We start from the raw sequence: 65,146 nt of genomic DNA on the forward strand, positions 1-65,146 counted from the left end.
AGAGGCAATGTGGGAGCATTTCAAAGAGAATGCCATTTGTGACACACTGACCTTGTCATAAAGGTAATCTGAAAATAGAGAATGATACAGACTCTTTATAGGCTTGGCAAAGTTAGAACTTTCTGACATCGCTTATTAATCCATCAAATTTTACTCCAAGTGTTTGTGGGTACGAGCATGGTGCAGAATACAAAAGGGAGTCAGTTGTGTAGCAAGGTCTTCTTTGCTCCTATTGAGTCAGACATGGCAGAAGGCCATCTAATTATAAATGCCCAGGAAGTTGATGGGGATATGAATTGGAGTAAAAGTATAAGAGAAATAAATCTGGGATTCATTAGCAATGAACATCATAGATAAAGCAGAAAGAATGAAGGACTCTCCTTTGGTACAGAAGAGAGATTTACAATCTTTCGGACTCGGGGCCCGCAGATCCCCAACAAGAACCAAGAGATGAAATGTGCTACTTGTTGCCCAGCATCCGTCCCCAGATGTGAGACTCCTGGCTACACACCTGGGACACAAGAGAATTTCATCTGGCTTATCTTACATTTTCAGGCCCAGCATTAAAATGTATCACATGCTCTTACATGAATGATCAAGGAAAATGTCTTCGTGGAGAAGGAGTCTGCTCCGCTCAGAAGTCCCAGCAGTGCATGTTAAAGAAGATCTTTGAAGGTACATGGGGACTTCATGACACAACCTTTGCCAGAATGCACATCAACCAACTTAGTACTCATGGAGAATAGTGGGGGGTGGTTCACAGGACAGGGGCCTGAGGAGGGATCGAGCTTTTGTTCCCAGAAACTTGGACATTCAGAAAAACCTTATCTTTTCAAGAATTAAGAGAAGAATTCTAGCTACTGATGTAGAGGTAGAGACCCTTCCCAGCAGGCCTGTGATATCTTAAAAGGAGGCTGGGAGACTGGATGCCTCTTTCTAGAAGGGTGAGTTGCTCCTTGAGCCAGTGACCTTAAGCTCAGGACCGTGTCTATCTTGTTTATAGCTATATATTCCTAGCACTTGGCACAATGCTCAGTACATGGTAGGCATTTAGTAAATATGGAAAAATGGAATAAGAAATAAACTCTACCAGTTTGAGCCCACAGGCTGCTAGACCTGTCTGAGTATATTCCGATACCTCTCTACCTGTCTACTCACTCCTCATCCCCAAATAAGGGATCTTGATTACTCGCATCCCATAAGCCACATTGTCCAGATAGAGGGAGTGGGCACCCGATGCAGGGAAAGGGAGGCGGAAAGGGAGGTCTGACTCATGTCTGCATGCGGACACTGGGGACCATGGGAGGATGGCTAAGGTTGGAGGCAGAAGCCTCCTGCTCACCACAGTCTGTCTCTGTTTCTTTCAGCTGGAAAACTCCAATTCATGGTTCAGGGGTGTGAGAACATGTGCCCATCCATGAACCTCTTCTCCCATGGAACGAGGATGCACATTATATGCTGTAAGAACCAGTCTTTCTGCAACAAGATCTAGAAGCCTTCCTTGCTTCTGGCTCTGGCTCAGGCAGCAGAAATGCCCCATCAACCTCATGGGCTCAATTTATATTTAGTTTCTTTTCCAGTTAACAAGTAATCATATGTGCCTCTGCCTGAGTGTCAGACAAGATAATCAAATATGATAATCAAATATCTCTCCTCTCCTAGTCATGCCATTACCCTTATACTTCTGTCCTCCCTTTTCCCTGTTCCCCGAACCCATCTCTCAAAATTGTCTTTTTCAATAAATTTTGCATGATTAAAAAATGCAGAGTCTACAGAGACTTCTTTTCCCATCGGTCAGTCACAGAGTCAGCCTGTGTCCTGCACCCCACCCATTGAACTGGGTGTATTTTTAAACTATTCCACATTTGTCAAAGTGTAGGGGTCCTCCAGGGCAGAGGCACAAAGAGGGATACAAAGCAGATACTGACCTTTTACAAGCTTAAAGAGAGAGGATCCTTCTCTGACTCCCTTCATTCCCATCCCTGAGAGACACTGCCCCTTCTACTTATCACAGAGTCCAAAACTTACCCCTTCTTTGGCCTTGACACTTTTAAGTCTTCAAGAGTCTACTCATAATTATAATAAAATGACTCCTTTTTATCTGTTGCTATAGAAATATGTAGCAGGCCATAATGCTTAAATCTTTTTTCTCATACACGATGTTAGTAGATCATCTCAGCCTAGAAGAGATAGAGGAAATACAATAATAGTCCCTCTTACCTTGTATTAGCATTACATTCTTCAAGGTGTTTTTACCTCTATTGCTGACTTTGAAGTTAGAGAAAGGGGGCTACCATTCGAGTGTGGGCAACCCACAGAAGCTGGAAAAGGCAAGGAAATGCCACCAGAAAGGACCAGAGCTGACCAATACTTTTATCTCAACTGTCTGAGACATGTGTCAGACTTCTGACTTATGGAAGTACAAGATAATGATTTTGTGTTGTTTTAAGCCAGTGTGCGGTAATTTGTTACAGCAACAATGAACAACAAATACAAACCATTAGACAGAAAACTGTTGGGAACTGCCCTGCCTGGTTTCAGGAGTTGTAACTGCCTCCCATGAATAAGGCTGAGTGAGTGACCTCTGGACTGTGAGCCACTAAGGAGACAAAGCTTATCTCTGGCAGCAGCACTGTTTCTGCTTCATCCCCTGCCCCCAACACTTGGTCAGTTAGTCAGAGATGGGTACAGCCCCTCAGAGGAGGGGCAACCTAAGCCAGACACGATCACTTGGGAGGCCTTCAAGGAAGGACTTGGGGGACTGCAGCAAAGAGGGAGTGATGGACCCTCGCCCCTTGGGTATTCTGACATAGCCTGAGTCCCCATTTCCATTTGGGAGAAGAGCTTCCTTCTCCCAGGAAGAGCCAAAAAATTTACAACTTGGAAGCCAGTGCAGCTCTTTGCCGGCTAGAGTGGGTTCCAGGTGATCAAGCCTAAGAAAGAATATGTAAAAACCTGTGAAACCTGCTTTGTTTAGAATGCTCTCATTTAAATAAGGGTTCAAGCGAGAAGTTTGCTCCTCAAAGTTTTATGGCTCTTTAGCTATCTGAGCCTGACTGAGAATAAGCCCTCATAGTTCTTTGCATACTATCTATTGTTTGATCCTTACCTGTATTCTTGTGCAAAACGAACCCAATAAAAGCCCATTGAGGAAAAGACTCTTGGTCCTTCTCCTGTGAGAGACTGACCACCTTTCCTCCCCAAGCAGTAGTTTCATTTTCATCCATGGTGGACGGAGGGGGGGAGGCACTTGCTGGCAAAGTTGCCCCCACAGAAAAGTATCAAAGATATAGAACTCAAAATACCACAAACCAAAAGGATCTACTCAACATTTACACAACCTACCCAACAATAGTTTATACCTTCTTTTCCAATGCCCATGGAACATACAAAAAAAGACCCTGGGCCAAAGTGGCTCAGTTGGGTGGAGTGTCGTCCCATACACCAAAAGGGTTTGATTCCCAGTTAGGCACATACCTGGGATGCATTTTGATCCCTGGTTGGGGCATGTACGGGTGGCAACCAATCAATGTTTCAATTTCACATCAATGTCTCTCTCTCTGTCCCCTTCCTCTCTAAAAGCAATGAAAAAATGTGCTTAGGTCAGGATTAAAAAAAAAAAGAAAGAAGATACAAGAAACCCAACCATATCATGGGCCATAAAAATACTTAAACAATAAAAAAATTGAAGTCACACAGATGATTTCACCAAACACAAGGGAATCAAACTAGAAATCAGTAGTAGATAAGAGGAAAATAATCCAAATACATGGAAATTAAAGAACATATTTCTGAATCCCCCAGTCAAAGAGGATATATCAAAGGAAAGAAAACATTACATTTAATGAAAAGGAACATACAACATAACATTTGTGGGACACAGCTAATGCAGTGCTGAGGGGGAACTTACAGCACGAAATGCATACTTCAGAAAATTTTAAAAGGCTCAGAGCACTTATTTAAGTTCTCATTCTCAAGAACCTAGAAAATACAAAGCAAAATAAACCCAAACTAAGCAGAAAGAAGGAAGTAATTAAGATAAAGGCAGAAATCAATAAAACGAAACAGAAAAATAGAGCAAATCAATAAAAGAGCTGGTTCCTTGAAAAGATCAATTAAAATGGACAAACCTCTAGCAAGACTGACAAAGATAAAAAAGCAGACTCAAATTACCAATATCTCAATGAAATGGGATACAACTAGATACCCAAAGACACCAGACAGATCCCAAGGGCACACTCTAAACACTCTAAACACATATAAATTTTGACACCTTAATTAAATAAACCAATTCTTTGAACAACACAAATGACCACAACTTGCTCATTATGAAATGGGTGATTTAAATAGCTTTCAGATTATTAAGGACTCTGAATTTACCATTGAAAAACTCCCCAAAGGAAATCTCCAGGCTGTGATGGTTTCGTTGGAGAATTTTACCAAATGTTTAAATGTTTATAACACCAATTGTATATAATCTCTTTGAGAAAACACAAGTGGAGAGAATAGCTCTCAACTCATTTTAAGAAACTAATGTTACCCTGATACTACAACCAGACAAAGATGAAAGAAAGAAAGAAAGAAAGAAAGAAAGAAAGAAAGAAAGAAAGAAAGAAAGAAAGAAAGAAAGAGGGAGGGAGGGAGGGAGGGAGGATGAGAGAGAGAGAGAGAAAGCAAGAAAGGAAAACACTACAGACCAGTATCTCTCATGAATATGGGCCAAAAAATAAAATAAAATCCTGAACCAATATTATCCAATAGAATTCAGTAATATGTAGACAGAATTATACACCATGATCACGAGGTTTATTCCATGGCAAAGCTGGCTCAATATTTGAAAATCAATGTAATCTATATTAGCAGGCTAAAGAAGAAAAATAACATTGTCATATTAATCCTTACAGAAAAAAAAACATTTACCAAAATTCAGCAATCATTCAGGTTAAACTCTCGGAAAAACAGAAACAGAGTATCTTCAACTTAAAAAAAAAGCTACAGATACATTATCCTCAATGATAAAAGACTGGATGACTTCTCTCTGAGACTGGGATCCTACTCAGCATAGTACTGGAGGTTCCGGTCAGCGCAGTAAGGGAAGACAAGGAAGTGAGAGGCACGGAGATCAGGAGAGAAAGAAAACGGCCCCTATTTGCAGGTGACTTGAGGCTCCCTGTAGAAAGTCTGAAGAAATCTATAAACACTCCTAGGACTAATCAGCGCATTCAGCAAGGTCACAGAATACAACATCAATGCACAAAAATCCATTCTTCTTCTATATACTAGTAATGAATACAAACACCCAAACTGAAAATGCACAGTCATTTCCAATGGCTAAAAACAAGAGAAATATCTAGCTATGAACCTAACAAAATACACATATGTCGTGTAAGCTGAAAACCGCACAGTGCTGCTGCAGGAAATCAAAGATCTTTGTTTAAAATGGAGAGACACACTAACTGACCATAGGAAAGTCAGTCAAGTCTGTCAAGGATCTAAAGCTGATAGGCCAGGTTTAGTAGAATTCCAACCAAAAGCCCAGCCGCGAGGAACGTGGTCAGCAAGATGATGCACTAGAGAGCTCCAGGCTCTCTTTTCCCTGTGGAAATATTGTTTAAAAAATTAAAGACTGGCAAAATTAATTTAATAGGAGCTTTGGAAAAACAGTCACAGATTTACAGCAAACAAGTGAACACCCAACCATGAAAAAGGCACATTAAAAATGGTAGGAAGTTTCCCGGTGTTTTCACTCATTCTGGCCCATCCCCCTTTCCACTGTGGCCAGCTGCGGCCCAACTGCCGGTGCGGACACAGCCTCCAACCCCAGGGGCCGACCTGTTCGCAACGTTCTAACCTGTGGCAGGCGGGCGGGGCTGCCTGAGGACTGCCCTGTTGCGATCCACTCCAGAGCTCAGGTAGAGAAAAGCAGAGTCGCTCCGATCTCAGGCTGGAAAACAAAACAACAACAAAAAAAAACAGAAGAAGCAGTGAGCGCTAGAGCGCCTCGCATTAAAGCTACAGGGAACCTGCCGTGAACACCTGTCTGGTTAGGAGGTTAGGGTTCATGGTGAGAATGTAAATGGCGAAGCTACTGTGGCAAAAAATACAATGGCGCCTCAGGAAATTAGGCACAGAATTGCCAGCAATTCCCCTTCTGGGTATATGAGCAAAAGAATTGAAAGCAGAGACGCGGAGAGGTATTCGCACACCATGTTCACAGCAGCATTATTCGCAGTAGCCAACAGATAGAAGCAATAAAAATGGCCATTAAAGAATAAACAGATGAACAAGATGTGGCGTATAAAACAAGAAAATGATTACAGCAGCCTTAAAAAGGAACGAAATCTGATTTGTGATAATAAGTGAAGTGAACCAGACACCAATGAACAAATACTGCGCGATTCTACTCATATGAGGAACTAGAAGGATTACAATTCATAGACACAGAAAGTAGAACGGTGGGCGCCAGGGGTTGGGGGCAGGGGGGTTGGGGGGGCTGGGGGACAGGGTAAGTGGGAAGTTTTGTTTAACAGGTCAAGAGCTTCAGTTGGGAAGATGCTGAAGTTTTGGAAACAGACAAAAGGGATGATCACACAACAAGGTGAGCGTTCTGCCTAGCCCTGAGCTTGGGACTTAAAAATGGTTTAAATGAGAAACCATTTTTAATGGTGTAATGGTCTAATAAAACATAAAAAAAACCAATTTTATGTTTTATATTTTATCACAATGAAAAGTAAAACTCAGCCAGGTATTGGGTAGATACAAAAAAGATTTTTCTGAAATTTATAGGAAAAGGCCAAGAACTAAACTAGCTACAAGAATTCTGAAAAGGACGAAGTAGAAGGAACCAGTCTACTGGAATTCATAGTAACGGGTGTGGTGACCGACACCGTGTGTTGTATTACTGGAGAGAGAGGTGTACACAGCAGCGGAACAGAGCGGAGAGCCCAGAAACAGACCTACACATGCACACAACTATTTTTTTTTTACCAAAGTGCAAAAGCAATTTGGTAAAAAGGCAAAGGGCAAAAGGTATCTTTTAGAGAAAAGATAACCTTTTCACCAAATAGTGGTAGAAGAGGATATTTAGAGGCAAAATAATTAAACTCGAACTAAAGCTCACACCTTATACAAAAATTTACTCAAAGTTGCCCTGGCTGGTGTAGCTCAGTGGATTGAGCACAGGCCTGTGAAGCAAAAGGTCACCGGTTCGGTTCTGGGTCGGGGCACATGCCTGGGTTGCAGGCCAGGTGCCCAGTAGGGGGCATGTGAGAGGCAACCACACATTGATATTTCTCTCCCACTCTTTTTCCTTCCCCTTCCCCCTCTCTAAAAATAAATAAATGAAATATTTTTTAAAAATTTACTCAAAATGTAAAATGAAAGACCACAAAACTTTCAGAACACAGGAGAGAATCTTCAAGATCCAGGCCTAGACAAAGGATTATTAGACTCTATCTAAGAGACACGAAAATACCATCCATAAGAGGAAAAATAAGTAAACTTCATTAAAATAAAAAAAAAACTCTTTGCTGATTTTAGGCCTATTAAGAGTACAAAAAGACAAGCTGCAGAATAGGAAAGTATATTTGCAAGCCACACATTTGACAAAGAACTAGTATCTAGAACTTATAAAGAATTTCCAAAACTCAATATTAAAAAACCCAATTAGAACATGATGGAAAGACATGAGGAAACATTTCACCAAAGAAACACTGTGGCAGTTAAGACCATGAAAAGATGTTTAACATCATTAGCTTCTACATGAGTAGCCACTAGCCAGCAGAAATGCAAATTAAAATCACAACGAGAATGACTACATACCCATCAAACAGAACACCTGAAATAAGGCATAGTGACAACACCTGATGCTGGTGAGGATGAGGAGAAACTAGATTACTCACGTACCAATGGCTGAAATATAAAATGGTACAGCCACTCTGGAAAAGGTTGGAAGTGTCTTCAAAAACTAAACATACAACTACCAAGTGACTCGCATTTTTCCCAGAGAAATGAAGACCATGTTCATGCAAAAACCTTGTGTATACGAGTGTTTATAGCAGCTTTATTCGTGATAGCCAAAAAGTAGAAATAACCCCAGTGTCCTTCAACAGGTGAAAGGATAAACACAGCACAGTGCACTTGTGCCACGGAACACTACACAGGCAGAAATGAGAATGAACTTGATCTATGGTAACAACCCGGGTGGGTCTCCAGAGAACTTTGTTGAATGATAAAAGCAATTCTAAAAGCCTAAAATACTGTATGATTTTACTTATATAACATGATTATGAAGAAAAAATATAGAAATGGAGACTAGGTTACCGGCTTACTGCTACCAGAGGATGAAAGTGAGTATGGCTATAAAAGGGTGATGTGAGAGAGTATCGTGGTGATGGAAATGTTCTGTCTTGACCCTATCAGTGTTAACATTCTGGTTGTGATATTGTTTTACAAATGTTGCCACTGGGAGAAACTGGGTAAAGAATATGAAGGATGTTTCTGTATTACTGCGTACAATTATACATAGGAATCTGGGATTTTCTTAAAAACATTTAAAAAGGCACATTTACATTCTAACACACATATTAAAATACACAACAATAGTATATAAACTAGAAAACTATAAGGTCACTTGATTGTACAGAAAGAGTATAAGGCATTAACTTCAGAATTTGATAAGTATGTATATCGTAAACTATACAGACCCTTCTCTAAATATAGAAGAGCTATAGTTTCAAACTAGGCGAGAAGGAGTAAATAAAATAATTTGTAAAGAAAATATTGAACAAGACAAAAAAGGAAAAAATACAAATCCAATGGGGCCAAAATAAGATGGTAGAAATAAATCTAAATAAAGCAGTATTCATAAAGAGTGTAAATGGAGTGGGTACTCTAGGTTAAAAGATGAAGACTATCAGACTAGATTTAAAAAATAATTTAAAGAGCTATATTTTACACATGATTTAGAAAATTTAAAAGTAAAAGGCTAAGAAAGAAATGCCATGCAAAGCAAGCCTGTGAGGCTGACTTTATTTACTTGTTTGTTTTCATTTTAATTTTTAAAAATTAACATCAACCCCCCCATAAAACCATAAAAGCAAATAAAAAAGCTTGTAGACCTCTATGAATCAAGCTAAAATCATGACTATATCTATAAAGAGGACTACTTCTAAATAAGTAGTTTAATTCATTGTCATGAGAAATGACAGTGAATTAAATCTCTTGTCATGAGAAAACATGGCAAGTTTAGTATGCAGCCTATGAACATAACTCCTAAAATACATACAACAAAATTAATAGAACCACAAAGAGAAATACACAAATCTACGATCATGGTGGATTTTAACCTACTTCTTCTGTAATTCACTGAATAAGCAATAAGAACATAAACAATCTGAATATAATTGTCTAAGTTGAATACATAGCCATATATAGAAGTCTACCCGACAACTCTACACACCATATTCTTTTTAAGCACTCATTGAAGGCACACATGGGGTATTATGAACCAAGCAAGACTCAACAAATTTCAAAATACTAAAGCATAGAGAGCATATTTTATGATCACCGTCAATTAGCTGAAAATCAATTAAAAATATTCATAAAGCCATTTACCATAAGCAGTTCTGCCCACAGGTGTATGTATACCCAAGAGAAGTGAAAACGTACGCACACAGAGAGCCCTGCGCCATGATGCCCACAGCAAGAGCCAAAAAGGAGCCCAAATGCCCATCAACTGATGAGTAAACAAAACGTGGCATACACATACAGTGAAAATTAGCCACAAACAGGAATGGAGTGCTGATACACACTACAACATGGATGAACCTTGAACACATCAAGACGAAGAAGCCAGACCCAAAAGTCTGCATATTATACTGTTCTAGTTCTAGTAAGTGTTCAGAATGAGCAAATCCATTCAGACAGAAATTATTATAGTGTTTCTCAGAGGCTGCGAAGGGGAAAAGTGGTGAGTAACCACTAAGAGGTAAAAGGTTTCTTTCTGAAGTGATGTAAATGTTCTGGAATCCGGCAGTGGTGATGGTTGTGCAACGTGGTGAACACTAAAAACCACCAAAGGGACCCTTTGAAAGGGTGAATTTTATGGTACATAAATCATCTCAATGAGAGTTTTTAGTTAAAAACAATCCCCAAGGTTTTGGAAATTCAGAAACTTAATTTGAAATAATCCATGGGTCAAAAAATCGATCATAAAGAAATTAGGAATATATTTCAGCCAAATAACAAAAAATACAACACATGAGAATTTGTGGCATGAAGTGGTACTTGGAGGGAAATTTAAAATTTTAAATGTTTATGTATACATAGTACATATAGTTGACAGGATACCAGAGGACTGGTATCCTGAGTGTATATATTTATAGAAAACACTGAGGATAGAGGAAATGAATGTGAAATTGTACCACAGAAATACAATCAGCAAATTCAGGGTAAGAGTAGAAGAGCTGCATTCTTTTACAAATAAAAATTGCAAAGGGGAAAAAATCAGAGAGAGGAAGGGTGAAGGGGGAACTTATAGACCAAAAGTAACTTAAAAGATATCAGTCAATTGCTAATATAGACTTTATTTGGATTCTGATTTAAAACATACTGTAAAAAATAATAAAATCTGGACACTGAATGGGTATCAATAAAGAGCTGTAAGAAAAGGATAATCTTTTCTCTTACCGAATTTATTGAGGTGACGTTGGTTGACAAAATTATACAGGTTTCAGGTGTACAATTCTATGATACATCATCTGAATACTCTGTTGTGTTTACCACCCAAGTCAAGTTTCCTTCCATCACCATTTATCCCCTCATACATTCTTCTACCCACATCCAACCCCTTTCCCTCTGGCAATCACCATACTGTTGTGTCTGAGAGAGTTTTGTTTTTTTGTTTTTTGCTTAATCCCTTCATATTTTTCACCCAGTCCTGCAATGCCCCCTTCCCTCTGACAGCTGTCAGTCTGTTCTCTCAGTCTGTTTCTGTTTGTAATTTCGTTCATTAGATTCCACAAACGAGTGAAATTATATGGTACTTGTCTTTCTGTGATTGGCTTATTTCACTTAGCAAATACAGGCTGCAGGTCCATCCATGCTGTCTCAAAGGGTAGGATTTCCTTCTTTTTTATGGCTGAGTAGTATTCCATCATGTAAATGTCTCTATCCACTCATCTACTGATGGGTATTTGGGCTGCTTCCAAATCTTGGCTATTATAAATAATGCTGCAATGAATATAGCAGTGTATATATTCTTTTGTATTAGTGTTTCGGATTTCTTCAGATAATATTCCCAGAATTGGAAATGCTAGGTCATAAGGTAGACCCATTTTTAATTTTTTGAGATAACTCTGTACAGCTTTCCACAGTGGCCGCACCAGTCTGCATTCCCACCAGCAAGGCACCAGGGTCCCCTTTTCTCCACGTCCTTAGTGGCACTTGTTTGTTGATTTAACAATGACAGCTATTCTGACAGGTGGGAGCCGATTATCTCATTGTGGTTTTAATTTACATTTCTCTGATGATTAGTGACATTATCTTTTCATGCCTCTTGACCATCTGTATGTCCTCTTTGGAAAAGTGTCTATTCAGGTCCTCTGTCCTGTTTTTTAACTGGATATATCTTCTTGGTGTTGAATTTTATAAATTCTTTATATTAACCCCTTATCAGATGTATCATTAGTGAATATGTTCTCCCATTCATGGGTTGTCTTTTCATTTTCTTGGTAGTTTCATTGGCTGTGCAAAAACATTTTAGTTTGATGTAGTCCTATCTGTTCATTTTTTGTTTCCCTTGCCTGAGATGATATATATCAGAAAAATTATTGCTATGAGAAATATTTGAGCTTCTACTGCTTATGTTTTCTTCTAGGATTTTTATGATTTCCAGTCTTACATTTAAGTCTTTCATCCATTTTGAGTTTATTCTTGTGCATGGTTAAGAAGATGGTATAGTTTCTTTTTTTTTTTATGTATCTGTCCAATTTTCCCAACATCGTTTATTGAATAGACCGTCTTTACCCCATTGTATGTTTTTGTCTCCTTTGTCAAAAATTGACTCTCTATTCTGTTCCAGTGATCTATGTCTGTTTTTATGCCAATGTCACGCTGTTTTGATTAATGTGGCCTTCTACTATAGTTTGATAGCAGGTAGTGTGATTCTCCCAACATCTTTCTCAAGATTCCTGTGGCTATTTGAAGTCATTTGTGGTTCCATATAAACTTTCGGAATATTTGTTCTAGTTCTCTGAATACATCATTGGTATCTTGATAGGAAAATGCTTTCAATCTATAGATTGCTTTTGGTAGTAGGGATATTTTAATGATATTTCTTCCTGTCCATGAACACACTATATGCTTCCACTTATTTGTATCTTCTTCAATTTCTTTCTTCAGTGTCTTAGAATTTTCTAAGTACTGGTCTTTTACATCCTTGGTTAAATTTCTAGGGTTTGTTCTTTTATTTTTGGAAGCAACTGATTTCTGGATATTTATTTTATATCCTACTACTTTACTGAATTTATCAGTTCTAGTAGTTTTTTTTTTAGTGGAATCTTTAGTGTTGTCTATGTACAGTATCACGTCATTTGCAAATAATGTTTTTCTTCTTCCTTTCCAATTTGGATGTCTTTTGTCTTCTTGTCTGATGGCTGTGGCCAGGCCTTCCAGTGCTATGTTAAGGGTGGTGAAAGCAGACATCCATTTTGTTCCCAATCTTAAGGGAAATGCTTGTAGGTTTTGCCTATTTAGCATGTTTTTGGGCTGTGGTTTGTCGCAGATGGGCTTCATTACATTGAAGTATGTTCCCGCTCCTCTCACTTTGCTGAGTTTTAATCACAAATAGGTGATGGATTTTACCAAATGCTTTTTCTGCATGTATTGACACAATCATTTAGGGACTTTTATCCTTCATTTTGTTTATGTGGTGTATCATGTTTATTGATTTGTGGATATTGTACCAACCTTGGATCCCTGGAATAAAGCCCACTTGGTCATGGTGTATGATATTTTTAATGTATTACTAGATCCGGTTTGCTGGTATTTTCTTGAGTTTAGCATCTATGTTCATCAGGGGTATTGGCTGATAATTTCCTTTGTAGTGTCTTTATCTAGGTTTGTAATTAGGATAATGCTGGCCTCATAAAATTAGTTTGGGAGTCTTCCTCCTCTTGAATGTTTTTGAACAGTTTGAGAAGGATAGGTTAGTTCTTTTTTTAATGTTTGGTAAAATTCACCTGTACAGACATCTGGTCCAGGACTTTTGTTTGCTGGCAGTTTTTTGATTATTGCTTGAATTTTACTAGCTGTAGGATAATCTTTCCAATAACCAGCAGTACTAAACTGGATGGCCATGTGGGGACAAAAATAATACTTGACCTCTCTCATACACACAAAAATATTTTCAGGTGGACTATAGACCTAACCGTGTAACCCAGAATTATAAAACATTTAGAATGGGTAAGAAAATTTTCATAATCTTGAAGTAGGGAATGAGTCCTTAAATAAGAAATGAGTAAAGATCAATTCTCTGAAGAAAATAGAATAATGTGATAGTGACTGGAGGAAGTAGAAACATTCTGGCTGAGAGTTGAATGTACATCAGCCATGCATACTGCTGGAAGGGGTTGCCTGCAGAAGCTGCAGACAGCACAGCCTGGAAGGGGATAAGCTTGGGCTCATTCAATAAATAGCAAGACGCCTACTCTGCCTACATTACAGAGGAGTAAAGAGGACAGAGGGTGAGTCATGCTGGGCCACGTGTCACATCGGACTTTCTATTCCATTCTTGATGCAATGGGAAGGCACTGAAGGTTTTTAAGTGAGGGAATGTCACGGTACAATCTACCTTTTGGAAAAATGACTTAAGACCTATGTAAGAAGACTGAGGGAATGGGGAGAGGTGGGAATCAGCAAGAGAGGAAGTGGGAGATACTGGTTTTTATTAAGAAATCCAGGGAGGAGAGATGAAAGAGGCTGAACCACGGTGGGAACAATAAAAATAGAAAAGTATTCAGCTTCCAGATATATTTTGAGGGCAGTTTAGATCAAACGAGTGTCTATTTCTTCATTAAACAACTATTTATTGCATGTTGTAATGCATCAGGCACTGTTCTATGTACTGGGGATATAGGGACAGATAAGGTCCCTGACCTCAAGGAGCTTACAGATAACATATTCCTATGGGGGAAGCAGACACTTAATAAACAAATGAAAATATCCTAGAATGTCAGATGAGCGTTACAATAAAAAACAGAGTGACAGAGGTGGGGTAATATTTTAGGTAAGTCAGCGAAGACTTTGCATAGGAAGTAACACATAAGTAAAGATGGAGAGTGAAGCACAAGCCACACTAGTATCCAGGAGTCAAGTACTCCAGGTAAAGTGAGCAGCAAAGGAAAGGACCTTGAGGTGAAAATGTGCTCATGTTATGAGAACAGCAAAGCCGGTGTGGCTGTAGCAGCACAAACGAGCAGGAGAGTGGTAGATGAGGTCAAAGAGGTGGCCACAGGACAGATCCCACAGAGCCGTGTAGCTCAGACAAATTTTTGAATTTTGTTTGAAGTGTGATGAAAAGCCGTGAGAGTTGGGAGCAGAGAAGGAATGCGATTCACGTTTCCAAAGGATCGTTCTGACTGCTCTTCTGAACTCTGGGAGAACAGTAATGAGAAAAGATAACAGTGCCTCCAATACAGAGAGGTAAAGTGGGGTATGTTTGGGATATGTTAGTTGGAGTGAATAGAATTTGCTAAACTTCATGCAGAATACGAAAACCACATCAAGGATGATTTCTAGCATTTTGGCCTAAGCAACTGAAACGCTGTATGTCACATTTACTGGGATGGGGGAAACTAGAGAGGACAGGGTATGACACAGGATCAAAAGTTGTTTTGGGTCTTGAGATGACTATGAGACCAGGGGGAATATTAGATAGGCTGTAAGAGGTCAAAGCCAGAGATTAACTGTTTTTGAGAGTCACTGATGGATGGATGGCTGACCATTTTCAAAAGCAAAGTTTCTTCGTATTTGAGAATTTACTGCCTCAATTCTTAGGAGCCACCTATCAGCTGAAATGTATTCTTCCTGTGGGTCTACAGTGGCACAATTTACCAGTACATGAATACAGAGTCCCAACCTAATGCATTCAAGGTAATATAAATTTTATTAGAACCAAGTCTTAATAAATCTAAGAGACAAAGGAACCAGGAATCACATCTACTTCTATTATAGCTTCCTTATTTCTCCCTTCTCTCTTATTCCTTAGCACCTAGAAGCTTAGTCACCAATGAGTCCACAGAGTTAGCTATTCAATTTCAAAATAGAATTTATTTCTGTAATAAAGAATTAAAATATAGCTGTGAAAGTAGAGAATAATATAAAAATATTTTAAATGTGCAATAGTAATTTTAGAGTAAATGTAGTTAAGCATTAGTTTGTGCTCAACTGCTACTTGAAAGATCAACCAATATTTTATATTTATATTTTATTAACTACAGTGGAAAAACCATACCAACTTTCAATTTCAATGAATAATTATAATTCAAGAATGAGTCTACATACCTCGTCATCAGGGCCTTTTGAAAATGAGTACAAATCTTGGGGATATATTTTCCGAAGTTGACTTCACAAGTGACAAGGATTTTTTTTTAAACTAATCCATCCACTTAACCCAATGTGGAGGCAATATATACTTTTTGAATATAACCATTTTGATAAAAATGGGACAGGAGTATCATCTTTCATTGCATTGGTATAAAAGCTGGTAAACTCAGATATTCCCAAAGCTTGGTTTTCCAGGTGGGTCTCAAATTTAGACAGTAAACACAGATGAAGAAATATCTAATGAATTCTATCCCTTCCCGAAGTTTTATTTACAATTAAAATATAGGTATTATTTTTATGCAGAACATACAATAATATTGGAAAGTGTTTGACCAGGATGAAGACAATTCTTCAGAGACTACTGTTTGCAGTTTGCACATTAGGATAATCTTCTCTAGGAAGAATAATGTCAACATAGCAGTACTATATTCACCAGGGATTCCAAAGCCAACAGCTCAATCAAGTGGCCGGAAGCCACACCTTCTGGCTGCTTACAACATCACTCAGCTTCCCTTTAATCTTCAGGAAGTGTCTCTTGAATTCTAATCCATCACCCTATATTAGGAATAATATCCAAAAATTATGTCAAAAACCTTGGGAGAAGAAATGGCTAAATAAATCATTCTGACTTGACTTCAGGCCCATCATTGTTCCCACCACACTGGGCTCAGAGAGGCAACCCAATGACATCCTGTCTGTTTCAAGCGTTGACTGACATCTCTGGACCTAAGCCATTGTTTCCATACGTATTGGAGGTCGGTAAACTGAAAAGAAGCTGTGCAACCACACTGAGCCTTGCCAAAAGGCCGAAACAAAAAAGCCAGTGATTCGGTGCTAACAAAGATTTTGTTACACTAGGCTCTTAACGATATAATTCCATACCAAGCAAGAATCCAAGAATCGGGACAACAGTGTTGCTGCACATCTCCGACACAGAGAGTGAGACCTCCTCCAGCCTCCCTTAGAGCTACATGCAACGTCTCAGGAAATAGAGGGCACTATTTTTGTCTTACATGTCAAGGACTTTAAAACTACATATAACCCCAGTACCAATCATTTCTAAGAAATAATGAAAAAATGTGAACAAAACTATGTCTATGAATATTAATCGTAGAATTATTAACAGATAAAAGTCCATTAATTATAATGTGCAAATATTTTTGACAAATCATAAATACTGATTAAAAAGATATATGTAAATTCAATAAGAAAAATTTGAAATGCTTCGAAATTATCAAGGGTAATTATTTTAAAGGTAAAAATAATTTAGGATTATTTTACTTTTCTTATTCATTACTTAGTTACATATTCTACAAAACCCAAAAACTTTTACAAAGAAAATGACATTTCCATAAACTATATTTTAACATAATGACAAGGACAAATATTTATCTTAAATAAAAAAAGCAAGTTACCATATGTTTCTAAATGCTATGTACACGTAAACTTAGTACCATTTTAAAATAATCTCCACATAAGAGTATATTCATAGTTGAGTACATATTAGTTGCGGTTAGACTACCATAATGAAGTATCAAAAAAAATCTGTTTTCTCTGGAAAATAAGAGTAAATTTGATTCTTCTTTTCTTCTTTAAACTTTTTTGTATTTTTAAAATTTCTACAATGAACATGCACAAAAACTTCTTTAAGCAAAACGAAGTTTTTATTTTGTTTTAAATATGCTGTTCCACATACCTTAGAAAGCCGGAAGTCAACCAAAATCTTCTCATCCATCTCTACCAAATTCACTTTGAAGATCAGTTTATTGTTTCTTCTATCAGTTGTTGATACCGTAACCTAAGGCAATAAAAATCAGGTCAAGCCAGATGTGTGAGTAGAGGAAACTAAATAAAAGTACAGCCCAGGTCGGTGACACTGCTGAGATAAGACTTAGAGATGCGCTTCTGCAACAGGAGCAGTGCCCATCCACAGGCTCGCTCCACAGGCTCACTCAGCACAGGGTTTCCTCCCCCTGTGGCTGTGCACGCTCCGCTCAGGCCCGAGGTGAAAAGTATCCCCTACTTGTTTTTCACATTATGAAGGTTTTTGAAAAGCCTAAAGACAGTAGAATGTCAATGTTACAAATATGCTATAATAATATAAACACAAGTTGGTAAGTGGGAGCAGAGGACAAGGAGGAAGTGTGGGATTGTTAATGTGTCCATTCCTCTTTCACAGAAGGGAGTCAATTGTTACCGTTACAATTTAAGTATAGATGGGTTTTAAGGAAATAATAACGTGAGTCTCAATATTTGTAATAACTTAATAGTTATTAATAAATCTTTTAAGAAATATTATTTCTTAAGGTAAAGAACATTTTGCTTAAGTTCCTTTCATTTCAATTGTTTATTTTTCAAACCAAACTAATTACTTTAAATTTTAAAAATGAACTGATGAAAATTTTTTACTCAAATATTTAAATTTTTCTTTAGGAAAGGATATAATAAAAAATCGGTGAAATGTACCTGGTTCATACAGCTCTTCTTCCACTGATAGCCCAATTTCTCGCAAGTCTCCTTCAAGCACTGGTAAGACTTGTCTGCGTCCAGTTTGGTAAAAAACCGTGTCATCCTTTTGACCAAGCGCTGCCAGGGATTCTACATGCCAAGTAAAGAAAAGCAGGATTAATCCCATACCATCAAATAGCTATTTAGAGTGAAAATTCTTTTCTGTGCTGTAAGATTCTTATACATAAATGTCTCCTCTAATTATCTCTTATCAAAAAAACTGGTATGAAGTGTTAATACTTTAAGATTTATACATTAAAAAAAAAAAGGACTTTAAGACAATAAAAAATACACGGCTTCCATTATTTAGCTGAAAACCAAATTCTCTCACCTGTGAGGACCCTGGGGTGCCCAGTAACTGACTGTTCAGAAGCATGTGATCCGGACACGTGGGCTGGGAAAAGCTGATCCCCTGCACCAGCTTATCGATGCACGAAGGGCTGCTGTCCCACAGGGAAAGGCCCGTCCGCGGCTCGGGCTGGGAACTGGAGTACCTCACTTTTTCTTCACTGGCGCATTAGGATATGGGGAAAAATCGATCTTTAAATGAAATCTGCCAGGCCTTTTTAATAATACATTACACATTCTCACATCAATAAAAGTGACAATCATGATTAAGATAAAACATATACATATATTACTTTCCATGGGAATATTACCTTCAAGAATTATTATTGATCTTTGTTAATCGATCTTACCTAGAAGCACTGTTTACTAGGGAGATGTCCAAACTGGATTGGATGTGCTTAGAGAATCCACCAGGAGACTCGGATATACCACCTGAAGTGACTCGGGGCCTCTTTGCCCCTGAAAAAAATGAAGTAAAATAAACACAAATGCTTCTATGCAGAAACTTTTTAATGAACACAACTGGCAACCTGAAGCAGTAAAACTACATCTTAAGTCACTCAACACAAAATACTTACACAACAAATGGCTTCTTTACACCATTTTTATGAGGACTGGGGTCATTATGAACTTACTAGGACTCACTTGTCAAACTGCACAAATCCTGATCAGGAAGTATGTCCCAAGATTAGAGTATAAGGCCATAATTTTAACAGTACCATTTATGGTACTAGGGCAATGTTCTATGAAGACAGAGAGACTTAGCTAAAGAATCAAAACTTCTTAAAATAAAAAATAATTTATGACAATGGCAACAAACACTATGAATCTGCTCTATCCAACATTCCCCACTCCACTGAAAAAGCCTGAACGAGAATAACCGTTACACAGAAAATGAGTCACTATAAATTCATGGTTACTACCTTCAGCTGCACCCTCAACACCGACACTTGGTGCTGTGTTCCTCTAGCCCATTTCCTCTCCCTCTCCCCACAGTGACTGTTTCAAAAGCTCTGCACTCTTGTCCAACTCCCCAACCACCCTGCAGGAGGCACCAGTTCTTAGTGCATGAGACCGACTCTCATTTCCCAGACAACAAGGTCACTAGAAACCCCCTCCAGCTACACTTGAATCTGCTGATTTACTAGACAATAAGGTCACTGGAAACCCCCTCACACTACATCGAATCTGCTGATTTACTTTGCCTTCTTGCCCATCCTCTCCCCCCACCAAATATTCACCCCTCTACTTGCTCTTGAGCCCACCCACCTCTCCTATCTCCTCAGGGACCCAGACACCCCTTTACTCCCTGTCCAAGACCACCAGCCTCTTCCTTTCAACTGGATCTGTCCCCAAACCATTCAAACATGCTTAAGCCTAGCCAACCTTTTTATTTGTTAATCCATTTATTCAAATACTTTGGTAAGCCTACTCACATTTTATTAAGATGGGAGAAACAGCATGCTGGTATGCTGACAAGCTCCAGGAGAGGGGAAGAATGACAGAAGAATTACTATATAATGCCCCTGAAGAGGCAAAGGAGAATCGGGTCTCATGCACGAGAGAGAGCATTGGCTTGCATGTGGAGCAACTTATCCGTAGCAACAGGGGAGAAAACGACTGTATGAGCAGAGAGACAGTTAGGTGGGGGGAGATGGTAGTGAGAGCCCGTGGAAGTTCTCTTGTGATTGCCTCTATTTCCCAGTGAAACAGGAAGTAGTGGCACCACCCGAGACTGAGCACGGGGAAGAGGTATTAGGGGCTGAAGGGAAAAGGAGAGGTACAGTAAAGTGATTCAGGAGAGGGGGTTGTGACAGAAGTGGGGAGATGCATTATGACTGCCTGGGAAAATTAAGGGCCCACTCGGGATTAGTGATCCTGAATTTAGAGTGAACACTGTTTTATGTTCTTGTCCAGCTGCAACCAGCTGTGCAGGTGTAAGTGTAGAGCTCGTAGAAAACAGGACCAAACTTGGGTTAGGTTTTGCCCATTAGTATGATGAGGAGAGAAGGAGGCAAGGAAGTGGAAGATGAATGTGAACAAGTATTACAGTGACTGACCTTGGGCTTTAAAATAGTGAGGGTGAAACGGAGGACCTCAGGAGGTAGCAGAATTAACAGCTGCCAGCCCAGGTAGGGGCGGAGGATCACTGGGGTCAGGGTGCTAGAGGGAGGAGGAAAAATAAACTCGAGTTCGGAGCAGAATGCCTGAAGATCAGAGAGCGCTGGGAGAGAAAAAGGTCAAGAAAACGTGAGGCAGGGTACTGGAAGGATCACCCAGATGAATATTTCAATCACCAAGAGCCATGACAAAAACTACATGGCCTTGTGTTGGAGAGAGTGACAACATGAAAGAAATTTTAATTTGGGGTTCAGAAGGTGACTATAACGAGTAGGAATGATGGATGGTGGCAGAGTCTGATAATGAGGTTTGGGATGAGTCAGGGGTTGGCAGGGGGAAATGGGAAGACAGGAGAAAGTGACAATGAAGAAAAAAGAGGATGCCTGCCTCATCCCCAAATCCAAGGGTACAAGAGTGTGGGGAAAAAAAACATCTACTACTTGAGACGCAGCAGTACCCTCAGGGGAGAGTTGGACTTCAAACAGAGTAAGGTGAGAGGTGAAAGAAACATCCAGAGAAGGGTTAAAAACTCCTCATCTGCCTCCAGCTGGTGCCTTCTCTCAGCCACACTTCTTCACTGAGTTGTCTACATTCTGCTTCTCTTCCCCGAGCGGACTCCAGGCCCTGTGCAAACACTGTGCTCTAGGAACACCTCCTGACTCTCCCCCAGAACTGCTTCTGCCACATGATGAAACCCACTGGACAAGCCTCCACCCACTCCTTAAATGCTGGTGGTCCTTAGAATGTCATACACTCAATTTCATCATCAACCACTGATTAAATTACCATCTACTTGAAGAAAACACCTAAATGGATGTGTCAAGCCTAGTCCTGTTTTCTGGTACACACAAACACATACCTATTTGACAGTTTTACTTAGCTCCTCAAATGCAACACGACCAAAATCAGATAAAATCTCTCCCTAAGTCTGTTTCCTCTTGAGCTACATGCAGTAAATGGTGCCACCATTTATTTACAGTTGTTCCAACTAAGGAATCATCCTTGATCCCTCATTCTCTTCCTTTCCCGCATGTAAACAACCACCAGTCCTATCAATTAAAGTTCTTAAATCTCTTTGGAATCTGTCCCTTCTTTCCAATTCCACTGTCACTAACCTAGTCCAGGTTATCATCTTCTCACATCTAGGATGAAAAACATCAAAAGCAAGGGGAAAAAAGTAGCCAAAAAGAGCTTTTAAAACTGAATATATGATCATGTCATTTCCTTTCTAAAATCTCTCAAAGGTTTTCCCAACAGAATTTGTAACAAAATTCGTAACATGGCTTACAAGGTCACATGGCTTAGAAGGTTCTCCTTCACAACCCGGTGGCCATCTACCTTCCCCGCCTGGTCTCAGACCTCTCCCCTGCTCTGTGCATTTGTTCACTCAGCAACACGTACTGAGCGTCTCCAATGCACCACACACTGAGACCACGGGGGACACGCGGGCACGGTCCATGCCATACCGGCCTTCTTTCTTTCAAGTTCCTTAAGTCCCCCCTTTCTGAACCTCAAGACGCCCCCAAGGCCACTCCCCCTGCCCTGAATGTGCCACTTATCTTGTTAGTACTCCTCTGGCTAACTCCCCTTTAATCTTCAAACCTGAGATGTAACGTGACTTCCCCAGGAGGACACATTTTCTCTGTCACTTAAGACTTGATCTTACAACTAGCTATACTGCCCTGACTTTCAGGTCTATGATTATTAATAAAATCAAAATTATTTTTTTACATTTCTGTTTTTCCCACCACACAATCCCACAGCTGCCTGTGCTGTTGACTTGTGATAGCGACTCTGCAAGTTCTTTACGCTCACAGAAAAAAACACTTGTACGTTAAAGACCTTACCTTTCTTGAGTGGTTTGTTGTACCATCTGTCTTTTTTGATGTCTGGGATGGTAATCCTTACTGATGGGTTCTCAACTAGGATCTTATGCAGCAGAGCTGAAAACAAAACATGGAGACAACATTTACAAAAGAGTCACAAAGAACAGAAAAGCCTGCAGCCTGTGTACGGAACATTCTCTTGGTCTCCTTACGTCTAAATATTACTCGAAAGGGAGAGAAAGAATAAATTATTAAAGCTACTATCATCTATGGCTTTACTTTCATGCAGTTGTCCTTCGCTACTGTCTACACCTTAGGACGTGCTGCCCACACCTGAGTCTCAATTATTGGTAAAAAGTAGCCCATGGGCCAGGTAGAAATGTTTCTCCCTAGGTGACATTAACAAAAATATACAAGAAACTCTCTCATCTATTTTCAATATCAAACCTGTTCTACTGTCATGTTAAGTACTCATTCATGTAGTTTTTAAAAAGTTTACTTTCCAGTATCTTAAGCTATCTTAATTATCTTGACAAGGAATTCAACTATCTCCTACCACAAAAATAATTTTCTAATGGACAAAAGGCTTAACTGAAAAAAATGAAGTCATAAAAACACAAGTAAAAACATAGGAAAGTTTTTTCTAGTGATAGAGTAGAAAAGACCTTTCCAAACCTGACAATATAGTCAGGAACCACAAAGGACAAGATAATAGATTTAAATAAATAAAAATATAAGCCGTTTTGCATGTCAAAATAGCATAAACAAAATAGAAATATGACAAATTATGAGAAACATCTGTAATGAATGCAAAGGTAGGAGGTGGAAGAGGGAAGAGGCGCCTGAGTGGTGGTAGAAGGAGGCCCGACTGGGGTGGGGACACGCAGTGGTGTTCGTGCGTTAGGGAGCCGGCCACCCGAAACCCACCGATTCTGTTACCAGTGCCACCCCAACAGAGTCAATAAGAAATGAATAGATGCAAAGATCTAATGACAATACATTAAAGAAAACTAATAAATACATAGTGGATATATAACCTCATTAGTACTAAATTTAAAATAACAAAAAACAGTGAATATATTTTTATAGGTCTATCTGATTATTTAAATATTTCTTAATGTAGACTAATGAGATTGTGATGAAATGATATAAACTTTCTGAAAAGCAACTTGGCAAAGTAAACCAGAATAATTAAAAAGTACATACATTCTTGACCCTGCAATTCCACATCTGGGGTTTTATTTTAATTAATAATTTAAAGGTATGGCCAAGGATTAAGTTATATGGACAATCATCATATCTTTCATAACAGTAAAATTAGGAAGAAAATCTAAATCTAACAAAGCGAACCGGATGAGTGAAATAAGGAATATCCATTCAGCAGGACACCTTAGAGTCTCAAAACAGTGACGTGGGCCTGTAATTGTCGTCATGGACAAGCTCCCAAAGCATTAACACTAAAAAGTTACAAAGTTGCATGTATATGTACTTACATATTTTTAAATATTTTTACAACAAAGTATAGAAGCACATATCAAAATATTAAAAGGAGCTATTTCTGAGGGATTATAGGACTTTAAAAAATTTTATTTAGCATGTTTAAATTTATCTACATGAATCATAGATTATTTACGCAATCATTTAAAAGTTAAAAACATGTAATTAAAAAAAATCAAACAGTACTACGCTTCATTATCCAAATCCATGCTTTCATTCAGGACAACCCACTTACCTAGAGGAGCAGAATCGATTTTTTTCCAAGGGTTGAGGTATGTTTTCTTCTCTTTCCAATCGGAATACTCCTGACAGCTGTCACTGGGCTGGTCCCACGGCAACTCTAAAAAGGAAACAAGTCCCAGTTTCCTGAGTGTTCAGGTCATCATGCAGTAAAGGTTCCAAGGAAAAATAATCAACGATGCGAATCCATTTCCTCCAGGTTAATCCGATACAGTGTTCAAACTAAGTACCAACTCACAGAAGTTTCAGAGGCACTCAGAGACGCAGGAACCACTTCCTGCCCTACTCTTCCCAAAAGTATTCACATGAGTCTTCAAACCAAGAGCTACTGTGGTATTTCAATCACAGCTACACATCCCTCATTTTGTAAAACTGTTGGGATTAGAAGTTCCAACCTAGTTATAAAAAATTCACCATTAAAATATTGTCATATAAATATGGATACCCTTGGTTTCTTTCATTGATCTTGGTATAACAGATCTGTCTTCTTACAGAACAGGAGTTTTCTAACGATGAGACAGTTCTCACCTCCAGCCAACATTGCGGTGAGTACTATTCCACAGGACCAAACATCAACTGGTTCTGCATGGAACTCTTTTCTCTTTATAAGTTCTGGAGCAACGTACGGTAAAGTCCCACACATCTTGTTCAACAAGCGCTCACGGTTATTATGCCTGAACACAGTTGCCAAGCCAAAGTCAGAGATTTTGAGGTTATCTACACCAAGGAAAAAGAGATGGCACAGGGTAAAAATGTTTCATAACTAGATACATTTAAATAAATACAGTTTTATTGGAAAATCACCGGTGTTACTTAAGGTTTATAGAACTTGTCTACCTTAAAATGACCAGTTTTTAGAAGGAAGAAATAAGACATCATTCTCTAGCTAAAATTAGCAAAAGAACTCATTGCTTCTACTCAGAGAAATATCGTCAATGCACAAAATGAATTAAAGAAAGACCCTGGAGCCAAAAGGGCCTGCCCTTCTGGAAAAGGGCACCACTCTGGACCTGGGCTGAGCGCAGAGCTGAGCCCTTCCTGGGGTGTGCAGCGGGCAGGAGGCATAGACAATGATTAGGCATAGCTCTGCCAGCAGCCAACAAGCCCTGCTGGCAGGAAGGAAATACAGGGGTGGGCAAAAGTAGGCTTCAGTTGTTCATATGGAAAAAGATACATGGGTTACGATGATTACGATCGCTTTATTAACTCTGTGTTTCTTATGCTCACAACTCTACACCTGCTTTTGCCTACCCCTGTATATAAAGACACACCGAAACTAAAGATGTACAAACCACTAGAACTTCTTGTCGAAGTGGGTAAGTTTAGAAAAGGAGGAGGAACTCTGTATAGAAAACAAACCAGAAAAGCGAATTCCCACTCTAACTTCCCATCTTCAACACATACAAACTGCAGGCAGAACCTTCAGTTTAACTTCCACCTGGGGAGTGACTGCTGGAACAGAGTGATGCTTGTGCTAGCCAACGTGGTGAGAGAAACTACCAGAGAAGACCAACCACGGACATCTGATGCGCAGGTCGGGAAGACACAGAACACTGTAAAACCTTGTAGCAAAGGAATCTAGTCTTAGGGTCAGGGAAGATTCCCTATTTTCAACCTTTTCAGAGGGCAATCTGGCAAAGGACGTCAAAATCTGAAATATTCACACTCTTTGAACTATCAATTTCTACTTCTAGGACCACACCCATAGGAAAACGTACACCTACAAACTCACAAACATAAGGACATTCATAGCAGTATTAACTGTAAATAACTTAAGTGTCCATCAGTAAAGAAGTGATTAAATCTTATTATTAATGTACACAATGAAACTATATAACTAACTGTTTTTAAAAAGGTATATCTACATGTTCTGACACAGAATTGGGTATAAGTGGGAGAAAAGGGCAAGCATCATAACAAATATTCATTACAATAACATGACCCAATTTTTATATTGGGTATGTGGGCAAACTCACAGAGCAGTCATCACTGTTCTATTTTTTTTTAAGCTACAAGCAACTGTCCCAAAATAGGGGATTCTTTAAAAATCACTTACATCTGCACAATATAACATGTAAGCCATTGATGATGTTTACCTCTTAGAGTTGGGAGGGCCCTACTGTAATTACCTTTACACGTGACACAATCCTATAAACCACTGAGATTGAGTTCCAAGTTACTTATTAGTAGTAATCATTAAAAACACTGACGAATGACCTCAGTATTCCTTGGGTTTTGTTCTTTTTTTACATGTGGAACATAAAACAGGTTAGAGAACTGCAAATAATAAATTCTAAATTAAAGAGTGTGGTTACTTCTGAGAAAAAGGGAGAAATACACAGGAGGACTTCAACTATATTGGCAATGTTTTCTTTTTTTAAGATGATTATTATTGGATAGAAACAAAAAATATTTAAATAAGATGCAAGATATGAAGAATACAATGACAATGAACACCCACTCACCCAACACCCAGTGTAAGAACTTTTATCTCCTCTGAAATCCCCTTAAACACTTCCCAAAATATGTTCTTCCTCACCTTCTCAGAAATAAGCACCATTCTGAGTTTTATTATGCCCTTTCTTGTGATTTTCTCCATGTTTGTATATCTAAACAATACATTTGGTTTTATATATTTTTGAACTTCATAGAATCATACTTATATGAATTCCTCTACCATTTTTTTGCTACATATCACATTCCAGAATTTCATCCACATAATTAATTGTAGCTATAAATCACCCATTTTGTAATCTGTGTGTTCTATGGCTGATAGATATTTAGGTTGTTTCTAGTTTTTGCTATAAACAAAAAGCTGTGAGCAGTGCGTACACATGTAATGTTTCATTGTGTAAGCTGGGGGCACACTGGTGTTCATATGTATCTCCTTTATACTCACAACCCAAGTAGATACTCTTATATTTATATTCCCATTTTAAAATGAAGACAGTGAAGCAGAGCGAGGAGTGAAGCAACTTACCCAAGGCCATACACCCTATGAGGCAGCCTAGATTAAACCTTGGTTCCAATGACTCTGAAGCTCAAGCTTTTAACCCTACGCTATACTGCCTCTCATATTTTAGAGACATGCGATCCTTCTTTTCTAAATGTTTTTTTATTTTTTTAAGATTAAAAAAATTTTTTTAGAGAGAGAGGAAGGGAGAAAGAGCGGGAGAAACATCAATGTGTGGTTGCCTCTAGAGCTCCCCCTACTGGGAACATGGCTCACAACCCAGATATGTGCCCTGCCTGGGAATCAAAACAGACACTTTGGTTCTAAGTCGGCACTCAGCCCACTGAGCCACACCAGCCAGGATTCTTTTTTTTTTAATCCCTCTTTTTTCACAGGATTTTATGTAGATTGAAACCGGCATTTAATTAAAAAAGAATTTATTTCTAAATAACTTCTAAATGAGGAAGGAGAATTGATGATAATACCCTCAAGGCTTTTAGGATTCAAAAGGTAAGAGAATGAAAAATAGAAGCAAAGGGAATTCTCCCAGCTTCTGCTTTCTTTTCTCAGGGTTCGTCAACAGGCTATTCTACAGTTCCTTTTTCCCTATATACCAGATTTTTTGAATATCTAAAATTTTGCTACGTGCCTCATGAAACAACTTACAGAAGGCTAAATAACCAAAGGAAGCTCTTGGATAGCGAGGTTAGTAAATGACCTAATAAAAGGACTGCTAAAAGATATCTACCAAACTATTAACAAAGATATTCACTAAAACAGTAACTGGTGGGTTTTGAGTGATCTTTTTCTTCTTTATACTTTTAATCTCATTTCACGATCATATTTTATTTTTAGAAAGAGAAAAAAACCCAAGATTTTTAGTTTGGGAACAAAGTTTTCATTTTCCAGATAGTTTTACATATTCACATCTCTGTTTTTTATATAAGCTGGCTTTTCTAAATTTAGTCCCTCATATGAAGGTCAATTAGGAAGAATTGACCTTCATATGAGCTCAGGAAGAAGTCAGAAAGAGGCAGATGAGACAGTGCACTGTTACTTGTTGTGGGGAACAATCCTGCCAGAAAACAGTAAACTTAACATTGAACGAAATCTTAAAAGCACTTTGGTCTAACTCTCTAAGCCATGTTTAAATTCCCTTCACAGTGTCCCTAATAATCAACAATCTAGTGTATGATGCACATGTTACAAATTCACTGTTTTCCAAAGCAACCTATTTCTTTTCTGGACAGACCCCTTAAGAAGGGTCACCCTTGCTTGTATCAGTCCAAGTTGCTCTGCACAGTTTCCCCCCAAGTGTTCTGAAGAACTGTATGGAACAGTTAGCAGGTTTCCCTGAGTTTTTTCAAATACTCCTTATTCTACAAAGTTTCTACACCTTTCCTCATTCTGGTCACTCTCCTACAAAAGTACTTCAGTGGCCCACAGGCCTCCTACAGTATTTCCCCAGGATACCCATTATTTCTGGTGTGGCCTCACGTTAGCTTTCCACTGACCAAATTACACTGGTGACTGTTATGAACTTTTAACCTGCTTTGCTGCCAAAGATATGCCATTCAACAGTACTTATCTGGTACTTTTTTCAATCCAAATATTGGACATTAGATTTTTCCCTAATGGAAAACAACTTATTATTAAATCTGACCCACCTCTCTGGTCTGCTAAACTCATTCATTCAATAAATATTTTTGAAAGCCTACTATGTGCCGGGCACTATTCTATTCACGTTCATTTATTAATCATTAAAGAGTTGTTTAAGACTGTTCATCTAGTGAGCTACCCTGGCATCTAGCTTAGATTTCTCTGTCTCATCCATGACATCATGAAGGATTTGTTAAGTTTAAATATACCACAAGTCGCCCAAATTCCCAAGACTTTTCAGATTGTTTGCCTTGAAATGTCACTAAAGGAAAAGCCTCAAAACACTCTTATTTGGCTGTGTTAAAATAATTTAGGTAGCAGTGACAAGACACTCAACTTACCCCTTTCATCCAAAAGGAGATTTTCTGGCTTAATATCCCTATGAGTTATTCCAATACCATGCAGATAAACCTAAGTAGAAAGCAAAGGGAAGCATATCGGAATTTAGTAACTGACCGCATTCATGCTACTTTAAGTAAAAGGAAATGAGACAACTGCACCTACCACCCCTGCCATGAGTTGGTGGAAGAACCTCTGAGCGTCTTGTTCAGGCATGCCTATGTCTGGCTCTACAAGAATTAATTATGAAAGTTAGTTGACCAGGTAAATATAATCAGGAATCAACCACACAGTCTTCCTATTTCTAAGATTAAACATTTGTGACTGGACTTCAGCAAGCACTCATGCCAACAAAAGACTCTGGAGTCCAGAAACACATTGAATAATAACTCTCATTTCTTACTTAGTAACTTACTTAGTAATTCACATTTCCCCATCTGTTACATGGTAAAAACAAATTAATATTACAGGAAAATTACAGAGAGAAATAACAAACTATTATCCAAACCGAGAATGCAAACCATCCCTTGAAAGCCCCTGCTTATCTTACATTAACCGTGATTTATTTGATCTTTCAAATTGTTACATCAAATTCATCAAAATGTTACAGCAATATTTTTCCACTCCTGAAATGTAATTGCCAAAGTGGAAGCCTAGGCAAATCTGAGCTAATTTCACTAAATATTTAACAACAGATTTAAACTTCGTATTTGACTTTTCATACCAGTCACGGATACCAATGAAGTTTCTTTAGGAAACACAGTTTTATTAAGAAATGTCCTACTGTTAGTTATTATATCTTGATCTTCTTTATTAATTCATGATTTCTTTTACACTCAACTTTCTCCTGAGATTAAATACTGAAGATTCTAAAAATCAATTTTAATAGGATGGCTTTAAATAATAAATTTAGGTCCACAGAATATATTTTATGTACTTCTCAGTGTTCTATAACATCAAGCCTTTGAGTCTACATAGAACATTTAAGTAGCAGAAACAGAGTTTACTTCGTATATATAACAGCAATCGTAGAAAACTGTAAATTATTTCATGTAAACAAATAACAAAGAAAAATAACAACATGCTATTATTTGGGATCTGTAAATATATGCAATGATTTCATGTAACTCAAGTGTCTACAAAAAATTGTATAGGCAAACAATGCACCACATCTATAATAGCTCACCATGAAGTATTATCATTCTTAAAATCTACGAAACAACATTACCAACTCAAATCACTTAGACAACTTGGGAAGAACGTTTTCTTGACAGACTTTATGCTTTCAGGTGCCAAGTTGCAAAAACAAAACAATTTACTCCAATTGTTGCATAAACAGTTCTGAATGGATGCTGACCAAAGAGCACACCCAAGTTTAAAAAACAAATTTAGAGACTTCTTTAGCAGAATAATTATCTTAAATCTTTTCCATACCTATGCGATCAAAAAGCTCTCCCCCGCTACAATACTCCAGAAACAGATACTGGATATTGCCTTCTCTCCGGTGGCCGTAGAATTTCACCACGTTCTCGTGATTTAACATTTTATTGATGCAGATCTCTTTCTTAATATTTTCTGGACAGTCTACGGCACGCTTCATGTCAACAATCTTCACTGCAACTGCTTCTTCAGTTCTTCTGTTCACAGCAAGTTGGACTCTACAAAGAGAAAGGAAAAGTATTAACACTCCGGACACCTGAATTCCATTTCTTTTTAAAACCTCAAAAGATTCAACACAACCCACCCAACTATTTTACCTTTATCAAATTCGTCCACCAAGGAGAAACCATGGGAATGGTTCCCGTGATATTCTCAAAAGATTCAACTCCTTTTTGAAAGGTGAGGTACAAACAAATGAGGTACTGACATAATGTGCCAGTCCTATGCTGTATAACCAAGTCACTGAACACACGCTTGAGAAAAGAAAATGGGGTAATAGCCATTCTAGGCCCCATCACGAATACACATCCTCTACTCAATCAATTTTAATAACATTACCTAACATTCAGTAATCCTGTGGTCACTGTCCTAAGCACCCATAGATAAGGTAAGCACCATTATTGCTCTCTTACGGCTAAGAAAACATAGGCACTCAAGGACACTAAGGCGCTTGCTTAAGAACAAAACAATGACCCGCAGGGCAAGTGACAGACTGAGGATGTGGCTGGCTGGCTGGCGCCAGGCAGTCAAACTCCATCTGATAGTCCGTTCATTTAAGCACTACTCCTAAACCCCAAGGAAGGAGTATGTGGCAGGAGAAACTGACTTTAGAGGTCCCTTTCAGCTCTTTACAAAGAAAATATAAAAGAAAACGAAGTCCTTACAAAAGATCATATAGCTTTCAGTCCCCACAGGTCTTGGATTGCAAAAGTAGAGACCTGTTTTCTAAGCGCCCAGGGCATTAAAATGAACAGGGGTGGGGGTGGGAAGGGCGCCGACTCACTCTCCGTAGGCGCCTTCGCCCAGCGTCTGCACCAGATCCCAGTCTTCCACGAAGGGCACTGCCATAACTCCGCGGGGCACCCAGGCTGCAAGGGGCAGGAGCCAGAAAAGAAGAGGGATGAGTTCGACCTCCCATCACCTGTGTAGCCGCGGGGCCCCGCGTCCTACCAGGAGTCCTCAATATAAATAACAACTCTGGTTTCCCCTGGCACCTCATCACCCATATTTCATTCCCGTCTAAACCACAGCCAAGTATCCTAAACTGGGGCGTTGGGTCCCGTGCGCTTCCACTGGCACACACACTGCATGCTCAGACGCGCCCGTTCCTGTCCGGGAAGGGATGGAGCAGTGGTGGTGGTGAGACCTGGGGGCTGGTGCCTCCCGGGGGATGTGGAGGCGGGTGGGAGGTATGGGGAAGGTAGCTATGACCACCGCAACTCCTCCTCTCTGCCCCGCAGCGTCCCCTGGCCGAAGGGGATCGGGGCGGAGCCAGCCTGCCGGGTGAGGCGGAAGGGAGGACTGGGTGGCATACAGGCTAGCCCAGGGTTGGCGTCTGCAGTCCCTCTGCCACCCAGACCGCGGGATCCCGGACCCTCCTCCTCTGCTCTCTGAAACCGCCCCTCCACGGAGACTCTCCGAGCCCTGAACCCATTGCTGTGCACTCCCGCATCCAAGGCGGACCCAGAATTCCTCTGCAGAGCCCCTCGCTACGCTGCCCGCCGCCTTCCTCACCCGACGGTCCTCTGCCTGCCACCACAGCAATCCAAATGCAGCGCTTTTCCCGCCAAAAGTGGCAGCGTCACACTGTCGCAAACCTGGGCGCCCTTGCCGTAAAGCAGGGAGGCGTGCTTTCCTGTTTTCCAGGTTTGGAAGGGTTGTCTCTGCGGCGGCCTGTACTCTGGTCCCAAGGGCTTCAGCAGCGGGCCTGGGCTCTTATGGGGTCCGGAGGAGGCCCTGGCTGCCGAGAGCGCCCGTGCGATAGCTCTCTGAGCCCAAGGGCGTTTTCGTTCCGGGCGGAGCTGGAGAAGAGCTCCCAGGCAGCGCTGGAGATGAGCGTGCGTGCTGCCTCTCCAGTCCTGGCATCCTCGCACAGCTGCTCAGCTACTGGATAGGACTGTGTTGCCAATGGACACTCTGTCACCTTCCAGTGCAGCTCAGACCGAGCTCGGGCCGAGAAGCTGGGGAATGGTGCTGAAGGGGCGAAGAAAGCTGCGGGGACCTCAGAGCCCGCTCCTTCTGGAACCGACAAGGAAGGCAACGGGTGCAATCTCTTGTAGTTTGCAGTAGTGGGGGGATGACCAGTTTTGCTCGTTGTTTTCTGAACCGGCTCCAGAGCAGCACCTTAGCCCCACTGTTTTGGAAGAAGGGCATCTGCATAGCTTAGTCCAACCTGCTTCTTGTTCTCACCGTGGAAGAAACAGGCAGGTGGAACGAATATGGCTTTGTCTCATTTCACAGTGCCAACTATAAAAGTAGAGTGACTAGTTTACAGGAAAAAGTGCATTCTGGAGAAAGGGGCCTGCTTGAGGATAAAATATGGAAAACTGAATTAGGTATTCCCTCTTGACAGGGAACGACTGAGAACTCCATGTAGTTCTCCAGTTCTGGAAACTGGGCCACATGCATTGAGCATAACTAGCTCGATTCTGTTATTGGTAATGGAGTAAAATAAGTATAAAATATGTTGCGTAATTAACTGTCACCCAGTAAATGTAATTTTTTGAAAAAACACTCGTTTGTTTTAAAGCGAGCCCAGAACATTCAGTAAGTTTTGAACCATGACATCACAGGTCAGGATTCATGTAATAAACTAAGTTTTCAGGTCATTTACTACATTTTCCCTGATATGTGCACTGTATTACAAAGAATATGAAGAAATCAAGTGGAGGACCTGCTCCGTTTCTGTGTGTCTGGATGGAATTCAAGTTATCTTCGCTTGAAAAAAGGTATACAGATTTTGGGAAAATACAGGGTTAAAGACGGCACATGGCAAAATAACTGCACACAACAGCCTCTGCTCCCTTCTCAAACCTTACTGAAATATTAAGTCTTTTACAGGCATAAGAGCAGAATATGAAAAATAAGACTTTGGCAAGTGAAAAGTCTTTAGAGAAAACAAAGATGAATGCTGAAGCCAGCAATGGGAAAGCTGAAAAGCAACTTGATTTATATCAGAGCTTCCAGAAGGCTCAAGTTGAGTTAGTGACACCAGGTAACTGAAATGTGGGTGAAGGTGGGGCTGAAAGGGGGTAGACTGAAAGAATACTAAGAAGCAAATACACACGTGGCTCCTCTCCCTCTGTGTACCCAAAGATCTGACCCACCCCCACCCCAAGCTGGTATAAAACTTGAGGGTAAATACCTGGTGAATGTATTTACCCATTGGAGTGGGTGTGCCTTACTGAAAACAAACAGATTATGCACTGAAAGCTGAACTTCTAAGCTTGCTTTCTGCCCTTTACTCTTAGAAGTCTGGCAGCTTGGCTTGTATTCTTAGAAGATAAACAAGCCTTCTCACGGGAATGTTACCTATATAAAAGGAAAGATCTACAGCTTTCCCAATGGAACAACTCAGCCAGACCATAGGAGTGAGGCTCACATTCAATAAGCCAGACCCCTCTCCCCAAACAGACCTTCCAATCACCTTTTTAGGATCCCACTCTTAAAAAGAGCAGACAGCCAAGAGTGTGAAAAGGCCTTTAATAGAAAAGTCAAAACAAAGGAATATTAAAACAAAAACTCTCTTGGAAATTAAAAAATCTGATAGCAGAAAACAGGAAAACTATATAGTTACAAAGATTTTTTTTAGGAAACCTTCCAGAAGGAAGCATAAAGATAGTAAACAGAATAAGAATATTGGAAGATTAATTAATCCAGGAAGTCCAACATCCAAATAGCATTATTTTTTCAGAAAGAAACAAAATTGAGGGAAATCCACAGATAACTCAAGGAAATTTCCCAGAACTGAAGAATTCGACTTTCCATACATAAAAGTTTACCCAGCACAATGGATGATCCACTCCAAGACATACCATTGGAAAAATTTCAAAATTCTACATATGAAGAGGTCTGAGGTGGGAGTGAGAGGGAACGTACACATGCAAAAAAAATGAGAATAGCACTGTATTTCTGATGCATTTAGAAGAGAGAAAACAGTGAGCCAATGCCTTCAAAATAATTCTAAGGAAAAGTTATTCACAGCCTGGAACTTTATCTAGCCAACCTATGGAGTGTGATGTGAGATATGCAAGATCTCAAGAAATTTATCTCCCACACACTTTCTCAAGGAGGTAGTTAGAGGTGACAAATCAAGAAGGAAGTTGGGGATTAACATACCTAATATGATAGTGAAAGGATACACCAACCCAACAGGTGTGTAGCAAAGCTGGAGTAAACCAAATGAACACAGCAAACAGAAGACATCTCTAAGACATACCTTATGGATCTAAACATATTAAAAGGAAGTTGGCACAAATGAATGGGAATTTGGGGAGAAATTAGTGACAAGCACAAAAAAAAAGAAAGAAAAAAACTCCATCCAAAAAGGTAGGTGGGGGGGGGGGGGGGGAAAGTAGTGACAGTATTCCATATGGCCTAGTTGTGAAAAGCTCTAAGGTAAAAACTACCAAGCTAACTTAAATCATAACTATAACAGAACCTTAAAATGGTCCGTGGGAATAACAGGATGGTGAAAGAGAGCTAAATCTTTACTTTGCCCACCAGAAAGTCAACAGATGATACCTAAAATTGAAAAAACTAACAGAGCAAAATAAAGCAAGTTACTTAATGAGATGGAGGTAAATAATGTGAGAGTCAGTGGAGTTGAAGGAGGTTGTCTCCCAGAATCGAAAAACACTATTTTGCTTTTTAGAATTGAGTTGTTTTTACACTAAATGTACTGTAACAATGAAAATGAAAAGTAAATTTTTCAAAGAGAGAGCTTCATGCAGCCTAAAATTACAAAATTAAAATTATCAAAGCAACAGCTATAGTGATAAGTTTGAGGGTTATCCCATATATATTATAGAGGAAGATCATTAATGATTTCTAAATGGTATTATTTATGTTGGCAAAAAGAAATTAAAAAAATAAAACTCAGAATAACCCCTTCTACTAGGGAGAAATTCTGCATATAAATCAAGTAATGTATTTACATATAGTAAAACAAATACAGTTACATCAAATCTAAATCTAGTATATAAATTGGTTTGGAAGGTTAAGTTTTCTGGGTATATAAGTACACCTGAGTATACTCTCTGGGAGCACCATTTTGCTTTATCTAAAAGCCATGTACTTGCTCCTGTTTCTTCAACAGGTAACAATAAACAGTTACCTTGTACTTTTAAAAATGACTTGAAGTTTATATACATCACTAATATGCCTTACGTTATAGCAATGTCCTACTATACTGAACATAAAGCTGTTTATCCTGACATTACATACCCATTAGATTACTGTGCTTTATTTATTTTTTTTACCTTTCTCTTCCCTTCTACTGCAGTCAGACTAGCGCTGTTCTCAAGCTACTACTAATAGCAATCCTCCCTTCTCACTTGTAACTTATTTGGCAAGAATGTCAGAACCAGATCATTGAGATAGTGGAATATAATGGCCACAAATAGGCAGAGACTAAGGGATAAAGAAGCTCACCTTTACGTAACTGCAAGAGTTTTAGAGCATAAACTAAAGGAAATGAGCAGAGACATGAGCTGTGTTGTGGTTAAGTGAGAATACTAAAGAGCTGGATTTCAAACAGATATGCATGGTTATACTTTAGCTGACTCAAAAACACCCAATACTGACCAAGTTTTATACATAATGGTGGAAGAGTTTCTTTCTCCACTGAGAATGAGAATAATAATGTCACTGTTTGTCTTAAGTCTTCAAAACTGCTAATTTATTCTCACTTGATTTATTCCTGCTAAACAAACAAAACAAACAAACACACACCTCACTAGTCCCAAAGAAAAATTTTAACTAGTCGACCGTCCCAGTCGACTAGCCACCCCTTCCCCTTCATAGAGTCAAAGAGCCTCCAAGGACGAGGCGTGTTGAGATCAGAGACATGGCAGCACACAGCTGCCATTCCTGCCCAGACATGGCCCTCCTGCAGTCCCACATTTATTCAGTTGGTAAGAATTTACTGAGCACCCACTGTGTGCAAGGCATTGTGCTCAGTGCTGCAATTTTTGAAATGACAAAGTATGTGTAGGATCTGACCCAGTCAGTCCTTGCCAACTTTCCTGATTTGAGAGGCAGAATGCCTCTACATAGCTGATTTAGGGAGCAAAAGCATGGATGAGGTCTGCTTTCTGTCCTTCTATCAGCCCACCATAAACTTCTGCCTTCCTCAAACTGGTCAAAAGTAAAAACAAATAAGGCACGTTAAAAAAAAATTCCCTCCCTTTAATTGACCAAAGTAAAGCCATGACATTTCATTTGGTAACCTGCTCAGAATTATAAAAATCATTGCATTTGGCCCAGCCCATACTGCCCAGGGCAAAACTTCCAGACAATTCTAATCCCATCATGTTCTGCTGTTATAAACTGCGTATTTAAAAAACGTCTTCAGCATCCTAAATGAGACGCACTAAGTGTGAAGCATATCAGAGCTGGAAGAAATGTTTATGTCCTTGACAAGCCTCGATTATCCAGGTCCTTCACCTGCAACACAAAGATGTCAGTTTAATATTCACAATCAGGTCGACTTGGGAGAGCTTCTCTACCAAGCTGGGCCCCCCCCTGGTTTGAGACTAGCTACTCTCTGCTTAGCCTTTCGAAATATCTCTGTGAGGGGCAGTATAAATGATATACTGTCCAAATACATCAAGGGTTCTCAGTCTTCCTGTACGTTAAGAGATATAACAAACTCATCTGTGACTTTGTGCCACAAACCCTTCAGTAGAAGAAAATGTAGTTCAAAACACGAACATACACTTTCTCCCCCCTCACCCAAAGCCTGCTTAATTACTAAAAAAGATCAAGTTCAACCCCAGCTGGAAAAACATCACTGCAACCACTGCCAAAATGGCAGCAGACTGGGGTGTCCATGCTCTCAGAACAATCTAAAATGGAAATGGTAGAATTCTGACTTGCCAGCTACTCTTCAGACATTAGAAATGTGCAGCCCACTTCGAAGTACCAGAGCCCAGCCCCAGACAGGACGGAAGCTTGCTTCCCATGACACTGCTCACCTTGTATATCCTGACCAGCCAGTGCTCGGTGGTGTACGCTTCCTCTAGGACGTCAAGCTCGAAGTCTTTGTTCCCAATCTCAGCGTTCCGCACACGGTCAAAGCCTGGTGGGCGCTCTAGAAAGGGACAAGAAAAAGAGACACACTTCTTTCTACAGTGCTGATTTCCTAAGGAAAGAGTAAATCAACTTGGTAAATCACCCACTAATTAGAATGTTATTCCTTAGCCTGCAGTTTGCTTAGAGAGCAGGACCTGCCCAAAAGGACATCAGGCAGTAAGGACAAATCCAGCATTACCCTATCCAAGTCCTCTGCTAGAGGATGAGGCTTCTTATGTCTTAATAAGTTCTTAGTGCAGAACTAAGAAACTGAAGTCAGAAGGAAAGACAACCTAATCAAATTGCTCTCAATATATCTAAGAAATAAAAATCCCTTTATCTATTCTATCCTGCTTTATTCTTTTTTTCCACTGCAATACCCTTTCCTGAGAGACAATAAAAAATAATGGGTAAGCCCTGGCTGGCGTAGCTCATTGGATTGAGCACAGGCCTGCAAACCAGAGGATCGTAGTCCGATTCCTAGTCAGGGCACATGCCTGGGTTGCAGGCCAGTTTCCAGCAGGAGACACACAAAAGGCAGCCCTGAGAGAAATCGGTATTTCTTTCCCTCTCTTCTTCCCTTCCCCTCTAACAATAAATAAATAAAATATTTTAAAAATAATAATGGGTAAAAGCACAGACTCTAGAGCCAGACTGCCTGAGTTTAACCTGACTCTGCTACTAGTTAGGTGACTTTGGGCAGTTAAGTATCTTATTAGTCCCTTAATTTCCTCATATAGAAGATGGAAATAGTATTAGTATTTACACCTTCTGGGTTATCGTGAGGATTAAATGTGCTAACAGATGTAAGGCACTTAGAACAGTGCCTGGAATGCGAAAAAAGCTGTGTTAGCGACTAGCACTGCTCTTACTACTGATATTAAAGTGGTCGGGGATCACTCACTGGCTTCCGTGTAGACCTGTCCAAAGCGGTAGTAACACATCTTGTACATGAGGCAGTTCAGCAGCACAGGAGAGCCCTCACGATCCACACGGAACTCCCCAGTTGGAGTGTAATAGTCATGCTCTTTGATGTGTCTGCCTGTGTCTGTGCTGCCTCCAATCCGAACCATCCACAGGAACTTGTTGATGTCTAGGGAAAAGAAAGCGGAAGACAGAGCTGCTGCGTCACAGAGGTAAATCTGATTTAGCTGGAGCTAAATCACCTAAAGAAAAGGTCACTATTTCTAAGAAAAGTCCCCAAATATTTTTCAAATGGGAAATGGTACCCTTTAACTCATTTATAAAAACTGGAAAGACAATGTGTGAGCAAAACTTTTTTCCTCAAAATATACAGCCTGTCCCATAGGTTACTGGACTCCTGAAACCCTATACAACCAGTCCAGACTCAGGTCACAGCTGAAGTTATTTTCAGACATTGGCTGGGGCTGAGTGTCCAACACAGTAGCCACTAGCCCTGTGGAGCTATGGGCACCGGCAACGTGGCTAGTCCAAATTCAGATGGGCCGCAACTGTAAAATACATACCAGATTTCTAAGACACAGTCCAAAAACAAAATAAGTGTGTACAATATTCAGTTAAATAAAATGATTAAAATTCATTTCTAGGGGGTGGGGGGAAGGCAGAAGAGGGTCATGATGGGGTCAATGGTGATGGAAGGAGACTTGACTTGGGTGGCGAACTCACAATACAGTGTATAGATGATGTGTTACAGAACTGCGCACCTGAAACCTGTATAATTTTATTAACCATTGCCACCCCAATAAATTAAATAAGAAAGTTAAAGATAAATAATTTCATTTCTATTTCTTTTTACTTATTTTGATGTGGCTAACAGAAATTTTTCAATGACATACGTGCCTCCACTGTACTTCTATTGGACAGCACTGACCGCGGAAGTGGCAGCTTTACCAGAAAGGTACAGAAGGCGTGCACACGCTCCCTTTCTTTACCTACAGCTGCAAAGTTACAAATTCCAAAGCATATCTATGAGAAGCCAACATTTCTATGTCAAAATACTGATACCACTATCAACTCAACTCATCTCTGAACATGTTACCCTCTGTATCTCCCCCACAGGCTATAGGGAAATGATGGTTAGTATAAAAAGTATTACTGATCCGCATGAAAAAAAGATTCCTATTGCACTACTGCAGAGGGTTCTAGGATGTATCACAGTGGTTAAGAACACAGACTCTGGATCTGAACTGCCTAGGTTTGAATTCTAGCACTGCCAGTTCTACATGGGTGACCTCCAGCAAGTTACTTAACCTCTATGTGCTACAGTCTCATCTGTCAAACTAGAAAAATGACCGTGTCTACTATATAGCTGCTACAGCATTATGAGTAAGAGTATGTAAAGCATCTAATGCAGGGGTGTCAAACTCATTTTCACAGGTGGCCACATAAGCCTTGTGATTGCCCCCCGAGGGCTGAATATAATCTTAGGACTGTATAAATGTAACTACTCCTTAACAGTTAAGTGAGAGCTCGGCGCTGCCACCAGGTAGAAACAAGGTAGAGGGCTGGATTCAGACCTTGTGGTCCTTGTGTTTGCCATGTGATTTAATATATCATTTGTAAGCATTCAATAAATAATGTTGCTGTCTTTATGTAGTATCTGCAGTCTTCCCCCCACCCAGTAAGTGGGAAAACCAAGGCACAAAGACTTGCCTAGATCACACAGCCAGAAACAGGACCCAGAACAAACCCCAGTGCATCGACTCTACTCCCTTACAGAACTAATCCTGTAGCTTCCTTGTATGTCCTTGTGGTATGTTTGAGGCAAAAACCCGACAAGCTTTAAAAATGGAAGAGTACATAAGCAGAAGAGATAGATTAATCAACAAAATGAAAAGGCAGGCTACAGAAAGTATTTGCAAACCATGTATCACATAAGGGTTTTAATACTCAATATATATTAAGAACTGACACAACTCAATAGCAACATCCCCCGCTCCACATCCCCACAACACACACACATATCCAATTAAACAACAGACAAAGGACCTGAACATTTTCCCCAAAATACTGAAATGGACAATTGGTACATGAAAAGGTGCTCAACATCACTCATCATTAGGGAAATGCAAATCAAAACCACGATACATCACCTCACACCTGTTAGAATGGCAAGAGGTAACAAATGCTGGGGAAAGTGACAGAAAAGGCAAACCCTTGTGCAGCACTACTAGTGGAGATGTAAACTGATACATCCTCACTATGGAAAACAGTATGGAGGTCCCTCGAAAAATTAAAAATAAAATTACTACACAACCCACCAGTCCCAGCCTGGGTATACACCTGAAGGAAATGGAATCATTACTCCAAAGAGACACGAGCACCCCCATGCTCACTGCAGCATTATTCGTGACAGCCGGGACACAGAAGCAAACTAGGTGCCCATCAAGGGATGAGTGGATAAGGGAAATATGACACGTGTATATTATATATATGTACATACATGGATACTACTGGTATACGTGATATGTACATATGATGGAATACTATTCAGCCATAAAAAGAAGGAAATTCTGCCATTTCTGACAACACAGGCAGACCTAGAGGACATTACGCCAAGTGAGCAAGTCAGAGAAAGATGAATACTGTATGAGCTCACTTATGTGTGGAATCTAAAAAACAAACTCACAGAAACTGATCAGATGTGTGACTACTAGAGGCTGGGGTGGGGTGGAATGGGGTGGGGGAACTGGGCAGAGATGGGTGAACGGCACAAACTTCCAGCTATGAGGTAAGGAAGTCCTGGGGACGTCATGTACAACATGATGACTACTGTGAATAATGCTGTGTGGTTTAACTGAAAGTTGTTAAGAAAGCAGATGTTAGAAGTTCTCATTACAAGAAAAAAAATTGTAGCTATGCGAAGGAGTAGATGTTGACTAAACTTATGGTAATCATTTGCCATATATATATATATATATATATATATTTACATAATTAGCTTAAACTTATACAATGTTACGTGTCAATTACATCTCAATAAAAACTGAAGAAAAATGGAAATATATAAATGAATGGGTATGGCTATGGTCTTAATAAACAGACCCCTGATCTACTGGATCATCAGTCAGTGAATACTATGTATCTTATCTTAAAATTTCCATATAATGTAGTATCTGAGAAAACACTTTAAATCTTGATTGTTTTCCACAGGGATGTAAAGTATAGCATAGAAAATATAGCCATTAATTTGTAGTAACTATGTATAGTGCCAGATGGATACTAGACTTACTAAAAGGATCACTTCATAAGTTTTATAAATGTCTAAGCACTATGCTGTACACCTGAAACTAATTTAATATTGAATGTCAACTATAATTGAAAAAAAATTTTTTTAAAGAAATGCACTTCAAAACTGTATCTAGGTAATATCACTGCATATGGGCAGGCACTGGAAGAAAATACACCAGGAAGTAAAAATACCTAATACTTTACTAAAATTTCATTTGTTTTTCTATTAAAAATTTCAAATGTTAAAAAATAAAAAAAGGACAAGTGAAAAGTAAGAGAAAGTGCAGAAAAGACAGCTTATTACTAAAAGATGTTTTTCAACCAAGGAATGCACCAATACGTGGAACAACATTTTTACACAGCTACATGACCAGTTTACTATGAAGGAACAGCTACTTCATCATCATTCAAACATCTGTATCAGCACTACATATATGCACAAACGAAAAAGACTTGTAATACCAAGTGTTGTTTAAGGATGCAGAGCAACCAAGAACTTCAAACAATGCTGGCAGGAACGTAAACTGGTCCGACTACCCTGGGAATCCCTCTGCCTCTGGGAACTGATGTTATAAGAGGGTGTAGGTTCAGAAGTGCTTAACATTTAAAAGTATAAAAAGGTATTGCTTTAATTTTTTTAAGTTTTTTTTTAGCAGAGAACAGTATTTAGATGATTCTTCTAAAATTATGGTTTTGCTAATAATCATAGGGAACATATGCTATACATACATGTGTATGTATGTACCAAGTAAATAAAACATTTTAAGCTGGCAGATCATTCTATGGCTTAAACCCACTAAAAAACGTTGAATCTGAGATTCATTTTCAGAAGCCTGATGTTGTTTGTTTACTGGCTGTGGAAGTCCTCCTAGGTCTTAGACAAGTATAGCAGGCCATACCTATATGAGAAATATTTACATTTACTTCCTACTTGTTGCAAAAAAAAAGGAAATCAAAATAACCAAAAAAAAAAAGGCACGTTGCAAATACTTAGGACCCTCCCCAACTAGGAAAATGTTAGTAACAGTACAAGCACAGAAATACAGGAGCATCATCTAGTTTTCTCAGAGTCAATGCCCTGTAGCTAGAGATAGAATCAAGTACATTACCATCAGAGGAATACCCAGTAAGGCCTCCAAAAATGACCAGCACATAGCTAACATCAAGCTCCCTCATGATCTCATAGGCTTTTTCTTCTGTGGATGCCATTGCCTAGAAAAATATGTGCACATTTCTCAGAGCAAAATTCCAGGTCATACAATACCTAGTGGAGAAACACTCCCCACTAGGCCCTGTGGGCCCAACACCCAAACGATCCCTTTACTTACCTGCCCTACTCGAGAAATGTGGGTATTGTTCCACGTGTTATTGTCCACTAAAATCGTCCGATTCGCCATGGCTGTAATCTGGTAGCCATAATCCCACCACGACATGACCTTCGCATCCTGAAAGAGGCATGGGAAGGGAAAACAAGCTTTCTACTGCATCCAAAAATCACATATAGAGAATGGAGTGGAAATGCATCTGACAGGCAATGAGGCATGGATAATTAATCAATTTCTGTACAGAACGATGCATGCCTAACCAGAAAACAAAGCTTTGCACTTGGTCCTCCATTTACATACGATCGTAAAATCTCAGTGCAAACGACACAATCCAACATTCCCGATACTGTCACCATAGCTCACCTTTTACAGACAAGTGTAATGGAGTGGGAGGTATGGGGGGCTGTTCACTATCTCCAAACAAACAGCCTGGCACCACCAGATGATTGTATTAAATAAATGTTTTTTAACAGCATCACAAAAATCAGTTATAAAGATGGCAAAAACACAAATCACAGGTTATAACAGGAAAGGATTAAAAAAATTCTTAAAGTTTTGACTTTTTACAAATCTAACTCAGAAGTGCTATTTCTAACAGCTACTGCAAGGGAAATAACTTCAAATCCTCAAATGCCTGGCTGGTGTTGCTCAGTGAATTGAGCGCGGGCCTGCGAACCAGACAATCGCGGTTTGATTCCCAGTCAGGGCACATGCCTGGTTGCAGGCTGGTTTCCTGCAGGCCAGTTCCCAGCAGGGGATGCACGAAAGGCAACTTTACATTGATGTTTCTCTCCCTCTCTCCTTCCCCCCTTCCCCTCTACAGATAAATAAGTAAAAAAATATTTTTAAAAAAAATCCTCAAATGGTGTAAGCCAAAATGTTAAAAGTGGTTATCACTAGGTGATCACTTTATGGAAAGTTTATGTTTTTTCTTGCTTCTGTTTTCTAATTTTTCTACAATAAACATGTATTATTTATCTGTAAGTTTTTTCTTCTTTTGTAACTGGGATGGTCTACCTCATGAGAAAGTCACCATGCTGACAATACGAGCAGTGTTGACAATTACAGGTAAGGGTCACTACAGAAGAAACCCTAAATTGAATGGAGGTGACCTTTAAGGCTCACTCAACACTAGAGTTCTAGTTACTTCTCCAAGCTTTCCACTCATCTAAAAGCTCTGATTCACTGTAACAGCAAACGTCCCCCTCGCCACCCAATGCTGCTCCTCCCAAATCTTTACCTCTGGGGTATTGTGACGAAGCCAATAGTAGGCTTCTCGGAAATCATCAAAAATGATCCTGCTGCCATCCCCACCACGAGCAGACAGCACGATGGAGGGAGAAGAGTAGGCCTCACTGGTCACCCAGGTCGAATGAAAGGTGTAGGTGATGAGAAAGAAAGCCATGACCAGTACCATCCCACTTGCCACCTATAACATGGAAAAATGTGTTATAAAACCAAATTGAATTTACACGGCACAGACCAGCTTCTTACACACAGTCAATGATAACAGAGAAGATGAATCAAAACAACTCAGGGGTTAATTCTGACCACTTATGACAGTCCTCTGCTCCCTCACTCAAAAAAAAGATGTATCTACATGCACACACACACAGAGGCACACACAGCTTCCCAAGCCTGTTCCTGCTGTTGCACAATTCTCACTTCATTCTTAATAGGGTAGGTAGAATCCTGCTGCTTCTTGCTCTTCTTGTCTGGACGACTGATGTCCAGATTCTTCATGTAAGTGGACAGCACCTGCGAGACTCCAATGCCAGAAAGAATGCACATCACGGGTGCCAACACCAGCATCAGACGCACCTAAAAGAGATCGCGGTCCAATCAGTGGTGTACAAAATGACAGATTTCAACCTATGAGGAGGTTATGACATCAATTTAGGGGTTTACAACAAACATGGCTTTTCAATGAATAGAACAAAATAGAAAAAAATCATTGATAAATCTACAGAAGTATGTATTTCTTAAACTTTACTTTTCAGTTATATATGTGTATGTGTCCTAAGTAATTTAATATAAAATAATTTCTTTTTAAAAAAATTTTTGGGAAAGTTGCTGAGAATTTAATATGCTAATTTACCTTGTAATTTTATTTTATTTTATTTTTTAAAAGATTTTACTTATTTTCAGAGAGCAGGGAAAGGGAAGAAGAGAGGGAGAGAAACACCAATGCGTGGATGCCTCTTAAGCGCCGCCCCTACTGGAGGCCTGGCTTGCAAATAAGGCATGTGCCCTGATTGGGAATTGAACCAGCAACCATTTGGGTCACAGGCCTGCGCTTAATCCACTGAGCCACACCAGCCAGAGCTACCTTATAATTTTAAAAAATCTATTTCTTAACTGTGGTTTGGGATCAAAAAAAGTGTGAGAAAGTCTTGTTACATTGTGTAAAATCTCTTCTGTTTTTAACCTAGCACAGGACAATCCTTGGAGGCATTTAAGAAAAAACCCATCATCTCCCTGTTTAAGACACCCAACAAGAGAGCGGAAGGAACCTGCCCGGGGTCACGGTCTCCAACAAGTGTCCCAGTGTCTCGCCCTCACACACAGGTAAGAACACAGGAATTCGGGTCCACAACCACAATGTGTGAGTGCGTCACACATTCCTGTGACAGTAAACAACAGCTTTGTAACTCAGCCCTCAGGTGCTCAACAGGAAGCACCTGAACCATCATCAGGACCTTCTGACTCCTGCTATGGAGGAAACACAAAAGCACCTCTGAGTTAGGAGTGGAAAGGTGCACCAGGACTGAGAGAATTACTCACCATCACGGCTGAAAAGTACATGCTGGTCACACCGTACATGATGATGAAAATCCGGGCATCAGACAGGTTGCTAAAGCAGTAATAGAGACCAACTACAAAAGTAAAAGAAGAAAACAGCTAAAAATAACAATCACAGATACATGCAAAAATGTTCCATATAGCACTTTTTAAAATAGCAAAAATTCAGAGACCGCCTAAATGTCCAACATGAAGGAGGTAAATTATGGCGTATTAGTAAAATGGAGGGCAATTCATTAATTAAAATATTGCTGCAGAGAGATGGACCATTTGCCTTCTCCTTTACACATCACTGTAACTTTTAAAAAACTAGCAAATAATATATCTTAAACGGTATTTCTCTAAAATAATATTAACCAGAAATTATCACAATTCTTTCTGAAATGAAAAAAGTCGGGGGAAAAATGTATCACCTCATTTGTAGTCAATAAATAACTGGATGAATATACGTCAAAATGTTACAGTAGCAACAGATATGTGGTGAAAACTGAAATCTTTTTTTCACTTGTGTATATTTTAAAAATAGATAGCTTACTTTCAATAAGAAAAAAATGTAAAAAAAAAAAAAAAAGGAAGCCTGCTACATTGGTAAATTCTAAAACATATCTGGATTGGCCAGAAAATAAGTTAGGTGAGAAGGCTTTACAATCAACCATGCCTATTCTGGATTTCAATACCACCAAGAAGATAAATGGGAGGAGTCAGGGGTGGGTGGTGGGAGAGAGGGACACTAGAAGCATTTAAAAAAAAAAAAAACCACCCGAATATGAATTAGAGTTGAATTTTAACTTATACATGAACAGAAAACTCAAATTCCCAGGCTCTGCGACTGTTCAATTGTATCATCAACTCTTCTTCAATATCAGAAAAGAGTGCTCAGCCATTTCTGTACTGCATGAGGTAAATAGGCAAAAAACAAAAGCGCACGGACGAGGGTATTTTGCTTATTTTGAAAAAAAATGGTGATTCTTACAAAGGACACTTCAACACAAGGCAGACAGACCTGGAAACATGAAGACAAGAAGCTGCAGGTCAAAATAGTACGAAGACCAGGTTGTGGGCTGATGCTCAGACACAGAAGCAATGATGGGGATGTTGTTCTTGGCGTAGGAGGGATCCAACAGTGAGTAGAAACGCCCCGTCCAGGGAGATATTTTTCCTGGCAGCAAAGAAACAGCAAATATTTCACAATCACTCCTGAAACAAAATAACCCTAACTAATCACAACTTCTCATTTTAATTAGATTCTCCAAGACAGAGAAGGACTAGGTCTTTGTTTAAATGCTATCACTACTTCGAGAATTTATTCCACGTCTAAATCCATGTACATTTAAAAATAAAAGCCACAGTGAGCCTTCCCTACCTGTCAGCATGAGGAGAGCTCCCACGGTGAGAAGGACAAAGCCTACCAGGGAGATGACACTTCGGAAAAGGACTTCAAACTGCTGTGGGTTCAACTTGCTGCGCAGATAATCCACGAAGGCATGGATCTGGCAGAGACCAAAGACCCCGAAGGCGGCCATGTGTTCTGATGACAGGACAGGCTGTTGGTGAAAGCATCTGTATGAGTGGCGTCGGAAAAGAACGGGTCCACCGTAGACCTGAGTATGCTGCCCCTAGCTAGACCAAGGGGTCAAATGAGTTCTGAAACCACCAAGGAACTAGGACCAATCTAGAGAAGGGTCTAATTCACCTGCTACATCGTCTGAAGAAAGCATATCACATCTCCGGCCTTTCCTCGAGCTACTACCTTTCAGCCTGTACTGTAATTTTCTTTTCCTAAAAATTTGCATTCCCTGAAATTCTCATCATTCGAGGCCCAATGCAAATACCATTTTCCCCTGATTCTGCTGAATTAAAGTTCATCACTCTCCTCTCTGGTCGCTGAACTTTAAATCTCTTCCATCACTTAGAGTCTGTTTAGACCAGCTGTTCTCCAACTCTAGCAGGCATGGTAATTGTGGGGAGCTAGGAGGTGGAGACTGCTGAGCCCCACCCCTAGATTTTTGGATTCAGTAACTGTGCCCTACCCACCACAATCTACATTTCTATCAAGTTCCCAGACCCTGCTGATGGTCCAAGAACTACGTTTCCAGAACCACATGCTATAGACCACAGACAGCGCATGTACTTCTTTCCCTACAGCAAGACTCTGTAACCTCCTGAAGGACCAGAAGCATCTGTTACTTCTCACATTTCCAGGTTATTGGCGAATTGCATATAGGAGATGATCAGTAAAGAAATACTTGCTGACCTGTAAATTAGGACAACATGGGAAACCAAACACATATTTTTTAAAAATATATTTTATTGATTATGCTATTAGAGTTGTCCCATTCTCCCCTTCATTCCCCTCCACCCTGCACACCCTCTCCCACCCACATTCCCCCCCTTTGGTTCATGTCCATGTCTTAAGTTCTTTAGCTTTTACATTTCCCATATTATTCCTGCCCTCCCTGTCTATTTTCTACCTACCATCTATGCTACTTATTCTCTGTACCTTCTCCCCCTCTCCTCCTCCCACTCGCCTGTTGATATCCCTCCATGTGATCTTCATTTCTGTGGTTCTGTTCCTGTTCTAGTTGTTTCCTTAGTTTGTTTTTTGGTTTGAGTGGTTGTTAATAATTGTGAGTTTGCTGTCATTTTACTATACATGTTTTTTATCTTCTTTTTCTTAGATAAGTCCTTTTAACATTTCATATAATAAGGGCTTGGTGATGATGAACTCCTTCAACTCGACGTTATCTGAGAAGCACTTTATCTGCCCTTCCATTCTAAATGAAAGCTTTGTTGGGTAGAGTAATCTTGGATGTAGGTCCTTGTCTTTTACGACTTGGAATACTTCTTTCCAGCCCCTTCTTGCCTGTTAAGGTCTCTTTTGAGAAATCAGCTGACAATCTGATGGGAACTCTTTTGTAGGTGACTCCCCTTCTCTCTTGCTGCTTCTAGGATTCTCTCCTTCATTTTTATCTTGACTAATATAATTATGATGTGCCTCAGCGTGTTCCTTTTTGGGTCCAACTTCTTTGGGACTCTCTGAGCTTCTTGGACTTCCTGGAAGTCTATTGCCTTTACCAGATTGGGGAAGTTCTCCTTCATTATTTGTTCAAATAAGTTTTCCACTTGTTGCTCTTCCTCTTCCCCTTCTGGTATCCCTATAATTCGGATGTTGGAACATTTAAAGGTGTCCTGGAGGTTCCTAAGCCTCTTCTCATTTTTTTTGAACTCTTGTTTCTTCATTCTTTTCTGTTTGGTTCTTTCTTCCTTTAGGTCCACTCGATTGATTTTAGTCCTAGTTTTCTTCCCATCACTATTGATTCCCAGTGCATTTTCCTTCATTTCACCTAGTGTAGTCTTCATTTGTTCATCTAATTTGCGACCAAATTCAAAAAATTCTGTGAGCATCCTATCACCAGTGTTTTGAACTGTGCATCTGATAGGTTGGCTATTTCTTTGTCACTTAATCATATTATTTCTGGAGCTTTGATCTGTTCTTCCTTTTCGGACATTTTTTTGTCTTGTCGTGCCTGTTCATAAGGGGCAGAGCCTTAGACGTTCACCAGGGCAGGGCAACACAGTTGCTGGGTTGTCATGCTGTATGTGGGGGTGGGGTCCGAAAGGGAACAATGGTGCTTGCTCTGCTTTCTGTTGGATTTCGGTCCCCTCCACTGCTTCCCCCAAGCAAACTGGGCCTTTCTGGTGCTGATTCTCACGTGGATGGGCTTGTGTGTGTTCTAGGACCCTGTGGGTCTCTCCAATTAATTCTCCTGTGAGGCTGGGAGTCTCTCCCCGCACTTCAACTCCCACAGGTATTTTCAATCAGTATTTTGAGGCTTTTATTTCTTGGCACTGGGACCCTGGGTTGCGCAGTCTGTCTTGTTCCCCAGTTATCTAGAAGCGTGAATGCGGGACCGCCACTGGTCAGCTAGCAGCTTTCTGTGCAGTGCCTTGCTTCTCAATTGTGCCTCACTGGGTCTGTCTGTTGCCACCCTGTGCCGGGGTCTGCTAGCCACCGTCTGTGCACCCAGGGTCCACCCGCTGCATTTGCATGCCCGGGTTGCCTTGTGCGCCCGGTATTACTGCTTCCTGTGCCATGACCCCTCTCCGATTGGCCTCCTAACTCCACCCCACCTACTGGTCTGAATGAATGTGTCTATTCATCCTTGGCTGTCCTTGGACAGCTCCTGTCCTGAAGTTGGAAAGCTCCTTGGCTGTCCAACCTCCATACAGTTCAATTTTCTGTCAGTACTGGTTGTTTTTTTGTTTCTAAATTTTTGTTGTCTTTATTTTGGTTGTGTGAAGAGGCCCAATGTGTGTTCCTATGCCTCCACCTTGGCCAGAAGTCCACATCATATTATTCTGATTTAACAGCTGTCTTTTAACTCTGGAGAATAATGTGGCTTGGTTTGCACTCTGCTTCCTGAAGGACTTTGGCCTAGGCCCCATTAAGAAGTTCAGAGGTCATCATCATTAAAAAGAACTACAAATAATTTTGATCACTCACATCAACTCAGCTCCACCAAAATATCATTCTCTCCTCCTCCTTCGAACCCATAAAATAAAGAGTCATAAATTCAAACTTCATGAAGCAAATATTATTGGAGAGTCATAAATTCAAACTTCATGAAGCAAATACTAATGGAGAGAAGACTTTAATGATTAACTGTTACTTCAGTTAATGCAAGCAGTCCAAGGTTAGAGCTATGAGTAAGTCTTACTCCCCTCACCAAAATCCAAGATAAACTGATCCAGTCGGAGCTGCTTAGAAAAAGCAGAAGCTAAAAACCGCACTCAGCCGTGGGCTCACCTGGAAGCCCACAAAGGAGATCTGCATGGAGAGAATGGTGCCCAGGCAGTACACCGTACAGTAGGCCACGTAGATGCGGTGGGAGAAGCGTCCTGTGAGCATCAGCACCAGCACATGGAGGGGGATCAAGTTGATCAGGAACACGTAACCTCCCCACGAAGAGACCTGTGGCGGCATAAAAAAGAACAGTTCCTCCAAGGGCTCCACCTCAACCACCACCATTATACTGTAGGTTGTGACCTGTGACCTTTTCAAAGAACATGTCTTTACAAAAACCGATAAACCTTATTTATGCCAAGTGGCATAAAGAGTTTAAATAACTGATTTCTTTCAACAGGAATTTCTAATTCCCACCCGTAAATCAAATTCGCACCCATTGCTATAACTCAATCCCATTCTCTAAAGCTCCTGACATCAAAATCACAAAACAAGAGGCACCCAACCTTTAGGGTTAATTTGCACGCAATCTACTTGAAGTTCACACGGAGGATTTAAGGATACATGCAAAACGTGAGCACATGGAAGTAGGTAAGGAAAGAAGTCTAAGTGTACACATAAAAATCAAACAAATAAATACATATAATAAAGGAAAAATTTAAGAGGAACATATCAGAAGAGAGAGTTGACCAATAATATACCCAGAGGAAAGATGGAATCTGGAGAACTTTAAAAGTTAAAACATCTCTATCTTGCTATATACAGTTGCTATCCATGCCTGCCTTGGATCAGTCTTTGTATGGATACCAGTATAAAGACCTCTAGCTTTCAGTCCTTGGTCTCAAAGCCCAAGAGCTACTGCCAGCTCCTATCAGTTGACCCCAGCAGGTATTCAGACAGGGACTCCTAGAAGAAGACAGGGAAAAGTTACCATGTAGAAATAAGCAAGGGCGCACTTGGCTGCCCAATAGATGGAACCAGTCTTCACCGCTTTGATCCACATGTAGTAGGTGAGGAGCATGCAAAAAATGGCAATTCCTGCAGAAAGAATGCAACGAAAAGTCAACAGAGGGCCATGCTGCCATCATGTTTAAGAACGCTATTCTGGAACTAACCACCTGCATTCTTATCTCAGATCTACTACTCATTTATAATACAGCTAGTTTGCCTTCCTTTGTCTCAGTTTCTTGTGCAAGTGAGTCCATAATAGTTTCTACTCAGTAAGTGTTATAAAGATAAAAATTGTCGCACGCAATGCACTCACGATAATACCCCTCACACAGCAAGCACTGAGTGAGTGCTGGCCATGACCATTACAATTCGCCCCAGGCACTACACTCCCTGCTAGCGCAGCCCTGAGTGTCACACATCCTGCACCGTCCCACATCTCCCCCTTCTACAGCCTGGTCCTTACACCCCGACTGCCCCTCTTTTCAATTTAATTTGGCCTTTAGAAGTCCCCACCTCGGGGTCCAGTTCAACCTAAACTGCTTCCGAAAAGCCTTCCCTGATCCCCAACTCTGAATTAATATCTCCTTTAACTACATTTCCAAAGTGCTCTGTTCTTACTTCTTTCACAGCACACAATACTATCTGCCTGTTAGTAGGAATTTTTATGTCTGTGCTACATTTATCTTCCTTAGTAGATTACAGACCAACACAACTTTACTCATTAATCTATGTCTATAATTCCTTAATTATGAGCCAAAATAACCTTTCTTTATAATACCTAACACTGTTTTCCCAATAACACTCTATAAATATATGCTGAATTGAAAATGAGTCAAAGTCATTGTAGTTCTAAAAACATCCACTCCTCTTATCTAGGAAAAGCAAGCAAATAAATGTTAAAACTAGAGCACCATTCAACACTAAAAGTTCACACCACTCTCATGAGTCCAGAGGTGAGTCAAATACCTTCCATAAGGAAAATCACCAGTTAACTTTCCACAGGGGTGGCAGAGAGAGAATATAAACTTCTCTGAGGTCCCTTCCTGCCCATTTCTAATCTTCTTGCCCAAATGCCATTATTGCTATTGCAAACAATAGGTATGGACCCAGACTCTAATACACTTCAGGGAGTTCTACTGGAAAACAAAGTGATAGATCTTTTTTGGCACATTCAGCTTTACCTTCATTGTCGTAGGAGCCGGCCACTGACCGGGAGATATATCCGGGAACCACAGCAATCATGGCAGCAGCGAGAAGTCCCGCCCCTGCGTCCTGTAAGAAAAGAGGGGAGACAGGAAGTTAACACCAATACATCTATGAGAGAGGAGAAGAGAGGATCCACTAGTCCATTCTGTTTAAAATGGGCCCAGAGAACAGTCCGACACTTTCAAAGGTAAATGTGATGCTAGAAATGTTCACAGCACAAGACAGCTAAAAACTTCACACCAATTCTCCATGCTGATACCAAGTCTGAAACTAAGTACACATATGCTGAAGACAGACAATCATGCAAGCTGTCAGACATCAGACACTGTCCCAGAAGGGGCTGTTTGACTGGGATCTCCCTAACAACACCTGCACTCCACGGGACACGAGTCACACCTCTAAACACTATGCAGGTGCAAGCAAAGGGAGACAATTATTATTCGAATTAAAAAGCCAACTATGGTGATAACCCATCTGAACTAAAGATCCCAGGAGCTTACACAATCAAGTTGGAACATCACCAGGCAATCTGTGAGCTCAGGCGAGAGGAACAACAAAACATAACCCACACCCAAAACGGAAGAACTTATCTATTAATAAGAAGCAAATTTGGAACAAGGGCAGCAAGGAGAAGCATGAAAAAGCTGCCAAGTTAAACTCCAGTTTCCCAAACCCTCCTATTGGTTTGACATCCTCAGGTATCTCCCTGACTCCACAGCTCCACAAACTACAAATAGCCTCCAAAGAGCCAGGGTCAGCAGAAACCTAGAAAAACGGTCAGTATTACTGAGTCTACTACAAAAGCCAAGCAGCTTAGAATTTTTAAATAAATACTTTAAAAAATAAACAAATAACTGCTAAGTGTTCATTTCTAGTAGGAAGAACTAACTACTTTAGAGTATGTCCTACAGTTATTTTTCCTCTCCCTCAGACTGTGAGGACTTAAAAATCTAAACCTCACATTCTGCATTTCACATGTTTACCCCCTTATGTAGCAATTTACACGTGACTTTTAAATGTTCTCTTTAGAGAACACAGTTGTGAATGGTAAGAAACCACATACTCTGAGGAGCAGAAGTGAACCCAAAAGGCTCAGCAGAAGCCGTCTTTGGCCTCCAGCTCCCTGCCCATGAAGGCGCAGCCCCCACCCTGTACCATCTCCTAGAGAAGCTCAACAACAGCCATTCCCAAGCCTCCTGTCACCCCCAATCCTTCACCTTGAGCTCTTTGGTAAGGTGGTACGTGACGATGGTGGTGAAGGAAGAGAAGAGAGGGGCCAGGAACACACAGACATTCCGAATGTCGATGGTTATGTGGAAAAAATGGAGTACATGGTAGATTGCAGCAGAGGTGATCATTAAGCCTGTAACAGGAAGAAGAAACTCCATTAGGTTACCCTGGGATAAGGAAATTAAGGGAAGCCCTGGCTGGTGTGGCTCAGTTGGTTGGGTCCTGGCCTGTGAACCGAAAGGTTGCTGATTTGACTCCCAGTCAGGGCACATGTCTGGGTTGTGGGCCATGCCCCCATTTGGGGGTGGGCAAGAGGCCACCGATCCAAGCCCTGTCCAGGTAGCTTAGCTGGTTAGAGCACTGTCCCGATACACCGAGGTTATGGGTTCAATCCTCGGCCAGGGCACATATAAATGGATGAACAAGCTGATGTTTCTCTCTCTCCCCCTCCATCCTTTCCTCCCTCTCTTTCCCCCCTTTCCTCTGCTTCCTTCTTCTCTGTCTCTAAAACCAATTAAAAAACAAAGAGGCAACTGATCGATGTTTCTCTCACACAGTTATTTCTCTCTCTCTCTCTTCCCCTCTAAAAATAAATAAAATCTTTAAAAAAATGAAAAAAGAACTTAAGGGAAAGAGAAAGGGAAAATTCAAGCACCAATAAAGTGACAACATACAGGTCTTGGCAAACCACCCAACATACTAACATACAGCAGGCCTATAAATTTCACTCCTAAGGATTCAATCAGAAGCCCAGAATTTATGAGAAACCACCCATCCCTACTCTCCTGTACATGCTCTCCTACTTATATAAGATCTACTTTGAGGAATCTGTAATCAGAATGAAATTACAAGTGTCACAAAATGAAGACATCATAGACATTTTAAAATGGTGCAATAATATGCAAATACCTACTTGTTTAAAAGAAAACACCATTTCCCTCACCTGGGTAAATTGTTCCTCCGATGATCCGGCCCAGTGGGTACCAGGCCCGGTCATCAAACCAGTTATGGAATTTGTAAAATCCCTCCTCGGCAAGGAACCGGGTAGTCCGATAGTTAAAGTACCTACAGCAAAGAATAAAGGATCCATGTCTCCTCCTGTTCATATGCAGGCACGCACACCAATCTGCAGTCGTTTATTCCTTAGATCACACCATTGAGGAACTTACCATTACTCAATAATAAAGTCGGTTTGCTACCAAAAATTACGCCAACCATGAAATCATCTTCTATTACTAGAAGTCTCATTTCTAGCTCCACACTTGCCTCAACTGAAGCACTGTTTCTCTCATAAGGAAATGCAACGAAAGGCTAACAAGATCATAAAGCTCTCTGGCAGGATACTTGGGCAGGCCGGCCGGTCGCAGGCATTCCCACAGACAGAGCGCCGAAGCACCCAGAAGTCGAAACAGCGGAGACAGGGGCACCACACCACACACAGGGACACACGCCTGCGTTCGAGGGATGAGCATCTCTAAGGATGTCAGTTTAACGCCACACGCAGGATGGAAATTTTTTAACCCTCTCCATAATACATACTTCTTAATTCTCATGTTATTTAAAATAGTTCTAAATGCCACCTACCTAATAGTATAAAATGCAAATTACATTTTAAAAGATTTGATATAAAACACTTAGCATTATGCATGGAAAGGCATGGTTGCTTAGGTCCAAGTTATGTAACCCCTTAAGTTTCACACTTAAAAATAAATTTTTTAAATGGCAAAAATATAAACAAATAAATAAAAGGAACTGTTTCCCGACTAAAGATAGTCATCACCAACTATCATTCCTGCTCAGCCCGCTCAGCCCATTCCCTCCTTGGCCAGTCCAGTGTCAGCAGCTACAGGAGAACTAGCAGAAATCTCTATCCTTCTGTCTATTGCTAATGATTGTTATTTTGGTAACTGTCAAAGAGACAAGGGATAAGAGCAACAGGCAGTCAACATGTGTCGGAACTGCGTCCTTTGCCAAACAGTAGGAGAGGCAGAGGGAGACAGAGGAGGTGTTAAGTTAGTGGGAATGGCTCTGGACTGGAGTCCCACGCTGGGCCTCCATTTTCTGCTCTGCATGAGGAAACGTCACATCACGAGATCTCTACAGCTCCCTCCAGCTCTGTGACTACGGTGCAGGTATTCTTGCTTTCCCTGACCATCTCACCCCAGAGCCTGCCCATTTAGAGGGTCTGAAGCAAAGCCCTGATTTGTTATTAAGAAATGAAAGGATGTGAGTTTCCTCATTCATGAGAAAAAATGTAAACTGTTTTGGCAGAATCCCAAAGAAAGTATCTGTATGCCTTCAGAGCGCTTTCAAGTATCTATACAAAACAAAAGGACAAATTTGCGAATACATGCTTTGTGGGAGCATTCTGAATCAATGCTTCATAAGCTGAATATACTATTTTTAAGATATCGATGGTGTGTCAAGAACCTACGATTCGGGCTCTCCAAATTTGTAATTAAGCCTTAACTTTAAGCAATACAGCACAGTGACTCCAGCGTCCAGAGACAGATAAACCTGAAGTCAAATCCTGGCTCCCCCGTGCACTACCTGTGTAACCCTGATTTGCTGCTCCCAGCCTCAGTCTCATTTGTGAGAAGGAGATAAAGTGTTCCTCCCTCGCCACAGGTACATATTTAGGTTTTAGAGATAATCTGTAAGACAGTGCTTGGGACAAAATGAATGCTCAATAAATGTCTTTCACCTCTATCTTTCATTTAATAAACAAAATCCCTAATCATACTTTCAATTTTGAAAAGCTTTCGGTTTTCCTCAGTCTTAAAACTTAACTGATAGGCTCAATATCTACCATATAAATTGTTAAACATAAATAAAATAAGTCACGGATCTCAAGTTCATGCCTTGTGATTTTCTTTTGAGCCTAAAATACATCAGCCCCCTTTCCTTCAGTCTGTATCACTAACTGCTGACCAAGCTCAGAGACCAGACAGCTTTTAGCGTAGCCAGATCTTAAGTGATAAGCAGGGATACCAGCAATGCCTCTGACATTTTCTGTAAGTTTAAGACTCACTTTGTTGATTCTAACAGAAATGTTTCAGAAGAAAACAATTATCTCCTTCAGAAAACTTGAGGGGTTCCCCTGGTACATGTATATAAAGTACATCCCCACCACTAAGAGCTCACTGGAATGTGAATTTAAAACCCATGAACCCAAATGCTTCTCCAAGAAAACAGACCCAGCAAAGGTACTCACGGGTCAAACTCATGGATGACACTTTCGAATCGCAGGACAGCAAAGAGACGAGTGGAGAATGCTGCAAATACCGAGAATTGACATTTTAGTGGTAATGTGCCATAACAGTAGATAGTAGTAGTACAAAGATAATAGTATTATCCAGCACAGATGTCCCAGGAATATAAAATGACCCCTGAATAAAGTATTTATCCATCCTCCCCACATAAAAGAAAGAGAAGTCCACTTCCTCCTGACAATGGCACCTGCATTTTTCATGCAGGCAGGACACACTTAACTAGCTATTACCAATGCCTGCAACGGTGCATTTGCCTATTAACACTGCCCTCAACTTCCACAGTCATCTTTTATATAAGGTGAGTTCCCAACAATTAACCTTAACTTTGCAGCAAACTAAGAGATAAAACAATCAAGACCATTCTTATAACTAATAAAAAGCTAAAATACTTTAAAACAGGAAGCTCAAAAGAGACTTTCAGAAATGCTAAGGCAGGCAACTAAACTGGAAAAAAAATAAATGTCCTTTTGAAATTAAGTGTCCAAGGGTCCTCAGAATCTCTTTCAGCCCTATAAAAAACCAGAATTAGCACAGCATGCTTCCCGTTCTTTCCCGGATGACCACTGGTCCTTTTAAAATCCTTGTGTTTTTTTGCCTTCATAAAATTCTACTGATGGAAAACAGCAAAAAGAACATATTACCATCTGCTAAAAATAAGAAAGCCATTCTTGATTTTTTTCCATCCCCAAAGAAAAAGTGGTGCACATGCAAACTCACACAGCACAGCAGCCATTGAGAGAATAAGAAGCTTCAGAAGCGTGTCCTGCTTCTCATAGGACAGCCGCAAAAATCCCAGTTTAGTCATCTTGACATTGATGGGTAGCAACAGATGTCACTGAAATAGCAAAAATGGAAAAATCAAGACCATGAGATATCGGACACCTTCAATTCACCTAACTCACTTTCCTATTTTATGGTGGCTGAGAAACATTAAGGCGATAGGAGCTAGAGAACACACCAGAGAAGGTCAGGGCTAACAACTGACACCCAAGTCTTGTTTGAATTATGGTGACAAGAAAGTAGGTGCAGATCAGGCCTAGGTGTCAAGACTTAAAAAGGAATGATTAGACCCATCAACATAATCCTGTTTCCCACTTCCTCACAGCTGAGGAGTACAGAAGCAACACTGGCAACCATGTGGTACAAAGAGGAAAGACAGGAATAGAAAGATGGGGGCTGGAGAAAGAGATGCAAAGAAAATAGAAAATAATGTAAATAGAGAAAAAAAACTATATGGAGAGAATATTCAAGAAAAGGCAGGGATGCATGAAAGAAAGCAAAGGATGAATATTGAGTACAGAAGTCAAAGTAGAAAGTGGAGAAAGAGAAGTGCTGAATTAGCACAACTTATAGCTGTAAACTGCAGCTTCAATGGATTCTTCTGTTTCGAATACCAGTGGGACGGCAGGGTCAACTCAAAGAGTGTGACTGATGATTAATGCAGGTATGCTTGCCATGTACTAGGGAAGAGAGGCAGATGCACAGATCACTGCACTTCCCATGGGATATTCACACTGTAACTACTGTTTAGATTTCTACCTGCTTCTAATCGGCTGTCTCAGGGCATCTCTGTAATTGACACTACTGATTCAAGCCACTGATCCCACGGACAGCTCATGGAACCACATGAAGATCTGGAGGAAAAAGAAAATGTTTCCTGTTGAAGTGAGAAAAGCTCACAGGAAAAATCAGATGAAAATAAAATGTTGAGGGAAGCATTAGGCGCGGTGATCACTTGATAAAATTTATTAGCACTTCTTTACCAAAGGAGGTTTAGCTATTTCTGTTTAAGATAGTACTGCCTTCTGAAACCCTGAGCTGGTCAAGGGCTAAGTTATAAAGAATAGAATAATAAAGGACATGCAACACTGTTCAAGGCTGCAGGGGAGGAAAAAAAACTGCACCTCCCTTGGTCTTTTTTCAGTATTACTAGAGGAAAAGAGAAAGAACAAAAAAAACACCGGGCTAGGTGGAAGGCATGAAGAATCATACATTCCTAGTCCAACAGTGAGAAATCAAGCATCTTTTTCCATAATTCACAGTCATAATTCATAACTGCTCCTAGAGGAGCAGTTTTACGTATGTTCTTAATTATAATCCCAAAAGAAAGCCTTATCTTTCAATAAAAAATAAACACCTAACTATAGGAAATCAATATTCCAGCCACATCCCTCAGGTCTGTATTTGTTCGCTGGAATGCCTGAAAAGAAAAAACTGATATAACCTACACTGAGCAGAAGAAAGGCGAGTACTCAAACCTCTACGTGAAAGCTGAGTATAAGAGCTAGTAATTCAAGTCAGTTTTCGCTGTACTCTATGGTCGCTTTTCAAACAGCCTCCGGCAAGTACGAGCAAAAGCACTTGCCTTCAACACTTAGCAACCCTTCTCCTCCTCAACTGCGCCTGCAAAGCTGGGGCACCCTTGCCTGCACCCTTTCTCACCCTCTCCAACTCCTTCACTCCCCTCCAACCCCCCTTCCACCCACTCCTGCGGGTCCCACCTCCCGTCTCCCACCCCCACCGCGAGACAACCGCCACCTCGGCATCCTGAGTGTCTGCCCCTCCAAGAGCAGCCTCAGGATCCCAGCTTCCCCACGCGCTACCGGCCGAAGAGCACCCGTATCCCAGACCTGGACACCTTTCCAACCCGGGACCCCCGACACCACGCCCCACACCCCACGCCCCTTCCTTCGCGCTCTCCAATCCGCTTCCCCTCCCCACGCCTGCCCTTGGAGCCCCACCTCTGGCACTTCCTTCAGCCCTGCCAATATCCTGGGCCGCACCTGCTGCTATTCTCAAGTTTTATCGCACGGCCCTCTCACCTGTCCGGCGTTCCTCAGGAATCTGCTCAGCTCCCACTGCCATCCGCTCAGCGGTGCACTCAACCCTGGCAAAAGCCGGGTCCGCCTCCTGAATAGCTCCCTATTGGTTGGTTCACGGCCAACACGACACTTCTGGAGAACGATAGGGTTGTGAAGCTGTCTATCAAATACAGAGGCGTGAACAGAGCCGCGCTCCTATCTCTTAAATGGACAGCACAGAAGTCACTTAGCATCCAGGAGGCGGGACTTTACGATCCTGCTGAGCTGTGACTGGCCCGCTAGTGAGAGCTGAGCGTGGACAGAACCAGCTCAAAGCAGTTTGGTTGAGGGCCGAGGAGTGACGTGTCGGTCAGCGGACCGGGAAGAAGTCGCGGAGTGGGAAAGGTGTTACCCTTTGACCCCAGTCATGTGACCAGAAGGGGAAAGTGCGCGAACGAGCAGCAGAGACGTTATACCTCTGGGTTCCGATTATGAGACTTTTTTTTCTTTAAGGTACCTAACATAAGGTTAAAGCATCCCGCCTGTGACAGTGAAAATGCAAGCGCTTTCCGGGGCAGACGGTCGGTCCCCTCTCGGACCGCTAGCTCACCAGCAGTTTGCTATCGCCACTCTTCCCACCCCCGGGAACCTGTGGTTGACTCGAACCTGGCACACTTGGGGCGTTTCCTTTCTTAGGCCTTGCCTGTGCGTCTGGCCTAAAGGGGCGGCGGGACCGTGAAGGAACCCGCGCTGGCTGTATGCAGCCCTTCCCTTGGAGCCGGCCTGCGGCGGCGTGCCCATTCAGCTCAGCTCGCGAAAGCTGCGCTTTGCTGCCGCTGCCGTCACCAGGCACACAGAAAATCTGAAGGCTCGCAGTTTCAGCATCTAGGAATACAACCCGACAAAGCACATTTAAATCGGTGTTTCAGAATCGTGTGCATTTTTCAGAATCCACGTGACCAGACTCACCACCCCCAGACGTTATAGCTCAATAAATGCTTGTTTTATATGTTCAATGTAATTTCTAACTGAATGAAACTGAAGCTGAATCTGAAGGAATTGCAGAATCTCAAGTAAATGCTTCTTCAAAACAACTTAGGTTTTTTTCTTAATAAGGAGGAAGGGGAATTAAAATAAGATTCCTTTAAAGTGGAAAAAAAGTACAGTTGCAAGACCATTTAGATGGGGTTCTCATTTTTTCTTTTTAAATTATTGTGTTTCCTAAAGGAAACTTTGAGAAGTTGAAATATACTACTGAAATATACTTTAAGAACAAAGTTTAAAATCTAAGCCTAGTTTTGGGACATTCTTTAACCCAATTGATAGGGAAAGATTTATTGTCTATAAGCAAAATCAAAGTCAGGACAGCAGTCATTATTGTGATCATAAACCAAGAGTTTATGCATGAATCCAGCATATAAAGTTAACCCTCCTCATCAAAAGTTTTGAATTTGTTCTTTCAGAAAAATTCTACTATTCCATCAGTTGTCTAAGATAAAGCTATTTTTAGGTTGCTTTGTAAAATCATGTTATTCCTGTGGAGCTTTTGGTCTCTCCCAAAGTATCTTTTTACCTCTTTTATATAATTCTTCAAAAGAAACATTTGGAGCACATGGGAGTAGTAAGATCTTGATGTGCTCCCCAGGACCCTTTCCAGGTGTGCTGCAAAGCAAAACTACCAAGATTTCTTCTCAATGCACTGATTCCAGGTTCATGTTTGGTTGGATGTTTTGTTTCCTTTAATTAGTAATCTATTTCTTGTGCTTTTTGCTTTGATAGATTTTTCGAGGAACTTTGAATGAAAAGCAAACAGTGCCTTTATTTTGTCCTTAATCACTAGCAAAGATGGGTCTAGAATTATAAGAACAAAATTGGGACCGTCCTGTCACATACACACAGGAACACAGATAAAAGCACTTTTTCAAAGCATTACAATTTTGTCTTCTGTTGGGCTGGCCAAAAAGTTCCTTTGGTCTTTTCTGTAAGATGGCCCTAGGAACAATTACTTGTCTTGAACTTCATTCAAAACAATTTTGTTGGATTATATTGTGACAGCTGTCATATGTGTGCATTAAAAAAAAACATCAAAATTGATGTGTATCCATTTTAATATTGAAGATAGAAGAAAATAGCATTTTCAGCATGTTATACTTTATTATTTCGAGAAAGGTAAAAATGTAACTGAAACAAAAAGATTTGTGCAGTGTATGGAAAAGGTGCTATGATTGATGGAATGTGTCAAAAGTGGTTTGTGAAGTTTTGTGTTGGAGATTGCTTGCTGGACAACGCCACAGGGCCAGGTTGAAGTTAGTATCAATCAAACCCACACATTAACTGAGAACAATCAATGTTATATAAGGTGGGAGACAGCTGACATACTCAAAATACCCAAATCACTAAAGTTATTAGTGAAAATGAAAAATGTGTCTTCTTTCATTTTACAGGAAAAAAAAACTCAGACTTTTTGGCCAACCCAGTATTGGAGTTGTTCTTGAGAAGTCCAATGCCAGCGTGAATCACATTCCTTTGTAGGTGCCCCATTTTTCCCTGATAAATTATTTTTCCTCGGAGATCACATCTATGTGGTTTTTTTTCCTTCATTTTTCCTGCCCTGCACTTGTCAGTCCTTTTCTATCTGCAAACTCCAATTTCCACCACTGGAGGAAATTTTTTATTTTACTGTCTCTATGTTTCTATTCATTTTCTTAAGTTGCTATTAGACAAAGGTTGGATTCCCGATTCTTGGATACCTGTGTGATTCTTAACTTTTTCCATGTCTAGATTGTTTTGTTCTATGTTGTGTGAGACTTCTTCCATTTTATCTTGCACTTGCCTCCCTGGGATCACTTTTACAGGCCACCTCATTTTATGCCCATAACTGCTTTCATTTGTCCCCTTTCCACAACAGTGTGTTTTCGTTTCATTGATGCACTGGCCTCCTAAACTTCTGTGGAAGTAGTTAACATTTTTAAGATTGTACTTATTTACTCTCAGAGAGAGAGCAAGGGAGGGGAAAGAGACATCGATTAGACGCCCCCAACTGGGAACCCAGCCCACAACCCAGCCATGTGCCCTGACTGGGAATCAAACTGGCGACTTTTCAGTTCATAGGCCAGCCCGCGCTCAGTCCACTGAGCCACACCAGCCAGGGCAGCCATAATTAAAATGTGTTTTTAGAATCACATTTCCTCCAGGAACAGATAGTGTACTTGAGGCAATCTGAGATGATCCTGAGGCAACTGCCTGGTTAAGAATATTTACCTACATGGTCAAATGGTCACTATTTTCCCCAAAGCCCGGACGTACTACACAGCACCTCAATGTGAAATCTCTTTGAGTAAAACAAGAATGAGGCTGATGGTGTGGCCTAATCTCTCATCATACATTCTCTGAATTTTAATGTCTTGTTCAAGTTGAGACCTGTAGAAAATGGTAGCTAGCTATTTTAACACATAATTTCTAAAGACTTGCTGGATGACTTTTGTCAGTCTCCTTCACTGCACTGTGAGGTCCAAGGAGGCAGTAACCCTGTCTTTCTGGTTGATCCTTGAACCCACAGTGCCTGGCAGAGAAGGCACTGGGATGCTTGTTACATGATAGTCGTCTGTTCTGCCGCCTGAGCCTTTTACTGGCTCTGTGGGTTCCTTTTAGGCACATTCAAAATATCCAGATGCATGGCCCACATGGTTCAAAAGCCTAAGTTACACTGACCTTTCACTTCTTTCCACTTCTGAGTCCATAGCATAGAATTGTATGGGTGGGGGCGGGGGCGCTGTTGGAGCCACTTCCATTGTACTGATGAACTGATAACCTTCACCAGGGCAATCACAGTCCAGGTAAACACACGAGTGTAGACGTTGAATAGATGTCCTACTTCTACACTCAGAATATGGAAGTGGGTGAAAAATGAATAGACAGCGAGCAACTGTAGTTGCCCTTTTATTCCCAGATGTTATCCTTTTAAGATGGTTCACAAACCTCTAGCCATTTATTACTGGGTTTGTCCTGATTCCTCCCTTACAACATAAGAGCACTTAACAACCCAGCTCATGAATCTGTTCATTTGTTTCCAGCAGACTGAACATACCCTGCCCAGGTCTGAACGAACCACTAACTCCTCCTGAGTTGTTATAATGGGCAGCCCATCTCTAGATAGGATAAAAGGGTAGTGTTTTGAACCACGTATACCTGTCTATCCCTGAAGATGTCTATCCCTGAAGAGTTTTTGTGAACATGATTCCTTAGATCTCACTGGTTGCATGGTTAAAACTCATGCTGTCATCTTTAGTAATCACCAAATTTCCATGGTAGATACGCCACAGGCCTGGCCTCTCTATTACATTAGTAAAACTGCAGACTCCTCACTTCCAACCACTTGAACTTTAAGCATTTTCTATAGCAAGATGTAGCAAGATAAAATCACGTGGCTTCACTCAACCTCTCTCACCCTTCTAAACAAATACTAACTTAGTTGGTACAAGTGTCAGATGACAAACATGTGGCCACTTGAATACTAAGCTCATTTTAAAAACTTAAACACTACACCCTGACTGTTGTGGTTCAGTAGATTGAGTGCTGGCCTGTGAACCAAAGGGTTGCCAGTTTGATTCCCAATCAGGGCATATGCCTGGGTTGTGTGCCAGGTCACCAGTGGGGGGCACGTGAGAGGCAACCACACATTGATGTTTCCCTCCCTCTCTTCCCCCCTTTTCTCCCCTCTAAAAATAAATAAATAAAATCTTTAAAAAAACATATACAACTAATCTTAAGGTA

General features: G+C 40.5%; 3 protein-coding genes across 7 annotated transcripts in view; 1 reads left to right on the plus strand and 2 right to left on the minus strand.

Moving 5' to 3' along the window:
• Positions 1 to 1,492, plus strand: part of ACRV1 (acrosomal vesicle protein 1) — a 4,919-nt gene extending 3,427 nt beyond the window's left edge. For all 3 annotated transcript variants that reach the window (XM_037134245.2, XM_053659473.1, XM_037134246.2), the window contains 2 exons: positions 556 to 675; positions 1,368 to 1,492. In XM_037134245.2, the coding sequence (XP_036990140.2) occupies positions 556 to 675; positions 1,368 to 1,492 (245 nt within the window). The remainder of the gene's footprint in view (positions 1 to 555; positions 676 to 1,367) is intronic.
• A 13,811-nt stretch (positions 1,493 to 15,303) lies between these two features.
• On the minus strand, positions 15,304 to 36,821 carry CHEK1 (checkpoint kinase 1). 2 transcript variants are annotated; one of them, XM_037134169.2, is made up of 13 exons: positions 32,272 to 36,821; positions 31,541 to 31,625; positions 30,532 to 30,755; positions 29,263 to 29,327; positions 29,100 to 29,169; positions 24,675 to 24,863; positions 24,142 to 24,246; positions 22,431 to 22,526; positions 18,813 to 18,921; positions 18,446 to 18,623; positions 18,073 to 18,204; positions 17,303 to 17,404; positions 15,304 to 16,161 (listed from the first exon to the last, which is right to left on the minus strand). In XM_037134169.2, the coding sequence occupies exons 2-13, from the start codon at positions 31,603 to 31,605 to the stop codon at positions 16,066 to 16,068; spliced, it is 1,431 nt and encodes a 476-aa protein (XP_036990064.1). In that variant the 5' UTR covers positions 31,606 to 31,625; positions 32,272 to 36,821; the 3' UTR covers positions 15,304 to 16,065. The 2 variants fall into 2 exon arrangements, with proteins under 2 accessions (XP_036990064.1, XP_053515411.1); XM_053659436.1 differs by lacking the exon at positions 32,272 to 36,821 and adding an exon at positions 32,221 to 32,249.
• Positions 36,822 to 36,924: 103 nt separating this feature from the next.
• On the minus strand, positions 36,925 to 60,493 carry STT3A (STT3 oligosaccharyltransferase complex catalytic subunit A). Of its 2 annotated transcripts, none has more exons than XM_037134167.2 (18): positions 60,395 to 60,493; positions 58,290 to 58,407; positions 57,515 to 57,575; positions 55,244 to 55,365; positions 54,288 to 54,433; positions 53,046 to 53,136; positions 51,845 to 51,951; positions 50,977 to 51,141; positions 47,533 to 47,713; positions 47,173 to 47,328; positions 46,152 to 46,243; positions 45,033 to 45,188; positions 44,608 to 44,796; positions 43,371 to 43,487; positions 43,152 to 43,254; positions 38,735 to 38,923; positions 37,734 to 37,849; positions 36,925 to 37,203 (listed from the first exon to the last, which is right to left on the minus strand). In XM_037134167.2, the coding sequence occupies exons 2-18, from the start codon at positions 58,375 to 58,377 to the stop codon at positions 37,165 to 37,167; spliced, it is 2,118 nt and encodes a 705-aa protein (XP_036990062.1). In that variant the 5' UTR covers positions 58,378 to 58,407; positions 60,395 to 60,493; the 3' UTR covers positions 36,925 to 37,164. The 2 variants fall into 2 exon arrangements, with proteins under 2 accessions (XP_036990062.1, XP_036990063.1); XM_037134168.2 differs by lacking the exon at positions 60,395 to 60,493 and adding an exon at positions 60,314 to 60,335.
• Positions 60,494 to 65,146: the final 4,653 nt, after the last annotated feature.

This window comes from Artibeus jamaicensis, unplaced genomic scaffold (genome assembly GCF_021234435.1).
Source record: "Artibeus jamaicensis isolate MK-2021 breed Jamaican fruit bat unplaced genomic scaffold, CSHL_Jam_final scaffold_660, whole genome shotgun sequence".
NCBI classification, from domain to species: domain Eukaryota; kingdom Metazoa; phylum Chordata; class Mammalia; order Chiroptera; family Phyllostomidae; genus Artibeus; species Artibeus jamaicensis.

Coding starts and splice junctions, on each gene's coding strand:
- STT3A (XM_037134167.2), bottom strand. CDS start 58,377: ATGACTAAACTGGGATTTTTGCGGCTGTCCTATGAGAAGCAGGACACG. Junction 51,142..51,844: donor CCCTTGCTTATTTCTACATG/GTAACTTTTCCC, acceptor ATGCCGCCACAG/GTCTCTTCGTGGGGAGGTTA. Junction 37,850..38,734: donor ACAGGTCTACACGGAAGCCA/GTGAGTGATCCC, acceptor GTCCCTTTCTAG/AGCGCCCACCAGGCTTTGAC.
- CHEK1 (XM_037134169.2), bottom strand. CDS start 31,605: ATGGCAGTGCCCTTCGTGGAAGACTGGGATCTGGTGCAGACGCTGGGC. Junction 22,527..24,141: donor AATCGATTCTGCTCCTCTAG/GTAAGTGGGTTG, acceptor TTTTGTTTTCAG/CTCTGCTGCATAAGATCCTA. Junction 17,405..18,072: donor AGAAGAGCTGTATGAACCAG/GTACATTTCACC, acceptor TTATTGCCTTAG/GTTACGGTATCAACAACTGA.